General features: G+C 35.7%; 9 protein-coding genes and 1 long non-coding RNA gene across 12 annotated transcripts; 4 read left to right on the forward strand and 6 right to left on the reverse strand.

The window, feature by feature from the left end:
* The first annotated feature begins 13,249 nt into the window (after positions 1–13,249).
* LOC130945801 (fatty acid hydroperoxide lyase, chloroplastic-like) lies at positions 13,250–13,702 on the forward strand. Its single transcript, XM_057874498.1, has one exon. The coding sequence runs from the start codon at positions 13,250–13,252 to the stop codon at positions 13,700–13,702; it is 453 nt and encodes a 150-aa protein (XP_057730481.1).
* A 1,174-nt stretch (positions 13,703–14,876) lies between these two features.
* On the forward strand, positions 14,877–15,329 carry LOC130945802 (linolenate hydroperoxide lyase, chloroplastic-like). Its single transcript, XM_057874499.1, has one exon. It carries the CDS (start codon positions 14,877–14,879, stop codon positions 15,327–15,329), a length of 453 nt encoding a protein of 150 aa, XP_057730482.1.
* Positions 15,330–17,231: 1,902 nt separating this feature from the next.
* Positions 17,232–28,549, forward strand: LOC130943982 (fatty acid hydroperoxide lyase, chloroplastic-like). The gene is made up of 3 exons (XM_057872097.1): positions 17,232–17,648; positions 27,441–27,822; positions 27,912–28,549. Exons 1-3 carry the CDS (start codon positions 17,232–17,234, stop codon positions 28,547–28,549), a joined length of 1,437 nt encoding a protein of 478 aa, XP_057728080.1.
* Positions 25,682–27,153, reverse strand: LOC130943983 (uncharacterized). Its single transcript, XR_009071930.1, has 2 exons — positions 26,842–27,153; positions 25,682–26,294 (listed from the first exon to the last, which is right to left on the reverse strand). It is a non-coding gene; the product is annotated as an uncharacterized LOC130943983 (long non-coding RNA).
* A 191-nt stretch (positions 28,550–28,740) lies between the features above and the next one.
* Positions 28,741–31,694, forward strand: LOC130943981 (fatty acid hydroperoxide lyase, chloroplastic-like). The gene is made up of 3 exons (XM_057872096.1): positions 28,741–29,157; positions 30,411–30,792; positions 30,882–31,694. Exons 1-3 carry the CDS (start codon positions 28,741–28,743, stop codon positions 31,523–31,525), a joined length of 1,443 nt encoding a protein of 480 aa, XP_057728079.1. The 3' UTR covers positions 31,526–31,694.
* Positions 31,695–33,644: 1,950 nt separating this feature from the next.
* LOC130943883 (cellulose synthase-like protein B4) lies at positions 33,645–37,695 on the reverse strand. 2 transcript variants are annotated; one of them, XM_057871959.1, is made up of 8 exons: positions 37,105–37,695; positions 36,897–37,022; positions 36,193–36,309; positions 35,888–36,100; positions 35,617–35,755; positions 35,340–35,524; positions 34,492–34,845; positions 33,645–34,253 (listed from the first exon to the last, which is right to left on the reverse strand). In XM_057871959.1, the coding sequence occupies exons 1-8, from the start codon at positions 37,693–37,695 to the stop codon at positions 33,726–33,728; spliced, it is 2,253 nt and encodes a 750-aa protein (XP_057727942.1). In that variant the 3' UTR covers positions 33,645–33,725. The 2 variants fall into 2 exon arrangements, with proteins under 2 accessions (XP_057727942.1, XP_057727943.1); XM_057871960.1 differs by having other exon boundaries at positions 34,009–34,246.
* Positions 37,696–39,539: 1,844 nt separating this feature from the next.
* Positions 39,540–40,881, reverse strand: LOC130945803 (uncharacterized). Its single transcript, XM_057874500.1, has 2 exons — positions 40,739–40,881; positions 39,540–40,128 (listed from the first exon to the last, which is right to left on the reverse strand). Exons 1-2 carry the CDS (start codon positions 40,879–40,881, stop codon positions 39,540–39,542), a joined length of 732 nt encoding a protein of 243 aa, XP_057730483.1.
* A 2,761-nt stretch (positions 40,882–43,642) lies between these two features.
* Positions 43,643–45,547, reverse strand: LOC130943318 (uncharacterized). Its single transcript, XM_057871146.1, has 3 exons — positions 45,242–45,547; positions 44,832–44,855; positions 43,643–44,326 (listed from the first exon to the last, which is right to left on the reverse strand). Exons 1-3 carry the CDS (start codon positions 45,438–45,440, stop codon positions 43,974–43,976), a joined length of 576 nt encoding a protein of 191 aa, XP_057727129.1. The 5' UTR covers positions 45,441–45,547; the 3' UTR covers positions 43,643–43,973.
* Positions 45,548–51,358: 5,811 nt separating this feature from the next.
* On the reverse strand, positions 51,359–57,003 carry LOC130943317 (cellulose synthase-like protein B4). 2 transcript variants are annotated; one of them, XM_057871144.1, is made up of 9 exons: positions 56,718–57,003; positions 56,286–56,619; positions 56,080–56,199; positions 54,920–55,036; positions 53,789–54,001; positions 53,568–53,694; positions 53,295–53,473; positions 52,338–52,688; positions 51,359–51,972 (listed from the first exon to the last, which is right to left on the reverse strand). In XM_057871144.1, the coding sequence occupies exons 1-9, from the start codon at positions 56,990–56,992 to the stop codon at positions 51,418–51,420; spliced, it is 2,271 nt and encodes a 756-aa protein (XP_057727127.1). In that variant the 5' UTR covers positions 56,993–57,003; the 3' UTR covers positions 51,359–51,417. The 2 variants fall into 2 exon arrangements, with proteins under 2 accessions (XP_057727127.1, XP_057727128.1); XM_057871145.1 differs by having other exon boundaries at positions 51,563–51,972; positions 52,469–52,688.
* Positions 57,004–61,198: 4,195 nt separating this feature from the next.
* Positions 61,199–64,976, reverse strand: LOC130944794 (cellulose synthase-like protein B4). The gene is made up of 9 exons (XM_057873330.1): positions 64,621–64,976; positions 64,210–64,543; positions 63,986–64,111; positions 63,277–63,393; positions 62,972–63,184; positions 62,763–62,883; positions 62,487–62,674; positions 61,990–62,340; positions 61,199–61,791 (listed from the first exon to the last, which is right to left on the reverse strand). Exons 1-9 carry the CDS (start codon positions 64,881–64,883, stop codon positions 61,210–61,212), a joined length of 2,295 nt encoding a protein of 764 aa, XP_057729313.1. The 5' UTR covers positions 64,884–64,976; the 3' UTR covers positions 61,199–61,209.
* Positions 64,977–69,779: the final 4,803 nt, after the last annotated feature.

Raw genomic sequence — 69,779 nt, forward strand, 5'->3', positions numbered from 1 at the left:
TTGCTTCAAGCCGACAATCTACGTGGAATCGACCCTTACTCACGTAAGGTATTACTTGGACGACCCAGTGCACTTGCTGGTTAGTTGTGCGGAATTACAAAAAGTGTGATTGCAATTTCGTGCACCAAGTTTTTGGCGCCGTTGCCGGGGATTGTTCGAGTTTGGACAACTGACGATTTATCTTGTTGCTTAGATTAGGAATATTTTATTTTTGTTGGTTTAGAGTCTTTTATTTGAGTTTAGTTTCATATTTTATGTTTGGTGTCAATTGCATGCTTTGGTTTTCTTTTATTTTTTTTTGAATTTGCATGTTCTTAGTCTTTTCTTGATCTTTAAAAATTCTAAGTTTGGTGTCTTCTTTGTGTTTTCCTTTAAATTTTTGAAAATTTGTGTAGATTTTCTAAAAATTTTAAGTTTGGTGTCATTTTGTTGTTTTTCTCTTTCCTCATTTCAAAAATCAAATCTTTTTCAAAATAATTTTCAATCATATCTTCTTAATTGCTAATTCCAAAATCTTTTTAAGTAATTAATTAATTTAGTTTTCAATTTGCTTTGATTTTATTCTCTTTTGGTTTTCGAATTTTTTATTTTATTTTTCATTCATTTAGTTCATTATTTTCGGTTACTTTTAATAAAAAATAAAAATAAAAATAAAATAATATCCGCATCATCTCCCTTTCTCCATCATGGATCTAAGTGGAATTGAGCAGTCCAGAAGGACTCTGGGGTCATATGCTAACCCCGTTACAACTGCATATGGAAGTAGCATTTGTATACCTCCCATTAAAGCAAGAAGCTTTGAGCTAAATCCTCAACTCATTATCATGGTGCAGCAAAATTGCCAGTATTCTGGTCTTCCACAGGAAGAACCTACTGAGTTTCTGGCACAGTTCTTACAAATTGCTGACACAGTACGTGATAAAGAGGTGGATCAGGATGTCTACAGACTATTACTGTTTTCATTTGCTGTAAAAGATCAAGCTAAGAGGTGGTTGAATAACCAACCCACAGCAAGCATAAAAACATAAAAATAGTTATCAGACAAATTTCTGAATCAATTTTACCCTCCAAAAAGGATGACACAGCTAAGGCTGGACATCCAAGGCTTTAAACAAGAGGATAATGAATCCCTTTATAATGCCTGGGAGAGGTACAGAGGTATGCTAAGAAAATGCCCCTCTGAAATATTTTCAGAATGAGTACAGTTAGACATCTTCTACTATGGGCTTACAGAAAAAGCTCAGATGTCTCTAGACCACTCAGCTGGTGGATCTATACATATGAGGAAGACGATTGAAGAGGCTCAAGAGCTCATAGATACTGTTGCTAGAAATCAACATCTATACTCAAGCAGTGAGTCCTCTACAAAAGAAGAAGCTATGGCAGTAACTACTGATCCTAATCCTCAAGAACAGATTATTGAGCTTAATCAGCAATTACTCCTGATGACAAAACAGTTAGCAGAATTTAAAGAGATGCTCCAAGAAACTAAAATTGCTAACAAGAATATAGAATCACAGTTGAATCAGACAAAATAGCAGTTATCTAAACAGATAACAGAAGAATTCCAAGCAGTTCAACTAAGGAGTGGGAAGACATTAAATAATACTGCTCAAAGTGGCAAAAAGCCAAGAAAGGAACAACTGACAGAGGATAACCAAACCACTGCCCAAAATCCCTCTGAGGACAGTAAGAGCCCAGAGAGGAATACTCCTGGCGTTCAAACGCCAGAATGGGGGGAAAAGTTGGCGTTAAACGCCCATTCCTTGCCCAGTTCTGGCGTTCAAACGCCAGAAAAGGGTGGAAAGCTGGCGTTAAACGCCCATCCTCCCCCCATTCCTGGCGTTCAAACGCCAATGAAGAATCAGACACCTGAGAGTGCTGATAGTAATCCCTCTAAAAAGGCTTCTCCAACCACCTCTGTAGGGAATAAACCTGCAGCAACCAAGGTTGAAGAATATAAAGCCAAGATGCCTTATCCTCAGAAATTTTGCCAAGTGGAACAGGATAAGCAATTTGCTCGCTTTGCAGACTATCTCAGGACTCTTGAAATAAAGATTCCGTTTGCAGAGGCACTTGAGCAAATACCTTCTTATGCTAAGTTCATGAAAGAAATCTTAAGTCATAAGAAGGATTGGAGAGAAACTGAAAAGGTGTTTCTCATTGAAGAATGCATTGCAGTCATTCTGAAAAGCTTACCAGAGAAGCTTCAAGATCCAGGAAGCTTTATGATACCATGCACATTAGAAGGTGCTTGTACCAAGACAGCCCTATGTGACCTTGGAGCAAGTATCAACCTAATACATGCATCCACTATCAGAAAGCTTGGGTTGACTGAAGAAGTCAAACCAACCCGGATATGTCTCCAACTTGCTGATGACTCTATTAAATATCCATCAGGCATAATTGAGGACATGATTGTCAAGGTTGGGCCATTTGCCTTTCCAACTGACTTTGTAGTGCTGAAAATGGAGGAGCACAAGAGTGCAACTCTCATCCTAGGAAGACCCTTCCTGGCAACTGGACGAACTCTCATTGATGTACAAAAAGGGGAAGTGACCCTGAGAGTCAATGAGGATGAGTTCAAGTTGAATGCTGTCAAAGCTATGCAGCATCCAAACACATCAAATGACTGCATGAGCACTGATATTATTGACTCTTTAGTGGAAAAGATTAATATGACTGAGAGTCTCGAATCAGAGCTAGAGGATATCTTTAGAGATATTCAGCCTGACCTGGAGAAACCAGAGGAAATAAAAGAACCTCTGAAAATTCCTCAGAAAGAGGATAAGCCTCCTAAACCTGAGCTCAAGCCACTACCACCATCCCTAAAGTATGCATTTCTGGGAGAAGGTGACACTTTTTCAGTGATCATAAGCTCTGCTTTAAATTCACAGGAAGAGGAAGCACTAATTCAAGTGCTAAAGACACACAAGATAGCTCTTGGGTGGTCCATAAGTGATCTTAAGGGCATTAGCCCAGCAAGATGCATGCACAAGATCCTATTGGAAGATAATGCCAAGCCAGTGGTTCAACCACAGAGGCGGCTAAATCCAGCCATGAAGGAGGTGGTGCAGAAAGAGGTCACTAAGTTACTAGAGGCTGGGATTATTTATCCTATTTCTGATAGCCCCTGGGTGAGCCCTGTCCACGTTGTCCCCAAGAAGGGAGGCATGACAGTGGTTCATAATGAAAAGAATGAACTGGTTCCTACAAGAACAGTTACAGGGTGGCGTATGTGTATTGACTACAGAAGGCTCAATACAGCCACCAGGAAGGATCATTTTCCTTTACCATTCATAGACCAGATGCTAGAGAGACTGGCAGGTCATGAATATTATTGCTTTTTGGATGGCTATTCAGGTTACAACCAAATTGCAGTAGATCCTCAGGACCAAGAGAAAACAACATTCACATGTCCTTCTGGAGTGTTTGCCTACAGAAGGATGCCTTTTGGTCTGTGTAATGCACCTGCAACCTTTCAGAGGTGCATGCTCTCTATCTTCTCAGATATGGTAGAGAAATTTCTGGAAGTCTTCATGGATGACTTTTTAGTATTTGGAGACTCATTCAGCTCCTGCCTTAACTATCTAGCACTTGTTCTGAAAAGATGCCAAGAGACCAACCTAGTTTTAAACTGGGAAAAATGTCACTTTATGGTGACTGAAGGGATTGTCCTTGGGCATAAAATTTCCGACAAGGGAATAGAGGTGGATCAAGCTAAAGTTGAAGTAATTGAAAAATTACCACCACCTACCAATGTTAAGGCAATCAGAAGCTTTCTAGGGCATGCAGGATTCTACAGAAGGTTTATAAAGGATTTTTCAAAAATTGCAAAAACTCTGAGTAATTTGTTAGCTGCAGACACGCCATTTACCTTTGATAAGGAATGTCTGCAGGCGTTTGACCTTCTAAAAGCTAAACTGGTCACAGCACCAGTTATCTCTGCACCAGACTGGACACTGCCATTCGAACTAATGTGTGATGCCAGTGACCATGCTATTGGTGCAGTGTTGGGACAGAGGCACAACAAGCTTCTGCACGTCATTTATTATGCTAGCCGTGTTCTAAATGACGCACAAAAAAATTACACAACCACAGAAAAAGAGTTACTTGCAGTGGTTTATGCCATTGACAAGTTTAGATCCTATTTAATGGGATCAAAAGTGATTGTGTACATTGACCATGCTGCTCTTAAGTACTTACTCACAAAGCAGTATTCAAAACCCAGTCTCATAAGATGGATGTTGCTTCTGCAAGAGTTTGATATAGAAATAAGAGACAGAAAAGGGACAGAGAACCAGGTAGCTGATCACTTGTCCCGGATAGAACCAGTAGCTGGGGCGTCCCTCCCCTCTACTGAGATCTCTGAGACCTTTCCAGATGAGCAATTCTTTGCTATTCAGGAAGAACCATGGTTTGCAGATATTGCAAACTATAAAGCTATGAGGTTCATACCCCAGGAGTACAGTAGGGTGCAAAGAAAAAAATTAATTTCAGATGCCAAGTACTACCTATGGGATGAGCCATATCTCTTTAAGAGATGTGCAAACGGAATGATCCGTAGATGTGTACCTAGAGAGGAAGCACAAAGGATCTTATGGCATTGCCATGGATCACAGTATGGGGGACATTTCGGAAGTGAGCGAACAGCCACTAAAGTCCTCCAATGCGGCTTCTACTGGCCTACTCTCTATAGGGATGCCCGAGAGTTTGTGCGTAACTGTGACAGTTGCCAAAGAGCTGGTAACTTGCCTCATGGTTACGCCATGCCTCAACAAGGGATCTTAGAGATTGAATTGTTTGATGTATGGGGTATTGACTTCATGGGTCCCTTTTCGCCATCATACTCAAACACTTATATTCTGGTGGCAGTAGACTATGTATCTAAATGGGTAGAAGCAATTGCCACACCCAATAATGATACCAAAACCGTGCTGAAATTCCTCCAGAAACACATCTTCAGCAGGTTTGGTGTTCCCAGAGTACTAATCAGTGATGGGGGCACTCATTTCTGCAATAAACAACTGTACTCTGCTATGATCCGATATGGAATTAGCCACAAAGTAGCAACTCCGTATCATCCACAGACAAATGGGCAAGCTGAAGTCTCTAATAGAGAGCTAAAAAGAATCCTGGAACGGACTGTAATAGCCCGTAGAAAGGATTGGGCAAAGAGCTTGGATGATGCTCTGTGGCATACAGAATAGCATTCAAGACTCCTATCGGAACTTCTCCATACCAACTTGTGTATGGCAAGGCCTGTCATCTGCCCGTGGAACTGGAACATAAAGCTTATTGGGCAACCAGATTCCTAAACCTGGATGCTAAGTTAGCTGGTGAAAAAAGATTGCTCCAACTAAATGAGCTAGAGGAGTTCAGACTCAGTGCCTTTGAAAATGCAAAAATTTATAAGGAAAAGGCAAAGAAGTGGCATGACAAGAAGTTGTCATCCAGAGTCTTTGAGCCAGGACAAAAAGTTCTGCTCTTCAACTCTAGGCTCAAACTATTCCCATGAAAACTTAAATCCCGGTGGAGGGGTCCGTATGTGATTACAGGAGTATCACCATATGGATATGTTGAGCTTCAAGATATTGATTCTGATAAAAAGTTCATTGTTAATGGACAGAGGATCAAACATTATCTTGAAAGCAATTTTGAGCAAGAATGCTCAAAACTGAGGCTTGAATGAAGCTCAGTAAAGGTCCAGCTAAAGACAGTAAAGAAGCGCTTGTTGGGGGGCAACCCAGCCATTAGCAGGTTATCTATTTTACTTAATAGCATATTGACATACATTCTCCAAGGTTGATCATCAAAATTGAAGGAATTCACAGAGTTACAGAAGGATTCAGTGCAAAAAGCAGAGAAAAGGAGCTTGCTGGCGAGAAAACGCGAGTAAAGGGAACTTTGGGCATTAAACGCCCAGAATGGTTGGATACCATTCTGGGCGTTTAACGCCAGAATTGCAGCATCCTGGGCGTTCAGCAAAACGCCCAATGATAAAGGAGTTTCTGGCGTTTAATGCCAGCCAGGGTACCTGGCTGGGCGTTAAACACCCATAATGGCCACCAATTGGGCGTTAAACGCCAGAATGGATACCATTCTGGGCGTTTAACGCCAAAAAGGTAGGGGACAGAGATTTTGTTTTCCACTTCAAATTTTTTCAAACTTTCTTGTTTTGATCCATAATTTTATGCATGAACACTTACAAACTTTCATCATTCACCTTCAAATCACAAAAATTAAAATCATTCTTCAAATCTCTTTCAAATCCTTTCCAAATCTTCTTCAAAAACTCAAATATCTTCTCAAATTCTTTCCATATCTTCTCAAATCTCCTTCAAAATTTTTGAAATCTCTCCCCCTCCCTTATAAATACACGTTCGGCCATCCCCCTTTCCCCACCATTCGAATTTGCTTTCCTCCTCTCTCTCTCTCTCTCTCTCTTTTTTCCTTTCTTTTGCTTGAGGACAATCAAACCTCTAAGTTTGGTGTGTTTTTCCGTGATCACTAAGCTAAGGCTCATCAAGATCATGGCTCCCAAAAGAAAACAAACCAATTCAAGAGGCAAGAAAGAGAATGCTCCAAAGGATCTTTGGAGTCAAGAGAGGTTCTTAACCAAAGAACATGCAGACCATTACCACAAAATAATGGGTCTAAGGTCAGTGATCCCAGAAGTTAAATTTGATCTGAAAGAAGATGAATATCCGGAGATCCAAGAGCAAATTCAAAATAGAGGATGGGAAGTTCTAACCAACCCTGAGACAAAGGTTGGAAGAAACATGGTTCAGGAATTCTACTCAAATATGTGGCTGACAGATAAGCAGAGAATGACTGGAACTGCTTTTCATACCTACAGAACCATGGTCAGAGGGAGAATTATTTACTTCCATCTGGACAAAATAAGAGAAGTCTTCAAATTGCCTCAACTACAAGATGATCCTGAATCCTTTAATAGGAGAATAGTGAGAGTAGATAAGGGGTTGGATCAAGTTCTAGAGGACATATGCCTCCCTGGAACCAAGTGGATGACCAATTCAAAAGGTGTCCCAAACCAACTCAAGAGGGGAGATCTCAAACCAGTTGCAAGAGGTTGGTTAGACTTCATTGGGCGTTCTATTTTGCCCACTAGTAACCGTTCTGAGGTTACTATCAAGAGAGCAGTGATGATTCATTGCATTATGCTGGAAAAAGAAGTGGAGATTCATCATCTGATTGCTTGTGAGATTTACACAATTGCAAACAAGAACTCCACTGAAGCCAAACTGGCTTACCTAAGCTTAATCTCTTTGCTATGTAAAGATGCTGGGGTGAGGATGGGAGTAGATGAATTCATCCCAATCGAACATCCAATCACCAAGAAGTCAATGGAAGGACAAATGCAAGATAACTCTATCAAAAGGAGGGCGCAGAAGTTCCTCCCTGAACTTCCTGAAATTGACTACTGGACCCTCCTAGAAGCATCTGTTGCCAAGCTGCAAGAAGCTATGAAACAAATTAAGGAAGAACAGCAGAATCAAAACTGCATGTTCTGCAAATTGCTGAAAGAACAAGAGAAGCAGGGGCGTGAGTTACAGGAGCTGAAGCGCCAGAAGCTCTCCCTTGAAGGGTCAAATACCCCACAAGTTGAGGGAGCATCCACTTCTCAAAATCAAAGTTGTTGAGTCCTAACTCTGTGATAACCTCTATCATTAGGAGTCTATTTTAGAGTCATTTAAAATTTTGTTTTCTATTACTATTAGTCCTATCTTATATCTATTTTTGAGTCTTGTTCTTAGTTCATGATTAATAAAATTTAAGGTTCATGTCTTAAAGCTATGAATGTCCTATGAATCCACCTCTCTTAAATGAAAAATGCTTTAATCACAAAAGAACAAGAAGTACAGGATTTCGAATTCATCTCTTAAACTAGTTGAATTAGTTTGATGTGGTGACAATACTTTTTGTTTTCTGAATGAATGCTTGAACAGTGCATATGTCTTTTGAATTTGTTGATTAAAGAATGTTAAACTTGTTGGCTCTTGAAAGAATGATGGAAAAGGAGAAATGTTATTGAGGATCTGAAAAATCATCAAATTGATTCTTGAAGCAAGAAAAAGCAGTGAAAAAATTTAATAAAAAGTGATCCAAGGCAAAAAGAGTGTGCTTAAGAATCCTGGACACCTCTAATTGGGGACTCTAGCAAAGCTGAGTCACAATCTGAAAAGGTTCACCCAGTTATGTGTCTGTGGCATGTATGTATCCAGTGGTAATACAAGAAGACAGAGTACTTTGGGCCACAGCCAAGACTCATAAAGTAGCTGTGTTCAAGAATCATCATACTTAACTAGGAGAATCAATAACCCTATCTGAATTCTGAGTTCCTATAGATGCCAATCATTCTAAACTACAAAGGATAAAGTGAGATGCCAAAACTGTTCAGAGCATGGTTCTGAAAACCGGACCGGACCGGCCGGTTTGACCGGATTAACCGGGAACCGGTCTTATAGCCAGTCCGGTTGACACGCAAAACCGTCTTGCAAAAAACCGGTTTAAAAACCGGCCGAACCGGTGGTTAACCGGATGAACCGGCCGGGTCAAAAACCGGTTCTCTCACAAAAAAAAAAAAAAAAACGTAAAAACCCCACCCCCCCAAAACACCCGACCCTCTCCCTTCTGTCTCACTCTCACATTCCAACCAAATCCCTAATTTGCCTCAGCCTAACCTTTGAGAGAAACACCGCCGCCAACATCAGCTCCCAGCAACCACCACGGCATCCCTTCTCCCTCCTTCTCATCAGTCTCACTCACCCAAATCCCTAACCCACTACGGTGCTACTTCCCCCTCTCTCTCTCAGCCAGGCACCAGCAGCCCCTGCCTCCTCGTCTCCTCCTCGTCTCGCTCTCAGCCAACAACAACAGTCTCCGGCGACCCATCGTCCGGAAAGCTGACCACCATTCTTACCTTCCCTCGCACTTAAACGGAACCCTAACCCACTATCCCTCTATCTCTCAGCAACCAGCAGCAGCAGCCACCGCCTCCGTCGCCGCCGAACTCTTCTCGTCAGCCAAAGGGTGTCGTCGCGCCAGCAGTGACGGACAGAAGGTCAGATCGAAGTCCTTGGCCGTTGATCTTCTTCTCCTCCACGCCGTCGCCTCTGTACTTGCATGTCGAAGTTCGTTGCCGTCTTCTACTCTTCTCTACATCGTCGTCGTGGTTGTAGACTTGCAGATCGAGGAGCTGTCAGTTTGAATCATGTCCTCGTCTCTATCTCGCCGTTCTACCCTCCCCAGCAAATGAGTTTCGTTCCTCCATCGTCTTGGTCTCTGTCTCTGTCTCGCCATTCCTCCCTCATCTCTGTTTCTGTCTCACCGTTTCTCCTTTGCTAGCAGTTGAGTTTTGTTCCAACCTCTCTGTCTCTATCTCTGGGTTTTATTATTCTGAGTTTTTGTTTTTGTATGATTCTAGAACCGAATAATGTTTATGATTATGAGTATGCACAACTGAAATCTATGTTTGCTTCCATTTATGTTTGTTCATTTTGTTTTATTGATTCTGAGTTACTGTGATTATTGAGTTGCTGTTCTCTGATGATTGAGTTGCTGTTCTTTTGTGTTTTTTTTCTAAGTTAGGGTTATTGGGGGTGTGATTTGCTGAACTTGAATTGTGAGTGTCCTTGGATTGTGAGTGTATCTGAATTTCAATTTCTTATGGTTGAGTTGCTGAATTTTCTTATGCTTTTGGATTTTCTGGCTTGTATAGTTGTATGTATTTGGATTGGGAGTGATTATTCTGGGTATTTATATTGATCATTTTATTAGAATCTGAGAATTAATTAGAAATTAAATTTTTTTAATATTTAATTATTTATGCTAATTATTATTTATGTTAATTATTTTAATTATATATTAAATTTTTAATAATTTTATTGTATATTTAATTAAACCGGTCTAACCACGGTTCGATTCCGGTTGAACCATTGAACCATTAAACTAGTTACTTGACCGGTTTAATGACCGGTTCGGTTTTCGCAACCTTGGTTCAGAGGCAGAAAGTTACTAGTCCCGCTCATCTAGTTGGAGCTAAGTTTCATTGATATTTTGGAGTCTATAGTATATTCTCTTCTTTTTATCTTATTTGATTTTCAATTTCTTGGGGACAAGCAACAATTTAAGTTTGGTGTTGTGATGAGCGGATAATTTATACGCTTTTTGGCATTGTTTTTAGTATATTTTTAGTATGTTTTAGTTAGTTTTTATTATATTTTTATTAGTTTTTATTTAAAATTCACTTTTCTAGACTTCACTATGAGTTTGTGTGTTTTTCTGTGATTTCTGGTATTTTCTGGCTGAAATTGAGGGACCTGAGCAATAATCTGATTCAGAGGCTGAAAAGGGCTGCAGATGCTGTTGGATTCTGACCTCCCTGCACTCGAAGTAGATTTTTTGGAGTTATAGAAGCCCAATTGGCGCGCTCTTAATTGAGTTGGAAAGTAGATATCCAGGGCTTTCCAGCAATATATAATAGTCCATACTTTACCCGAGATTTGATGGCCCAAATCGGCGTTCCAAATCAGCTTCAGAATTCCCAGCGTTTAACGCCGGATCTGGCACAAAAGTTGGAGTTAAACGCCCAAACTGGCACAAAAGCTGGCGTTTAACTCCAGAAAAAGTCTCTACATATGAAAGCTTCAATGCTCAGCCCAAGCACACACCAAGTGGACCCCGGAAGTGGATTTTTACGTCATTTACTCATTTCTGTATATCCTAGGTTACTAGTTCACTATAAATATGATCTTTTGACATTGTATCTTTACCTCATGACACATTACACGTTTCTTATTGTATCTTCTACGGCATGAGTCTCTAAACCCCATGGTTGGGGGTGAGGAGCTCTGCTGTATCTTGATGGATTAATGCAATTACTACTGTTTTTCATTCAAACACGCTTGTTTCCATTCTAAGATATCACTTGCTCCTCAACTTGATGAATGTGATGATCCGTGACACTCATCATCATTCTCACCTATGAATGTGTACCTAACAACCACCTCCGTTCTACCTTAGATTGAGTGGATATCTCTTGGATTCTTTAGCCAAAATCTTCGTGGTATAAGCTAGAATTGATGGCGGCATTCAAGAGAATCCGAAAGGTCTAAACCTTGTCTGTGGTATTCTGAGTAGGATTCAGGGATTGAATGACTGTGACGAGTTTCAAACTCACGATTTTGGGGCGTTAGTGACAGACACAAAAGAATCACTGGATTCTATTCCGACATGATCGAGAACCGACAGATGAATAGCCGTGTTGTGACAGAGCGCATTGAACATTTTCACTGAGAGGATGGGAGGTAGCCATTGACAACGGTGAAACCCTACATATAGCTTGCCATGGAAGGAGCCTTGCGTGTATGAAGAAAAAGACAGTAGAAAAGCAGAGATTCAGAAGATAGAGCATCTCCAAAACCTCAACCTGTTCTCCATTACTGCAAAACAAGTATTTATTTCATGTTCTTCTACTTTTCACAATTAAACCTAAGAATTATTGATATCCTGACTAAGAGTTACAAGATAACCATAGCTTGCTTCAAGCCGATAATCTCCGTGGGATCGACCCTTACTCACGTAAGGTATTACTTGGACGACCCAGTGCACTTGCTGGTTAGTTGTGCGGAATTGCAAAAAGTGTGATTGCAATTTCGTGCACCAGTTCAACATCCGACAGGCTCGACTACTTCTGGTTCCAGAAGCCCGAGAGCTTCTTCAGGAAAGGAATTGAAAAGCACAAGAGCACAGTTTTTCGTACCAACGTTCCTCCCTTGTTCCCATTCTTCTTGAACATTAACCCTAATGTCATCGCCGTCATTGACGTTAAGTCATTCTCCCACCTCTTCGACATGGATCTCGTTGAGAAAAAGGATATTCTTCTCGGAAACTTTGCCCCCAGCCTCGCCTACACCGGAAACATGAGAGTCAGTGTTTAATTACCAAGACCCTTCCGAACCTCAACATGGCATGGTAAAGAGCATCAACTTATTCTTATTAATAATATGATTATATGAATCAACTTAATTGTTTAAAAAAATTGCATGATTCTTGTTAATATGTAAGTTGAAGTTTTGTTTGTTCTACACTGTACTGATTCATTTGTTAAAGTTTATTAACGGTTCCATATTTATTTAAAATTTGAAATTAAAGAGAAAATAATATAAAATATCGGTTTTGTTAATGTGATATGCACCGAAATTTGGTTTTAGTTTTGTGCCTAATTGTGGTGTACTGGTGTGGCGTGTTGAAGCAAAGCAAAGAAGTTTGTAATAAGAAGGAAATAAGATCGATATATATATATATATATATATATATATATATATATATATATATATATATTAAGTAGTTTTCAAGATGATTACGATAAGACAAACGTATTTTTTGTAAAGAGTAATGTTAGTAAGATAATATTTTAAAATTGTATATTTATTTTAAAATAATTAACACTATTTGTTGCTCCTATCATAATAGCTGTTGTGTGCAATTTCGACTAAAAAAAGTTAGCATAGTCTTGTCAATCTGACACAATAATTTTTTTGGCTAATTTAGACTTTTGTCGATTATACTATCTTTCCTTATTTCTCTTAGTTTTAGAGAGTATCTAATTTCTGATATTTTTAGCTCCTATTAAGAGTTTGGATTTTAGTTTTGTCAAGACCTAAGATTTGATTTATGGATAGCTAGAAAGATAATTTAGACAAAAAAGGAATGAAAATTTTGAAGTTGAAAGTAAATGAGATGAATGTGAATGAACAAGTATTTACAAAAATTATATAATCACCCATCTTAAAAAAATATTTAGTTACAAAATGATCCTATTTTAGCTAAGATGTTAATTTTTATTAGGTTAAATTAACTCAAAATAAAATTAAACATTTATATAAAATAAATGATATCATAGAGAATAATTTACATATTATTTTAGAGAGGATTGAGCAGAACTCGCCTTAAAGTATATTCTCAAAATGGACACGACAATATTGAGTTGCCCTTTATCGAGAACGTTTCCGTCACCATCGTCCATTTTATTTTTTGGTGATAATATAATAATATAATATAATTACATTGCAAATAATTACACAAAAACATTTTTCAAAAAACAATAGCATAACCCAAAACAATATATAACTTGTTAATATCTTGGTGGAAAGTTAATAGCTATCACACAAGTTCCATTGCCATATAAAACCCTCTCTTTTTCCTTTTTATCCTTTTATAACCTATGTCATTTTCACCTCCTCCACCACCACCATCACTGGCCACTCCATCATCAGCGCTGCCGGTGGATCTCCCATTACGGCAGATCCCAGGAAGCTACGGATGGCCGTTGGTGGGTTCAACATCCGACAGGCTCGACTACTTCTGGTTCCAGAAGCCCGTGAGCTTCTTCAGGAAAGGAATTGAAAAGCACAAGAGCACAGTTTTCCGTACCAACGTTCCTCCCTCGTTCCCATTCTTCCTAAACGTTAACCTTAATGTCATCGCCGTCGTTGACGTTACGTCATTCTCCCACCTCTTCGACATGGATCTCGTCGAGAAAAAGGATATTCTTCTCGTAGACTTTGCCCCCAGCCTCGCCTACACCGGAAACATGAGAGTCGGTGTTTACCAAGACCCTTCCAAACCTCAACATGGCATGGTAAAGAGCTTCAACTTATTCTTATTAATAATATGATTAATGAATCAACTTAATTATTTAAAAAAATTGCATGATTCTTGTTAATATGTAAGTTGAAGTTTTGTTTGTTCTGCAATGTACTGATTCTTTTGTTAAAGTTTATTAACGGTTCCATATTTATTTAAAATTTGAAATTAAAGAGAAGATAATATAAAATATCGATTTTGTTAATGTGATATGCACCGAAATTTGGTTTTAGTTTTGTGCCTAATTGTGGTGTACTGGTGTGGTGTGTTGAAGAAAAGCAAACAAGTTTGTAATAAGAAGGAAATAAGATCGATATATATGTTAAGTAGTTTTCAAGTTGATTACGATAAGACAAACGTACTTTTTGTAAAGAGTAATGTTAGTAAGATAATATTTTAAAATTATATATTTATTTTAAAAATAATTAACACTATTTGTTGCTCCTATCATAATAGCTGTTGTGTGCAATTTCGACTAAAAAAAGTTAGCATAGTCTTGTCAATCTGACAATAAATTTTTTGGCTAATTTAGACTTTTGTTGATTATACTATCTTTTCTTATTTCTCTTAGTTTTAGAGAGTATCTAATTTATGATATTTTTAGCTCCTATTAAGAGTTTGGATTTTAGTTTTGTCAAGATCTAAGATTTGATTTATGGATAGCTAGAAAGATAATTTAGACAAAAAAAGAATGCAAATATTGAAGTTGAAAGTAAATGAGATGAATGTGAATGAACAAGTATTTACAAAAATTATATAATCACCCATCTTAAAAAAATATTTAGTTACAAAATGATCCTATTTTAGTTAAGATGTTAATTTTTATTGGGTTAAATTAACTCAAACTAAAATTAAACATTCAATTAAAGTAAACCATATCATAGAGAATAATTTACATATTATTTTAGAGAGTGTCGAGTAGAACTCACCTTAAAGTATATTCTCAAAATGGACACGACAATATTGAGTTGCCCTTTACCGAGAACGTTTCCGTCACCATCGTCCATTTTATTTTTTGGTGATAATATAATAATATAATATAATTACATTGCAAATAAATACACAAAAACATTTTTCAAAAAACAATAGCATAACCCAAAACAATATATAACTTGTTAATATCTTGGTGGAAAGCTAATAGCTATCACAAAAGTTCCATCGCCATATAAAACCCTCTCTTTTTCCTTCTTATCCTTTTATAACCTATGTCATTTTCACCTCCTCCACCACCACCATTACTGGCCACTCCGTCATCAGCGCCGCCGGTGGATCTCCCATTACGGCAGATCCCGGGAAACTACGGATGGCCGTTGGTGGGTTCAATATCCGACAGGCTCGACTACTTCTGGTTCCAGAAGCCCGAGAGCTTCTTCAGGAAAAGAATTGAAAAGCACAATAGCACAGTTTTCCGTACCAACGTTCCTCCCTCGTTCTCATTCTTCCTGAACGTTAACCCTAATGTCATCGTCGTCGTTTACGTTAAGTCATTCTCCCACCTCTTCGACATGGATCTCGTCGAGAAAAAGGATATTCTTCTCAGTGACTTTGACCCCACCCTCGCCTACACCGAAAACATGAGAGTCGGTGTTTACCAAGACCCTTCCAAACCTCAACATGGCATGGTAAAGAGCTTCAACTTATTCTTATTAATAATATGATTATATGAATCAACTTAATTGTTTAAAAAAATTGCATGATTCTTGTTAATATGTAAGTTGAAATTTTGTTTGTTCTACACTGTACTGATTCTTTTGTTAAAGCTTATTAACGGTTCCATATTTATTTAAAATTTGAAATTAAAGAGAAGATAATATAAAATATTGGTTTTGTTAATGTGATATGCACCAAAATTTGGTTTTAGTTTTGTGCCTAATTATGGTGTACTGGTGTGGCGTGTTGAAGAAAGGCAAAGAAGTTTGTAATAAGAAGGAAATAAGATCGATATATATGTCAAGTAATTTTCAAGTTGATTACGATAAGACAAACGTACTTTTTGTAAAGAGTAATGTTAGTAAGATAATATTTTAAAATTATATATTTATTTTAAAAATAATTAACACTATTTGTTACTCTTATCATAATAGTTGTTGTGTGCAATTTCGACTAAAAAAATTTAACATAGTCTTGTCAATCTGACACAATAATTTTTTTGGCTAATTTAGACTTTTGTTGATTATACTATCTTTTCTTATTTCTCTTAGTTTTAGAGAGTATCTAATTTCTGATATTTTTAGCTCCTATTAAGAGTTTGGATTTTAGTTTTGTCAAGATCTAAGATTTGATTTATGGATAGCTAGAAAGATAATTTAGACAAAAAAAATGCAAATTTTGAAGTTGAAAGTAAATGAGAGGAATGTGAATGAACAAGTATTTACAAAAATTATATAATCATCCATCTTAAAAAAATATTTAGTTACAAAATGATCCTATTTTAGTTAAGATGTTAATTTTTATTGGGTTAAATTAACTCAAACTAAAATTAAACATTCAATTAAAATAAACCATATCATAGAGAATAATTTACATATTATTTTAGAGAGGGTTGAGTAGAACTCACCTTAAAGTATATTCTCAAAATGGATACGACAATATTGAGTTGCCCTTTAAAGAAAACGTTTCCGTCACAATCGTCCATTTTATTTTTTGGTGATAATATAATAATATAATATAATTACATTGCAAATAAATACACAAAAATATTTTTCAAAAAACAATAGCATAACCCAAAACAATATATAACTTGTTAATATCTTGGTGGAAAGCTAATAGCTATCACACAAGTTCCATCGCCATATAAAACCCTCTCTTTTTCCTTCTTATCCTTTTATAACCTATTAGGGGTGTGCATGGGTCGGGTGAAACCAGGTTTGATGTGATCCAGACCCGGCCCGAAATATATACCGGGTCTATTTATTAGACCCGAACCCGATCCTAGACCCGATGAAACCTATATACTTTCGAGCCACGATTATACTGGGTAAAAACCAGGTGAAAACCGGGCCATTAACATTACATTACCTTGATACCTTCTTATAAGCTAGCATGTGAAAATATCCAAATTTCCAAGCCTCCAACCATTATTTGATATGGTAAAATTCACTTAAAAAAATATAACAAGAACCAACTCTTCTCTAAAATTAAAGCATAACCATAATCAATACTAATATTGTCTAATAACACTAAATATTTAAATCAATACAAATAACACAATATTATGCATTAATTAGTCTAAAATCTTATGCATTTTAAACATGAAACATTAACTTATAGTCTTATAATAACTAATAACACAAAATATTAAGGTTTACAATATTTAATTTCACATAAGAATAGCCATCATCCATCACTAATACACAAAATATTAATTGTGTATGATGACCGGGCCGATTTCGGGTGACTCAAGCCATGGCCCGGACCCGACTTGAAATAATGACCAGGTCTATTTTTGAGACCCTTACCCGATCCTAGACCCGATGAAATCACACCAAATTAGCCCCTAAAGTGTTTGGGGCCGGGCCAAATCTTCGGGCCGGGTCGGGCCATGCACACCCCTATAACCTATGTCATTTTCACCTCCTCCACCACCACCATCACTGGCCACTCCGTCATCAGCGCCGGCGGTGGATCTCCCGTTACGGCAGATCCCGGGAAGCTACGAATGGCCGTTGGTGGGTTCAATATCCGACAGGCTCGACTACTTCTGGTTTCAGAAGCCCAAGAGCTTCTTCAGGAAAAGAATTGAAAAGCACAATAGCACAGTTTTCCGTACCAACGTTTTTCCCTCGTTCCCATTCTTCTTGAATGTTAACCCTAATGTCATCGCCATTGTTGACGTTAAGAAATTCTCCCACATCTTCGACATGGATCACGTCGAGAAAATTGATATTCTTCTCGGAGACTTTGCCCCCAGCCTCGCCTACACCGGAAACATGAGAGTCGGTGTTTACCAAGACCCTTCCGAACCTCAACATGGCATGGTAAAGAGCTTCAACTTATTCTTATTAATAATATGATTATATGAATCAACTTAATTGTTTAAAAAAATTGCATGATTCTTGTTAATATGTAAATTGAAGTTTTGTTTGTTCTACACTGTACTGATTCTTTTGTTAAAGTTTATTAACGGTTTCATATTTATTTAAAATTTGAAATTAAAGAGAAAATAATATAAAATATCGGTTTTGTTAATGTGATATGCACCGAAATTTGGTTTTAGTTTTGTGCCTAATTTTGGTGTACTGGTGTGGCATGTTGAAGAAAAGCAAAGAAGTTTGTAGTAAGAAGGAAATAAGATTGATATATATGTTAAGTTGTTTTCAAATTGATTACGATAAGACAAACGTACTTTTTGTAAAGAGTAATGTTAGTAAAATAATATTTTAAAATTATATATTTATTTTAAAAATAATTAATAAATATAAAATAAAATAATTTTAAATTAATCTAAATTGATTTTTATTGTATTCCAAATATTTTATGCAACATAATGAGATTAGTCTTCATAGAGGAACATGTTAGTAAATCTAAAAAATAAAACAAGAGTAATATGTGTATTGAATAATGAATGAATTTGGGATGCATATTAAATATTCAACTTTGATTTATGAATTATGATCTAGCATTGGAAATGAATGTGATAGATCTGTATAAATTAGAAATAAGTCAAATAACCATATATGGCGTTGCGGACCCAGCTATGCATGCTAATGTGGGGGATTATCCTAATTATTAGAAGAGTAAAGTATTAATTCGGTCTCTGTCTATTTCTTAAAATGATAAGATGACCTTTAACCAAAAATATGTTTCATTATGGCCTTTGATTTTGTATTTTGTCTGCCAATCCGGTCCTTCTGTCAGTTTTACGACGAAAACTCGACAGAAATTGCTGACGTGTCAGGTTAAAAAATGGACAGGGACCTAGTTGTCTCTAAATTTAAATTTGTTAGGGATTTATTTGTTCGTATTATTTTTTAAACAATATTTTTTAATTATTTTTTTATTCATTATATTAATATTCTTTTTTAATAAATAAGTACAAACTAATTAATAAGTAATTCAAATTTAAAAATATCATTTATTACGAAACCAAATAAATAATTTTTAAATATATAAATAATAAACATTAAAATTCAGTTAATACATTAATAATAATAACCTTATGATATACTATTAGTATTATGATCTAGCTAATTTTCACAATAAAGTGAAAACTAATGAACACATTATTTGATATATAGTAAACTTTTTTTAACTAATAACAAATTTAATTTTTTATCTCTTTAAACTAAATTCATAATTCTATTTGATATCTTTGCACTAAAATACACTATGAGTAGGCTACTAATATTAAATGAAATAAAACATAATAGAATTATTAATTTAGTTTAAAGAGATAAAAAATTAAATTTGTTACTAGTCAAAAAAAAGTTTACTATATATCAAATAATGTGTTCATTAGTTATAATACTAATAGTATATCATAGGGTTATTATTATTAATGTATTAATTGAATTTTAATGTTTATTATTTATATATTTAAAAATTATATTTAAAAATTATTTATTTGGTTTCATAATAAATGATAAAATTTGAATAATTTATTAATTAGTTTGTACTTCTTTATTAAAAAAAGAATATTAATATAATGAATAAAAATATTGTTTAAAGAATAATAAGGACAAATAAACTCCTAACTAATTTAAATTTAGAGACAATTAGGTCCTTGTCTATTTTTGAACATGATACGTCAGCAATTTTCGTCGAGTTTTCGCCGTGAAACTGACAGAAGAACCGGGTTGACAGACGGAGTACAATGTCAAGGACCGTAATGAAATGTGTTTTTGGTTAAGGATCGTCTTGTCATTTTGGGAAATGGACAGGAACCGAATTGGTACTTTATTCTTATTGGAAGTTAGCGATTGGTGATTAGTCCCAGGATTCGGATTTTTCATGTCTCCTTCACCTTACGAACGTCGCAAAATGCTTACACGTGGTACTATTTATCTTTTCTTTGTCTTCCCATTAGGTTAAGAGTGAAGACTCATTTGCATGTATATTATGTAAAATTAATAATTAGAAATATTAGATAAAATTTTAAAAATTAATTATAATATAAATTAGTTAAGTTAACTTTATTTTTTTATTTTAAAATTTAAAAAATAAAAACAACAACAACAACAACAAAGTCTTGTCCCACTAAGTGGGGTCGGCTACATGAATCAAACGACGTCATTATGCTCTGTCATGTATCATGTCTACAGAGAGACCGTTTACATGTAGATCTCGTTTGACCACCTCATGGATGGTCTTCTTAGGTCTTCCTCTGCCTTTCGCCCTTTGTCCATCTTCCATCTCATCCACCCTCCTGACTGGATGTTCTATCGGTCTTCTTCTCACATGTCCAAACCACCTGAGATGCGATTCAACTATCTTTTCCACAATGGGTGCTACTCCAACTCTCTCCCTTATATCTTCATTCCTTATTTTATCCAATCGCGTATGACCACTCATCCATCTCAACATCTTCATCTCTGCCACACTCAGCTTATGTTCGTGCTCCCCTTTAGCCGCTAGGGGTGTTCATGGTTTGGTTAATCTAAAAACCAAACTAATTTTTTGGTTAACCAAAAATATAGTATTGAGTTTATGGCTTTATGCAATGGGGTATCCTTTTCTATACTTCATGGCTAGCAAGCTTTTCAATCCAAGGAGAAGACTAGAAAGCTTTAATATATCCAATGAGTATTATTATGTGGGGCAGCAGATTGTTTTGGAGACTAAAGATTAAAGAATAGCATGACTCTCCTCCACCATCACATATCATTTTGTTGTTCATATCTAGTTCTATTTATACAGGTACAAAGTAACAGTAATCAGCCACGAACATCGTAAGCCCAAGCAGTTACTATTTTTTCTTCTACTATCTATATATCAATTTAAATTCCCTAATGAATTTAAGTTTTAACACATTTGCTACTGACACGAACAATTTAAATATTAGCATATAAATTTATGTGCTAATATAAATTAGCTAGAGTGTGTAGCTTACTGAAATAGATGGAAAATGCAGCATATAAATTAATGACTCTTGGATTGTGCCTAATATAAATTAGCTAGACCTTTTGTTATGTGCCTGTCCACTCTCTATCTACCATATATACCTACCCACCAATCACTGTTTTAATTAATTCATCTAATGTTAGATCAAGGACTCAATTAATATCCTGTCTCTATTCTCCTGAAGCACTGGAATTTCATAAAAGAATGATTCTCAGTCCAACTTACACGCTGCAAAGTGCAAAAACTAGCATATAATAATGATTCTCAGTCCAACTTACACGCTGCAAAGTGCAAACTCATAGCTATAAGCATTGCATATAACAATGTAAAACAAGAATGCAGGACCAAAATCAAAGGAGATGAACAAAAATTCATATTATTTCTTCAACAAAAATCAGAACAAAGAAGCCGGAAACATGTATAAGATAAGTTAGTTTTCTTCAACTAAATAATGATTTTTCATATGATTGACAAATTAAATAAAACAAAATAAAAGCTTGATCACAGAAAAATAAGAACATATGCACTTAAATTGCCAAAGCCATTTACATAACCAGAATTCAAAAACTAAATGTGAACAATTCTCCATTCAATTCATACAAATTAATTAAGTCTTGACCAAACAAAAAGTGAACCACAGTGAAGAAGAAACTTACAGCAGGATCCATTGAAATGAAGAGTTCAATACTGAGAGTTTAAAATCTGCACATTTTCAATCCATTAAAATGAAGAAGTCAGAACTCAGATCTCAGAAGTATACTAACGAAGAAACATAACAGAACAAATCAACAAAATAGAAAAAACCCAGATAACAAATCCAACTCAGAACTCAGAACCAAGGGCAAGGAGGAGGCTTACCTCAACTGATGAGCTCCGGCGAGCCACCGACGAAAGAAGAAGAGAGATACTCAGGCGAATCAAAGTGAAGACAGAGTCGCGAATGGGAGGTCGAGGCAGAGAGACAGAGTCGCGAATCCAGGTAGAGGTAGAGGTAGAGGTTCAACGAATCACCGGCGAGCTCCGGCGAGAGGCGGAGGAGAAGAACTGTTGACGGCGAACTGGAGAAGAGTGAATTGGGACATTGGGTTTTGTCGAACTCTGGAAGTGCGAATTTCAATTTAGGTTTTGATTTAGGTTTTAATTTTATTTTGGTTTTGGTTTTGGTTAACCGGTTAAAAACCGGTTTTTTTAAATTTGGTTTTGGTTAACCAATTTCAAAATATATGGATATGGTTTTTAAAATTGTTTTATTAAACTGGTTAACCAAAATGTGGTTATGGTTTTTTAACCGGTTAACCACATTTTGGTTATTTTTTGAACACCCCTATTAGCCGCCCAACACTCCGTACCATACAGCATAGCCAGTCTTATAGCGGTGCGATAGAATTTACCTTTAAGTTTTAAAGGCACTTTTTTGTCGCATATAAAACCAGATGCACTCCGCCATTTTGACCAACCTGTTTGGATCCTATGATTTACATCCTGTTCAATCTCTCTATTATCCTGTATGATGCACCCAAAATACTTAAAACTTTTAACTTTTCGTAGGATCTTTTCTCCAATCTTCACCTCTATATTGGGATTTTCCCTTCTCAGACTGAACTTACATTCCATATATTCCGTCTTGCTACAGCTTATGCGCAGACCATACACTTCTAGAGCTTCTCTCCATAACTCCAACTTCTTATTTAGGTCTTCCCTTGACTCTCCCATAAGGACAATATCATTGGCAAAAAGCATGCACCATGGCACAGGCTCTTGGATGTGCCCTGTGAGTACTTCCAAGACTAATATGAAAAGGTATGGACTTAAGGATGATCCCTGGTGTAATCCTATACCAATAGGGAATTCTTTTGTCACACCACCTTGAGTCTTCACACTAGTTATACCCCCATCATACATGTCTTTAATTGCCCGAATATATGCGATCCTTACTCTCCTCTTTTCTAAAACCTTCCATAAGACCTTCCTTGGTACCCTATCATACGCTTTTTCCAAATCAATAAACACCATATGTAGATCCCTTTTATTACTACGATACCTCTCCATCATCCTTCTTAAAGGTATATTGCTTCAGTGGTAGATCTGCCTGGCATAAATCCAAATTGGTTCTCTGTTACTTGTGTCTCTTTTCTCAACCTCCGTTCTATCACTCTTTCCCATAACTTCATAGTATGACTCATAAGCTTAATCCCTCTATAGTTTTCGCAACTTTGTATATCCCTCTTATTCTTGTAGATAGGTACCAAGGTGCTCTTTCTCCACTCATCAGGCATCTTCTTTGACCTTAAAATCTCATTAAAAAGCTTGGTTAACCAGTTGATGCCTTTTTCTCCAAGACCCTTCCAAACCTCAATCGGGATATTATCAGGTCCTACTGCCCTACCATTTTTCATCTGCTTTAGAGCCTCTTTTACCTCGAAGTCTCGAATCCTTCGATAGTAGTCAAAGTTTTGATTTTCTTCCCTTGTGCATAATCGACCAAGGCTCGGAAGAGTCTTCTGTCCCTCATTAAATAACTCGTAGAAGTAGCTCTTCCACCTTTCATTAATCTTCTTCTCTTGAGCTAACACCTCTCCATCCTTATCCTTTATGCACTTAACCTGATCCAAATCTCTCGTTCTTCTTTCCCGGCTCTTTGCGATTCTATATATACCTTTTTCTCCTTCTTTCGTGCCAAAAGACTGGTAGAGACCCTCATATGCTCTTGTTCTTGCTTCACTTACAGCCACTTTTGTCTCTTTCTTAGCCGCCTTATATTTTTTCCAGTTATCTGCATTGCGGCATAAAGACCACTCTTTAAAACATTCCCTTTTTATCTTTATCTTTTCTTGTATACTCGCATTCTACCACCAGGACTCTTTATCTCTTGGTCATATTCCTTTAGATTCACCAAAACTTTCGTTTGCTGTTCTTCTAATAACTTCTGCCATCTCCCTCCACATCTCTTCCACGCTTCCATTCCCATCCCACTTTGCCTCTTCTCCTACCCGTCTTAGGAAGCTTCTTTGTTCCTCACCTTTCATCCGCCACCACCTCGTCCTTGGGTTCTTCGTATGATGTTTTTCCTCAACTTTTGCTCAACGCAAAAATCCATGACGAGCACCCTATGTTGTGTTGTCAAACTCTCTCCCGGGATAATTTTACAGTTAATGCAAAATTTTCAGTCGACACTCCTCAACAAGAAGAAGTCGATTTGAGAGCTTGTCATGCCACTCTTATATGTTATAAGATGTTCGTCTCTCTTTTTAAAACATGTATTTGCGATGAGAAGATCAAAGGTTGAGGAAAAGTCCAAAATAGTTTTACCCTCGGCATTAATCACCCCGAAACCATGGCCTCCGTGAATACTCCTATATCCAGTCACTTCTCTCCCAACATGGCCATTTAAATCTCCTCCTAAGAAAATCTTATCTCCCAAGGGTATGCCTTGAACCAAACTCTCTAGATCCTCCCAAAACCTTATCTTGTGTTGTTCGTCCGAACCCACTTGCGGTGCATAGGCGCTAATCACATGGAAAGCACCTCCCTCCACCACAAGTTTGATAGAGATGATCCGATCTCCCACCCTTTTGACATCCACTACGTCCTTCTTCCACTGCTTATCCACAATTATTCCAACCCCATTCCTATTATTCACCTTTCCTGTATACCAAAGTTTGAAACCAGAAGTATCCAACTCCCTAGCCTTTGCACCAACCCATTTCGTTTTTTGTAGGCACATAATGTTAATCTTCCTCCTTGTCATGGTGTCCACCACCTCCATGAACTTTCCTGTTAGAGTGCCTATGTTCCATGTCCCAAATCTCAACCTTCTGTCGCTTCGACCTTTACCTTTTACTTTGTGAACTAGCTTATTTACCCTCGTCCGTTCACAAAAACGCAGAATCCTTGCTCATTTAACACTACATCCGGACACCGATGCAGCGACTCTTGCTTTGACACTGTACTCGAGCCATAGGCGCGTTGCTTCCGGGCAACGACCTAGCTTTAGCGCAATAATGTCTTTGATTCATGTCAAGAAGGTTCGGCTATATTTTTATGTTGGTTGTCGAAGAGCTAACACAACCCTCCTCCTTTATCCGGGCTTGGGACCGGCTATGTACCGCAAATGTAACATAAGCGGAGTTAAAATTTAAAAAATAAAAACAATAAAAAAATATTTTTTTTATAATCTTATTTTTTAACTAATTTGGCTTTATCCTTAGTTTGCGGAACCGTTTGTATTAAATCAAATGTATTAGGTGCATGCACTACACCTTATGAGATAGAAGCCGAACTATGTATGTGCCTATAAATAAATTAGGTTTAATTACTCTGTAGGTCTCTATAGTTTCATTGAATTTTTAATTAAATTTCTATACTTTTTTGTCTTTTTAATTGGGTCCCTATACATTTTTTTTTTCAATTTAGTCCCGTTAATGTTAAACGTCAAAAAAATGTTAGTAAATTATGAAATTACTTGTATACCCTTAAGGACCCAATTGAAAAGAAAAAAAATATAGGGACCTAATTGAAAATTTGATAAAACTATAAATATTCAATGAAAGATATTTCTATAACTCTATTCAATGATTCTAAGACATTAAAGATATTCCTATAATTCCTTTTATTTTGTCACTATCATTCTTTTGCGTATTTATATATAAATTATACCAAAAATAGCTTCTTCTTTTTTTTTACTTTCAAAATATCTTATCTTAAGAACATACAAAAAAATGAATGGATAAAATGAAACAGAAATAGTAGTAATAAGTATATATAAAATTCAATTTCTACCATTCAAGTAATCATTATGATTATGTAATATTTTACATTTGTATGGATTCATGGAATATAGTTTTTATATCTTTATCTTATCATGGTACACCATAGAAAACCACAAGGCTATATAATTTGTGTTATTGAAATTTAAAATCTAAAAACGAAAACCATAGAAAACGTTTCAGTGTAATACAAATAATCTAAAAATCAGTTCTTCTATTGCAACCTCCCACTTTCTGAACCAACATAGGGATCAACAATAACATTGATAACGGTCGATTCTTGTGTGACTCATCAAGAGGCTGGCTCATGGTAAATGTAATAGTTCTAACATGTTTCGCCTCGGATGAGTTTTTTAACGGCAAATGGCATACCGGGCAAGTGGATTGTTTTCTTAGCCATATGTCAATGCAAGAAAGATGAAATGTGTGATCGCATTTCGGCATGATGCGTAACACTTCTCTTTCTCTGTAATCTGCCAAACATATGACACACCTATAGAAGTAATGCGAATTAGTTATCCATTCATTGACTCCTTGGTTGAGCTTATTTCGAATCCATGAAGTGCTTTTCTTAAAAAACGATGTTATTAAGACAATTACAGTATCTAGAAAACACTAGAAGTTACAATACGAGGTTAAGGGACATATGAGGTGCAAGTTATGCATGAGCTGAAACTGAGAGACCAAATTTAACTGTGTATCTTCAATAGCACTGAAGGCCTCTTGGTTGAACTTCAAAATGGGGATTGCATCAAGCATAACAGGCTCGGGTTCAGGGTCATTAGCATGATATTCTGGCTATCATAAACAATGAAAAATTAAAATCTAAATTACCAACAGATAAACAAGTAAAATAAAGAAAACCACAACTTATATATAAACTAAACTACTAATTAGGCAAAGAATAATATCATCAACTTGAATTATATGATATATGCAAATTCATGAACCTAAAGTATATGATATATGGAATACTAACCTATGAAAAAGTCTCAACCACATATTCATCTTACAAAAGAATCAAATGAAAGGGTAATATATACATTGTTCAATACCTATATACCAATTCTACATCTGATTGAAATTTATAGCCAAGTCACAGATTTATACTAGAAAAAGGATGCAGCATTTGCATTATTTGATATAGAAGCTTACAAAAAAACTAAAATTATAGCTGTCCTCATTCCTTATATGCCTCAAGGAGGATTGGATCAGAACAACAATCTAAGAGGGGGGTTTGGACAAAATATCAAAAACTCAAACTCATGTTCACAAATCACAACAAAAAAAAACCTTAATAAATCAGCTCAGAAAAATAGGGGGTTTGAAGAGGTGAAATTTCTACCTGTTCTATATCAATTCTAGATTCAATCTCATACATCATGCGAGATTCAACACTCTCTCTTATCCTCCCACAATTGATTCTTGTGCACATAAACACATGAAAGTGGCACTCATCCCAAACCCAATGACCATGGTAACTAAATTGGTACCTGAACCATCAACTCCAATCACCAATTTTTTCTTTTTTCAAATTTTAACACAAGAAGAAGCATACGCCGAGTGAGTGGCGGACAGGACTTTGACGGCGAGGTGAGGCGAGACACGCCGAGTGGCGGACAGGACCGACGGAGAAGAAATGCACTGCACACGATTCTCAGAGAGCAACCATAGTATATCTAATTCAAACAGGAGAATATTCGTTTTTTAAATAGAATATTCTGTTATCTCAAACGATATTCTCACAGTAGGGACTTAATTGAAAAAAAAATTAACGGATCCAATTAAAAAAAAATATAAGGACTTAATTGAAAATTCGATAAAATTATAGGACCTGGAGAGTAATTAAACCAATAAATTATAATAGCATTTTTAAAGATAAGTAGATAAAAATAATTTGAATTATTGAATAATAGATGTTGCTAATGGTGTGCAATACAACAGGTGAAGAATTTCACAATGGACATCCGTAAACGGAGCTCAGGAATATGGGCATCTGAACTAGTATCAAACCTAGACAAAATGTGTGACAACCTCGAATCCACACTCTCCAATTCCTCTTCCGCGAGCTACCTTTTCCCTTTACAGCAGTTCCTCTTCACCTTCCTCACCAAGACCCTCTCCGGAGCCGACCCTTCCGTCGACGCCAAGATCGCGGACGGCGGCTACCTCATGTTTGACCGCTGGTTGGCCCTTCAGCTCCTGCCCACAGTCCCCATAGGCATTCTCCAGCCCTTAGAGGAGATCTTCCTCCACTCATACGCCTATCCTTTCTTCCTTGTCAGTGGTGACTACAACAACCTCTACAACTTCATCAAACAACATGGTACACACCATTATTAATATTATTCCTATCTTTGCATGTCATTTTCATAATTAATTGATTATTTTTTCATGCAAATCAAACAAATCCAGGTAAGGAGGTTGTAAACAGAGGCAAGCTCGAGTTTGGGTTGACCGAAGAAGAATCCATTCACAACCTTCTCTTCGTGCTTGGATTCAACGCGTTCGGAGGCTTCTCCGTATTCCTCCCAAGCCTGATTGACGCCATAGCCACCGACACCACAGGCTTACAACGCAAACTGGCAAAGGAAGCAAGGGAAAATGGCGGGTCAACCCTCACCCTCAACTCGGTCAAAGACATGCCACTCATCAACTCCGTCGTCTACGAGGTGCTCCGCCTCAACCCACCGGTTCCCCTCCAGTACGCCCGCGCAAGAAAGGATTTCACACTGAGTTCACACGACTCGGCCTTCCGAGTCACCAAGGGCGAGTTACTCTGCGGCTACCAGAAACTTGTTATGCGAGACCCACTTGTGTTTCAAGAACCGGAGAGTTTTAAGCCGGACCGGTTCGCTAACGATGGGGCCCAATTGTTGGACTACTTATTTTGGTCCAATGGGCCTCAGAGTGGGTCCGCTACTTCGTCCAATAAGCAGTGCGCTGGAAAAGACATTGTGCCCCTTACAGCTGCTTTGATTGTAGCCCACTTGTTTCGTAGGTATGATTCCATTGAGGGGAATTCCATGACCAAAAAAAAAAAAAAAAATTGAGGGGAATTCTAGTTTCATCACTACCCTTCAAAGGGCCAAATGAATTCCCTTTCAACATTTTTCAAAAAACAATAGCATAACCCAAAATAATATATAACTTGTTAATATCTTGGTGGAAAGCTAATAGCTATCACACAAGTTCCATCCTCATATAAAACTCTCTCTTTTTCTTTCTTATCCTTTTATAACTTATGTCATTTTCACTTCCTCCACTACCACCATCACTGGCCACTCCGTCATTAGCGCCACCGGTAGATCTCCCATTACGACAGATTCCGGGAAGCTACGGATGGCCGTTGGTGGGTTCAATATCCGACAGGCTCGACTATTTCTGGTTCCAGAAGCCCGAGAGCTTTTTCAGAAAAAGAATTGAAAAGCACAAGAGCACAGTTTTCCGTACCAACGTTCCTCCCTCGTTCCCATTCTTCTTGAACGTTAATCCTAATGTCATCGCCGTCGTTGACGTTAAGTCATTCTCCCACTTATTCGACATGGATCTCGTCGAGAAAAAGGATATTCTTCTCGGAGACTTTGCCCCCAACCTCGCCTACACCGGAAACATGAGAGTCGGTGTTTACCAAGACCCTTCCGAACCTCAACATGGCATGGTAAAGAGCTTCAACTTATTCTTATTAATAATATGATTATATGAATCAACTTAATTGTTTAAAAAAATTGCATGATTCTTGTTAATATGTAAGTTGAAGTTTTGTTTGTTTTACACCGTACTAATTCTTTTGTTAAAGTTTATTAAGGGTTTCATATTTACTTAAAATTTGAAATTAAAGAAAAAATAATATAAAATATCAGTTTTGTTAATGTGATATGCACCGAAATTTGGTTTTAATTTTGTGTCTAATTGTGGTGTACTGGTGTGGTGTGTCGAAGAAAAATAAAGAAATTTGTAATAAGAAGAAAATAAGATCGATATATATGTTAAATAGTTTTCAAGTTGATTACGATAAAATAAACGTATTTTTTGGAAAAAGTAATATTAATAAAATAATATTTTAAAATTATATATTTATTTTAAAAATAATTAATAAATATAAAATAAAATAATTTTAAATTAATCTAAATTGATTTTTATTGTATTCCAAATATTTTATGCAACATAATGAGATTAGTCTTCATAGAGGAACATGTTAATAAATCTAAAAAATAAAACAAGAGTAATATGTGTATTGAATAATGAATGAATTTGGGCTGCAAATTAAATATTCAACTTTGATTTATGAATTATGATCTAGCATTGGAAATGGATGTGATAGATCTGTATAAATTAGAAATAAGTCAAATAACCATATATGGCGTTGCGGACCCAGCTATGCATGCTAATGTGGGGGACCATCCTAATTATTAGAAGCTAGCGATTGGTGATTGGTCCCAGGATTCGGATTTTTCATGTCTCCTTCACGTTACGAACGTCGTGAAATGCTTACACGTGGTACTATTTATCTTTTCTCTGTCTTTCCATTAGGTAAAGAGTGAAGACTCATTTGCATGTATATTTATGTAAAATTAATAATTAAAAATATTAGATAAAATTTTAAAAATTAATTATAATATAAATTAATTAAGTTAATTTTATTTTTTTATTTTAAATTTTAAAAAATAAAAACAATAAAAAATTATTTTTTTTTATAATCTTATTTTTTAACTAATTTGGCTTCATCCTTAGTTCGCGGAACCGTTTGTATTAAATCAAATGTATTAGGTGCATGCACTACACCTTATGAGATAGAAGCCGAACTATGTATGTGCCTATAAATAAATTATAATAAAATTTTTAAAGATAAGTTGATAAAAATAATTTGAATTATTGAATAATAGATGTTGCTAATGGTGTGCAATACAACAGGTGAAGAATTTCACAATGGACATCCTTAAACGGAGCTCAGGAATATGGGCATCTGAACTAGTATCAAACCTAGACAAAATGTGTGACAACCTCGAATCCACACTCTCCAATTCCTCTTCCGCGAGCTACCTTTTCCCTTTACAGCAGTTCCTCTTCACCTTCCTCACCAAGACCCTCTCCGGAGCCGACCCTTCCGTCGACGCCAAGATCGCGGACGGCGGCTACCTCATGTTTGACCGCTGGTTGGCCCTTCAGCTCCTGCCCACAGTCCCCATAGGCATTCTCCAGCCCTTAGAGGAGATCTTCCTCCACTCATACGCCTATCCTTTCTTCCTTGTCAGTGGTGACTACAACAACCTCTACAACTTCATCAAACAACATGGTACACACCATTATTAATATTATTCCTATCTTTGCATGTCATTTTCATAATTAATTGATTATTTTTTCATGCAAATCAAACAAATCCAGGTAAGGAGGTTGTAAACAGAGGCAAGCTCGAGTTTGGGTTGACCGAAGAAGAATCCATTCACAACCTTCTCTTCGTGCTTGGATTCAACGCGTTCGGAGGCTTCTCCGTATTCCTCCCAAGCCTGATTGACGCCATAGCCACCGACACCACAGGCTTACAACGCAAACTGGCAAAGGAAGCAAGGGAAAATGGCGGGTCAACCCTCACCCTCAACTCGGTCAAAGACATGCCACTCATCAACTCCGTCGTCTACGAGGTGCTCCGCCTCAACCCACCGGTTCCCCTCCAGTACGCCCGCGCAAGAAAGGATTTCACACTGAGTTCACACGACTCGGCCTTCCGAGTCACCAAGGGCGAGTTACTCTGCGGCTACCAGAAACTTGTTATGCGAGACCCACTTGTGTTTCAAGAACCGGAGAGTTTTAAGCCGGACCGGTTCGCTAACGATGGGGCCCAATTGTTGGACTACTTATTTTGGTCCAATGGGCCTCAGAGTGGGTCCGCTACTTCGTCCAATAAACAGTGCGCTGGAAAAGACATTGTGCCCCTTACAGCTGCTTTGATTGTAGCCCACTTGTTTCGTAGGTATGATTCTATTGAGGGGAATTCTAGTTCCATCACTGCCCTTCAGAGGGCCAAATGAATTCCCTTTCCATGTGTTTTCTTTGAGGTGGATGTGTTTAATCCAAGTTAAGGATACATGCATACATATTATTAGAATAAGGAAATTGTAATTAGAGTATATACCCATTTTGGTCCTCAAAGAATTTTAGACTGGACACTTTAGTCCCTAACTAAAATTAATTACTCAATTGGTCCCTAACAATTAATTCTGTCAGTCACTTAGGTCCTTTAGTCCGTTAACTCTAACGGAGGACAAAATAGTCCCTGACAACTCTAACAGGGGACAAAATGGTCCCTGACAATTCTAACAATGGACAAAATAATTCCTGACCCCTTTATTCGAAAACGATATTGTTCTTCTCCAATTTTTATCATATCTCGCATAACCCTAACATTCATACTCTCCTTATTCACCTTCACAGTCTTCTTTTTCATCTTTTCCTTCATCCTCTTTAGTTCCAAGATTAAGCCATGGTATAATTGTCACACCTACCTCAACATGTCATGGACCACACACATCCTAAATCCTTGTGACTGGTACATCCACCTCCTCTGCATTTCACCCACCAAAAGCATACACTTCCACGTCTTCGATAACATCACCTCCAACCCCGACACGTCCACGACATCCTCAAGACCAAGTTCCACAACTACTCCAAAGGCACGCCTTTCTCCACTCTCCGACAAGCAATATAAATTGTTGGACATTAGGACATCATGAGAAGATTCTCCTTCGACATCATATGCAAATTCTCATTTAAAATAGATATCGAGTGCTTCATTCCTTCTTTTCCAGAGTTCAAGTTGGCAGACAACTTCGACCTCGCATCCAAGCTATCAGTACAACGAGCAATGTCGCCATTGCCACTCATATGGAAATTGAAGCGATTACTGAACATTGGTTTGGAGAAGAAGCTGAAGGAAGCGATCGGAGTGGTGGACAATGTGGTCATGGAGATGATAGGGCAGAGGAGGAGGGAGATGACAACGACGATGACAGGTCTTAACAAATCAGACTTGCTGTCTAAATTCATGGGATCCGTCGAAGACGATAACTAGTTGAGAGATATAGGCATTAGTTTTCCGAGTATGAATTGGTTGAGAACAAGTTGAGGATTTTTTTCTTGTGAACATTAAATTTATAGAGTGTTCATGGTGTAGTTTGAAGTTACAGTGTTAGACTACTAGTATTATGCGAGATATGATAAAAATTGGGAGAGAACAGTGTCATTTTCGAACAGAGGAGATCAGGGACCATTTTGTCCCCTGTTAGAGTTGTCAAGGACTATTTTGTCCTCCGTTAGAGTTAACGGAGTAAAGGACCTAAGTGACTGACGGAATTAATTGTTAGGGACCAATCGAGTAATTAATTTTAGTTGGGGACTAAAGTGTCCAATCTGAAATTCTTTGAGGACCAAAATGGGTATATACTCTTGTAATTATAAGTAAACTACAGCAGTCGGCATCATTTAAATTTTTTCAATAAAATATTTTTATTATTTTGAGATATTTTAGAATATTACTAAAGTTATGTGATGAGCATGCAATTAATCACATTCAATCTTGTTAGTAAAAGGAAAATAAATTGATAATAGATATGTTGTATTATCCTTTGGGTGGACCAATATATATCCTTGTCTACTCCCTCACGAGTTGTTATCACCTCCTCAGCTTCACTTCTAGAGCTGCACAGGAATTTACTTACTTTTAGCTATTCACCCAATTTCTTTTATTTAATAATTTATAACATATTTTTAATTTATATTTTTTAATATGAATAACTAACTGTTAACTAAAAATAATAAATTTTATTTATCCTCTAGAAAAACATAAAGTACTCCAGTGGAAAGCATAACTCAATATTAATTTCAAATAATATTTATAATAGTGTTTCGACCTAAAAAAAAACATATTTATATCTTTGTTCTTTGTAGTTATATTTCATTCTTTTTATAATTGATTTATAACTCAAATTTATTAGGAAAGTCAATTTTACATTTATAATGATGGAGAACATCATTATTTCACTTTTTTATTCCCTTGATTGTTAGATCGAGTTATTATCGACAGATCAAAATATAAAATCAAAATCGTACATAAAATTAGAGAAACAAATAAAAAATATAAAATAATAGCAAGATTTAAATCCAAAAATTATAGGATTTAATCGAAATTATTAGAAATAATTGACTTATTCAAAATTGTAATGGTTGAAAAATTTAACTGCTTTGGCTCCTACATAATTGCACAAACAGAAAAGCCAGCAGAGTTGACTTGCATATTGTGGATAATGGAATCCCATATTTTCCTCTCCCAAACAAGCCTTTCAAGAATGGCAAGTAACATAGAACCACATAGGCACTGCAAAACACTTCACCAAAACCATAATGTGTGTTGCTCCCTCTTCTGATTGAGAAGTTGATAACCAAAGCAGTGAGTTGAACAAGCAAAATAGTTATCCCTGGTAGAAAGATGGGAGACTCGTTGAAGGTGAACCTTCCAGAATTCCCATCGTCACTAGAAGAAGGTTCCTCTTTCTTTGTTATTTCGAAGACTGTGTCTGATATTCTCAGTTGCTTGAGTATTATAGCCAAGAATCCAAAAAAGCAGGAATTCATGGTTGTTATTCTTGCCATCCTCTGGTTGTTCCACCATGTCCGAATTGACAACCCGCTTAACACTTGCTCTAACAATGTAGATACGTTGTAGATCAATACCAGTGTAGCTGGTATCCATAAACCTGCTCCCTACATAACCATAATTGTGCATGAAATTAAAACATTGTCCAAATTCACAAATGCTACATGAACCACTAATTTGTGTGTAACTCTTGTACAACTACTATAAATAGGTATACTAGAATTAAATTATCTTATAATACATTTATTTGTATCGGTTGCACAAGAATTATATACAAATTAATATCACATGTATAAAACGTTATTATTGTTAATACCAATTGTATGTAGTAAGTTTTGTGGTGACCTGATTTGGCAAGAAGGTGGAATTGGTGATGATACAATAGGCAGGTAGAAGAGCATAGCAGATTTCAGGGACAGATCTTAAGGCCCAAGTAGTGATCCAAATATATGCCAAACATTCTCTCAATTGTAGCTTACCAAAAAGGGTCCCAAAGATAGGACAGTGCTTGCTTAGGAAAATTTCAAGCAAGCCAGAGGACCATCTCTTATGTTGGGCCATCTGGCCTATACTATCTTGAGGTGAGCATCCCCTAAATGCTATTGGATCTGTTGTGCAAAATTCAGATCTCCAACCTTTTGTGTGAAATCTCAGCCCAGTCAACACATCCTCTGATGTTGACCCATATATCCACCCCACCTAAATATTCTCAAAAACAAACATAAAACAACAACAAATTAGCATTTTACCACAAATACCCAAGAAAATATAGGTAAAAAAGGGAATCTTCTTCTAAATTTACATTAAAAATAATGTATCTAAATAATCCATTGTTCAAATTTAAAAGGGTAGCTTTGATTCTTTTAAATGTGATTTTACTTATTTCATATATTATATAACAATTTTGTACTGTCACACTATTTTAATAAGCTCCAGATATCTCATCCTGTATGATCCCAATATTGTACTTAAGATATTCCCCAATTCTATAATGAAAAATTATAGCTGCTTCATTTTTTGATATTACACATTCTTTTATGGTATAAAAAAAATATTTTTTTTCTCATATTTTACGAACATTTTTAATATATAAATGAAATATGTAATGCAAGGTGTTATAAAAACTGGATGTAAATAGTCAAAAAAAAAAAAATGATGTTATATAATTTTTCATATCCTATTGGCATACTCACCTGTTTACCCCAGGCGGTGTTGTATTCATATTCACAACTAGAAACCTTGTTCACTTCCTCATGATCAAGGTGTATGGAATTATCATTGGAAACGAATGTCTTTTGCTCCAAAGCACTAGCAGCTGATTTGACGAACCCCTTTGAATTGCCAAATGTTTTTGTTTTTTCCTTTTCTGATAATATTCCTGCCAAAGAGAGCAAGATGTTATGAAATTGAGAATTACTTATACCATATAGTAATATAATTTTGAATATAGCTTAGTTTAATTATTAGTACCATTGATGAAAACATGATCCTTGTTCCCATTTTGAATGTCAATATCGGGAGATTTGCCGTAAATAACTTTTCTCCTGTGGAAACAATTTGTTCCTGCATATATGATCCCTTGTAGTCCTGCAAATCCACTTCCTATATACTGCATTTTTTTTTATAACAAGTGAACATTAATTTCTTAATACACCTTATTATTGCTTCTCATCATAGTTCATAGATAAGAAATGACTACGGATAATAAATTTCTTGTGTGATATGATAAGAAATGACTCACCAAAGGCAAAGCCACTTGCTGATTTCCAAAAGCGTCATCCTTTACTGCATCATAGAATCGCTGTGGACATTGAACGAATGCAACTTCTTTTTCACCCTTTGAGTCCAACAAAATGCAGAGTGCGTGTAGAACAACCTCAGGATTGTTCACATACATGTCACAATCCACATTCAGCATAAACGGAGCATTTGTCAACAATCCAGAGACTCTAGTCTGTTCATAATTTTAAATCAACAGACTCGGTAATAAGTTTTCATTCATGTCATATTGGAGTTCTAGTTATGAAGAATGATTAATCTAATTACCAACACATTCATAGCACCAGCTTTGTAATGATGTGGATGTTCTGGTCTCTTCTCTCTGGATATGTAGATCAAGTGGGGCACCCCATTTGAGACCCCTTCTTTGTTCTCCCATATCACCTATTAACAAGGTATTATTAACTAATTTAAGAACCAGCTTTAAGAAAATACAAAATAAATAATACACCATAAACTTGGTTACATTTCTAGGCTATAAATGGATGTAACATTGTAACTGATTATAGGTTGACATAATTATACATACCCTTAAGAAAAATAGTCATTATTCTATAGGTAAGAAAATTTTATTAGATTCTATTAATTATATTGTAAGTCTTTTTAGGCTTGTGAGATCTAATATAATGTATTCAAGTGGTAAAAAACTGGCAAATAAATGAGATCTCACTTTCCCACTTTATTTCTTTGTCCAATTCAGCATTATGCGCATATTTTGGGATTCATCACTTCAGTCTTGCAACTTGCAAATTTTTTAATTCATGGGTAGGTTGAAATTATCTAAAATAGCATGTGTGATTATTATTACATAAAAAAGAGGACATAGTGGCATATTCGGTCAACTATAAAGACAAGAAATTATTATTAATTGCAACCTTTATGATTTGTATGTAGTGCTAAATGTTAGAAACCAATAAATTCAGTAAAACAATTAAGAAAGAAGTGAAACTTTGTATACACATTTTCTATACCTTAACTATGGTGGGATGATTTCTCTGCTGAGTTTCTGAGAAGTCTGCAAATTCGTCAACAAGCTCACATGGAATAGGTTTTTTATCTGCATTTTGAATCTTCTGGCAAAGTAGCTCATACTCCTCCTGCATAAAGAAATAGTATTGTATCATAACTATTTCAAGAAAATACTACATACTATTCATTCAAATAATTATATATTATTACCTTCATTTTCAACCTTTGTTGTTTAAATCCAGGGATGTCACTGTTATAGGCTTTTGAATCACCTGAGAAGTATCTAAACGGTGCTCTAACTTGCACATTGAACTTCTTGCAGAAAGGAACCCAAAGCTTTGCAAACTTTGAAGCCTCCACAAGAGCATAGAAGGTATGAGGGGAGCAACCGTCATCGGAGACATAGCAAGAAAGCTTGTTGGAAGGGTAATCAAGCGCCAACAGTGAGAGAACAGTGTTGACCGTTATGATTGGTGGTTCAAGAACTGGATCTGCCGTTGTAACAAACAGGTCGACAGGTGGAAGATGAGGAACCCGAAGGAAGAGGCGGTTAAGGTAGGTTCTTGTGTGTGAAGGAGTCCATTTGGTCGAAATGGTGGTGAGGAAAGTGAAGGTGAACCATGACTCGCAGAGGAGAGCGAGGAAGGAAGGGAGAGTGAAGAAGTTGTAAAGAGAACAGAGACGGTAAGAAAGAAGCATCAGAAGGAGGAGAAGAGTGATGGAATCCATGAATCTTGAGAATTTGTGCTTCTCCCATATTTTCTCATAGAGAGGGAGAAGTGTGATCTTCGTGGTCGCCATTAACAAAACTGTAACTGTAAGTCTGTAACTGTTTCTGTTTGCAGACTGCAGAGTCACACTTTTCGGAAATCAACGTGCCTTTATTTATAATGCCGCCCCGCCCTTGTGACTCAATTTATTCTGCATTTTGTATCAATTTTGCATATGTTAATTATTATTAATAAAAAAATTTAAATTTTGTCAATAAAATACATAATAAATATATTAAAAAATTTAAACTTCACAATTTTTTTTTCAGTTTATATTGAATGCATATAAGGCTTTATAGTGTTTTTTGTTGTCTGTATGAGGCTTTATAGTTAACAAAATACATTTCCTTTTGAAGTTAAATTGTAGATGTGAAACTAAGACACTGGGGGCCACGCTTAGTAGACGATGAGAGTGAAAATACGATTATACGTAATTTTCAGTATACTTTATTTATGAGAGAGCCACCAACTGATTCAACTAATTAAGTTTAACTACTAATGTAATCGGATGAATAAGATTGGTTGAACAAGTAACTGTCTGTTGAACAGCAACTGTCTAACTGACAAACTTGTTAGTTGTTATAGCTAATAAAGTTAAGGCCCTGTGTGGTGTGACTTGTGTGTGAGGTCCTTTTTCTCCTAACCAGTTATAATCTCAAGTCTCTATTCTTCTTTGACTAGCTAGTTTCTCATTTGTTTCTACAAAAATCCTTCAATAGATTTATAATAACCAGATAACTGTGGAGAAGCAAAAATATAATTTATCTTATGTTGAATAGTTCGGACATAGTAGTGCCCTTTATCTATACAAATTTTTATTTCATGATTATTTTATGATAATATTATATTTCAATATAATTAATCTTGCGTGTGTGGATCAAGTCTAAGTGATACAACTCGTGGTTTGAAAGACCCTAAAAATTTTAATATAATTAAAGATCTTGCTAATTGGGTATTGTCTTAGAAGTTAAAAACATTGGTTAAGATTTTAAAATAAAAAATACATTAAAAATAAATATTTTGAATTTATTAATTGACATGATCCTAATAATTAGTACATAAAATACTTAAATATTGATCTTTCTAATAAAAACTTTTCTGTATTTATTTCTTAAAAGTGGCTTCAATTAAAGTAGTAAATCATAAACAAGTCATAGAAGTTTCAGTCATTCACGTTAACTGAGCTTGTAAAAAAGAAAGTCAGATTGAAAAAAAAATGTTTAAGCTAATCCAATAAATAATGATAGTTTAGAGCGTTTGGTTTAGCATTAGAAATATAGAAAGCACGTTTAATTTAACGCTATAAATTTTTGATTGGCTAACTTTTTTTTCTCTAAAGTCTAAACATGTAAATATGATTCTTGATTTTAATTTTCATTCACCAGAAATAGGGGTGGTAAAATGGGTCGAACTCCAAGCTGACTCGTCGAACCCGCTAAAAAAGACGGGTTGGGCTAAAATTTAGAATCCGCCTAATTTATAGAATTCACCAAACCCGCATAGCTAAATTTGTGGGTTTTGGCGGGACGGGACGGGTCAGCTCGCCGGACCAAGGGTTTTATTTTTTTATTTTTTGAGTTAAATCTCAAATTCGTCTCTGAAAGATACTCTGATCTCTGTATTAATCTTCGAAAGATAAAGTTAATCAAAAGAGTCCCCGAAAAATACCTAAGTTAATCACATTTGTCCTTCCGTCAACTCTCTTAGTGACCTGGCTAACGTCTACTAACGTGTTTCGTTAGCTTCCAACGTGGAAGAGGCCAACGTGTCATAACCGATTGCTGACAAGGTAAGTTTGGCAAAACAATTCAAATCAGTCCCTAATTGTTTGAAACCTAATCCTAATTTCGACGATAAATACGTCGTCTTCAGCAATCAGAGGGCCATATGACATGAGTCTTCTCTTGCGTCCTCTTTGTTAGCCTTCCTCTTCTCTCTATCACTATTTTTGTCATCCTCATTAGTCTCTCTCTTCTCTCCGTCACTGTTTTCTTCATCGACAGCCACTGCAGGCTGTTTGGCACTTGAATTATCTTCTGATTCCAACGTAGATGCTTTTGGATCAGACTGTTCAGCTTTATCTTTGTTGCTAGATGCTATGTTCTTGGCTGATCTTTCGAATTCCTCCAGAAATGAACGGACTTCTTCATTGTTAGCAAGATCCAAAGGAGTCTTTCCTGCCCTTGTCTTGGCAGTAAGACTCGCCCCTTTCTTGGCCAAGTACCTAACAAGCTCCAGATGGGAACCTTGAGCTGCGTAGTGTGATGAATTCATGCCTTTGCAAGTACAAGCCTTGATGGATGCACCAGTTGCAACTAGAGCCTTAACAACTTCCAAATGCCCCTTCTGAGTGGCAAAATGTATTGCGGCCATGTCATCCATAGCAGAAGCACCAACATCAGTCTTATTCTTGCACAGATAACTTACTATCTCTGCATGTCCAGCAAATGCTGCTAAATAAAGTCTATGGTCCAAAGCTAATTGTCAAAGGAACAAAGTGGAAATGCTATCATTTCCAAGACAAACCAAATTCATTTTACCCTATATAAAACATCCTTACTTATTTCCAATTCTTCCTAGGGTATCTTTAATTAGAGGAAAAAAATTGGGTGAAAGTTTTCTTTGATGAATTTCATGAGTCCATGTGTAATTTTAGTCATCAAACACTTTCATGAAAAGTTTCACCCCATTTTTACTCGCCAATAAAACAACCCTACCCCATAATAACAAGTTCATAGGGCATTACACATTAAGCACATAACAAAGTACCAAATCATTTTCAGATAAAACATGCAGCACAACTCTGTTCATGCAACAAAAAGATAAAAAGCATAAACAATAAGTCAACAGAGATTCCAATACAATGGTATTAGGGAAGCTAATCCACGATTCGATGCAGATAGGTCAAAAAGGAAAGGGAAGAAAATCACAGTGCAATGGATTCAATTATCATTAGGAAAGAACAAGTTAAACTTCAAAGCAAACGAATTGAATGGAGAATTTACCGTGGGAACCGAACAGAGTGTTAGGGTTCCTTTAGCAATTAGTAGTGATAATAAATGAGAGGAGGATACGGTATTCTCGAATGCTTGTCTCTGGAATTAATAGCCAAAGGGTTTGAAGTCAAAATCATCTGAACAGCGACGAGATCACCGGACCTTGTTGCCGTATGGAGCTCGTCGCCGGTGCTTCTTCTCTGTGGGTTGCCTTTACCCATCTCCACACGTTCCTCTCTTGCTGCTTCACTTCACACACTTTAAAACCAACCAACCACAAAATCTCCATTCTGCCCACAAAACGACGCCGAATCATGACTATTAGGGCATTCACTCAAAACGGCGTCGTTTTCCTTCTCTACCAGCATGGCAGTTAACGTCACATATCAGCAGACGTTAGCCAAGTCATCAAGCGATTTGACGGAAGGACGAACCTGATTCAGTCGTGTATCTTTCAAGGACTCTTTTGATTAACTTTATCTTTCGGGGACTAATATGGAGATCGGAGTATCTTTCAGGGACGAATTTGAGTATTCTCTTTTTTTTATTAAATAAAAGAGTAATTACTACTACAAAATTAATAATTATATAATTTTCAAACACTTTTTTTTCATTTTTTGCTTTTATTCTTCTTTTAATTATTAACTTTATTTATTTTATTTTATAAATTTTTATATATGTTCAAATTATGTGACTTATTTTTTAAAATAAAGATGGTTCTATTGACAAATATTATTTTGAACAATTTTATTGAAATTAAAAATAAAAAAACAGTAAAAAAATATATTGTAATTTAACTTTTTTTTATTTGTATTTAATTTTTTAATTATTATTTTTTGGTTAATTTTAATAAATTTTATTTTTCAAAAAAAATAAAAAAAGTTAAGTGGGCTAGCTCGCCGCCGGCCCGCCAGTTCACCAAAAACGGGACAAACTAATATTTTAAACCCACTTTAGTTGCAAAGGACGGGCTGACTCGTCCATTTATAGTCGGACCTAGGCGGGACGGGTTGGCAGTTTGCCACCACTAACCAAAAGCAATAAATGGCAGATTTTGTGTTTTTCTTTCGCATTCAATTGTTAGATTAAAAAATTAATTAAAAAATTAGTTTTTTCTCTTAATTTTATCCTTTAATCTCATTTATAATAAAAGTTACTAAGAACAATCATAAGAATTCTTGAATTTTATTTTTTTATAACCATGCTTTGTAAATAAATATTTTTTTAATATCATTGTTAGTACTCTTGATCAAGTTTTGATTTCCTATCAATTATTTATTTTTTTTGTCTATAGAATAAATATTTTTGTTTAGAATTTTTTTATATTTACTAATATATTTTGTTGTATTGTTTAACTCCTTTTGTATCATGTTCTTCAATTGTGTCTATATGTTAATACTACTAGTTCATACTTGTATCTCCTTCTCACAAGCTTCAGTAATAACATAAGCAAGATGTTGTTATTCTCAAACTCAATCTATGTTTTCAATTTGTGATCGCAATCAATTCTACTACTTGTCAAGCTCAATGATCATATGGAATGTAATGTATTCACATAGTGTATGTTATAGTGAGCCAACTCATACTATTGCACTGTTAGATTAGGTTTGGGACTTAAAAAACGGGAACGGGATTTGTCATAAACTCATAATACTTAGTGTATCATAGTTGCTCTGTCCATTGGGCAAAAAAAAAAAAAAAAGGTAGTCAATCATCCCATTTAAATATAGTTAACATTTGTCAAAACTCAAAACTATAAAAATGGCAAGATAACAAGTAATGGGATTTAGTTAAAGAGTTCCTTGATGATTAGTTAAGAGGATGAAAGTGGAAAGTTTTGGTTTTCTAATGCATTTAATGCATCAAAAACTTAAAAACTTTACATTTGGTTTATATTTTTTTATTTAATTTTTCTATTTTAGTATCTTTGAAGAGTTTCTTTAGAGTATTTGTTAGCCTTTTTTTTCTTCAATGTATTTTCTTTTCACTGATTAGAATATTCATTTTTGAAAAACAAAAAAGCTATGGCAATTAAAATGCCTGTGCATTTTGAGAATTTTACAGCATGTCCCTTTCCTTCAGCCCCCAAATGACCACATCCTCAAGTCACCCGCCACTATACAATCATCAGAGTTCTTCATCAGAGTTCTTGAATTTTTCTAAAAATTTTCAATCACAATTGTCTTGAGAAGTCTACAAAATGGAATAGAATTTGTCCATAGATCGGGGGCCTTTAGCATCTCCATGAAATTACTTTTTCCATATTGGAAAGAACTCGCATATTCTTCAAGGAAGGAATATTTCTTTCTCCAAGTAAATTATAGCAATTAGATACTACTACAATATAAGCACAATTTTCTATGAAATGAGGCATTTTAAAAAAAAAACGGAAAGGAAAGAAAATTCTTCTCTCAATGGGAATAATTCAACAAAGTAAAAGTCCCCCCCCCCAACCACAAAAAAAAAAAAGGAAAAAGGTAGAAATTTCCACCCTTTTTTTTTAGTATGGGGCTATGGGCCATGAAGTTGGGATCACGAGGTATATGAGGACAAATTACATTGCCCCCATTGCCGTATTTGATAAATGCATTGCTATGATTGACCACTACTTGGCAAGGCATATGGTATTTGTCTCATCATTATATTATCATTTCAGATTTGAGACAATAAATTGTATTATCTTTTGTTGCATATATCAATTATAGTTTTTTTTTCTAATTTCTTTTTATCTTTTAACTTGAGTTAATAGCATCCATAAAAAATGGTTGTTTCTATATATCATTCTTACTTCATATTCATCAAAAGAAACACAATGCAATGTGTTAAATCACTATAAAAGGTTGTAGCCTTGTAGGTCATGTTTGAGCATTTTATAACGATTGAGAAGAAGGGACAGGAAGAGACAGAAAAACAAGGAGAAATTTACTCTCCTTTACCAATTGGATGGAGAAAAAAAAAAAAAAAAAAACAAGACTTTGAAGGTATTTCAATCTTTTGAACTCCTTCTCACTTGACACTCTCTTAAACATAGAAAGAGACATAGTGAAGGACCTTTGTTTGATTTGTAGGAGAAGTATGAAGGAAAGTTCTTAAAAGAATAATATGAGCTGTAGAAGTTTCCAGCTTTCAACACTCAAAACATGTATAATAAATTCCTAGTTAAAAATACAACAGCATTTGCAATTGCATTTGCATTGACTCTACACTTGTGGCTTCTCATGAATACCTTAACTTTCATATGTGACCTATTATGTTGATGATTTGCTATTCAATGAAACGAAACTAGAGGGCAACAATGGAGGCTAAATCATGTCTAAGTACTCTGTACTTTTGCTTTTGTTTGAGACTTTGAACTGGATTTGGTGGCCCCTTCTTTCCACCCTTTCTGGCGAGCTCTCAGCTCCCACAACGCAGTTAGCTTCTTCTGTGCCACTAATGACGCCTCGGACCTTTCCCTGGCCTCCTCACACGTCTCCATCCCTGAATTGCACTTGTCTGATTCCTTCTGATACTGAGATGCAATCTTCTTGGCCTCAAGTAGGGCTATGTCGGCACGGTGCTGGTATTCCAAGGCTTGAGTTTCCCGCAGCTTTAGTTCTTCCGACAGTAGCTCCACAAAGTTCTTTTCGGTGTCTCCATTCACCTCTGGGTTGTGCTTTGCACAATCTTAACAATTAATCAAGAAAAGAAACATCAGTTAGTAAAATGAGTTAAATCTAAAATCCAGTAATAGAAACAGTATTTTTGGGATCACACAGGTGCAGGTAAATAAAAAGTTTACTCTTGAGAGCAATTTATGTAATCTTCAAAAGAGTCACATCTTATTAACAGCATGATGTAATCCAAACAAGTCTACATCCAAATTTGTTTAGTATTCATTTCTGTGAAGTGGACACCAAATCTAGATAGATGTAAAAAGAGTCTATATTGTATTCAACAGATCCTTCAATATCTAAACACAAGAAATCTGCCACCGATCATAGAAAGGGGAAAACACACAAAACTATAGGGGAAACAAGCTAGCTTAGTGCTCAAAGTGAAAGTAACTTTTACTTGAGCTTCTACCACCACACAAGTGTGCATTACATGGAATCACAGAGAGGTTATGATAATAACAATAAGCAGTGATGTAAATATGAAGTTGAAGTTCATTTAGGATAAAGAAACCAACCTCCAATTGAAGCGTTGCTAAGACCTGCACAAATAAAGACAAAAAAAAAAAACTGAAATAAGCATCTTTTTAGCTTAGATCAAGTGAAAGGAACCATAAAAAAAAAAAACTATAATTGCTCCCACTGTATGCATTGCATATCACTGAATCCCGAACTAACACAAGTTCCTTATGCTTTCTCAATAGTCATTGATTCCGAATACCAATTTTAATAACAATAAAGTTAAAATAGAAATCTAAACGAAGATCTCATAAAAGTTCCTGTATTTAGATCCAAAGTAGAAACAGAACACCTGATAAAAAAACAGTTATAAACAGAGAAAACAGGGGAAAAAAAAGAGGAATTGATGGGAAAGTTGTGAACTTTGAGATGAGATCTAAGAACCCAGAAAGGGGGATGAGAGAAGAACCTTGAGGAAGAGAAATAAGGGGTTGGGAAGAGCAATCGCAGACGCAAGGAGCACAAGAAGAAAGAGAAACAGAAGAAGAAGCAGCAATGGCTTCTCGGAGGTGCCAATAGAGAGGGGGACCCAAAATGTAGCCTCCAATGCAGAGCGCCACCACCGCCAAAGCTACCCTCACCGCCACACCATTCACACTCACACCCATCTGCTGCTTCTTCGCTCTTTCTTTCTTCACCGACTTCCACTACTTTTTTTTCAACTTCAATTCCAGTTTTGAAGCGAGTTTTTGACTAACACTGTTGCTGCCTTCCCCAATTTTCCAACTTCAGTTTTAAATGCAACTTAGCATATATTAATTGAATTGCAACTAACTTTGAAAAACGATTCACAAATTCTTTTTTTCCCCTTTAATTTTTAGGATTTTTTATTTATATAAATTACATTAGAAACAAAATCATCATATTATCCTAAATAAATTCTTTTGATAATTTTATTTATTTATTTATATCACCATTTAATGGTTTTTATATTTAAAAATATAAAAAAATTAATAACTAAAAATACTCTTCACTTTTTAAAATATGAGATATTTAAGTCCCTATAAAAAAAATTTATTTATTCTAGTATATTTTCAACGGACAAATTTAAATGTCTTGCATTTTATAAAATAAGAAATATTTTTGTATTTTTAATTAGTCATAGATAGGGGTATACACGGGTCGACTAAAGTCGGACTCGTTTTGACCTGAATCCAATACTAAATAATGACTGGGTCTATTTTTTGAAACTCTTACTTGATCCTAGGTCGGGTTACATTAAAATCGGGTCTAGACCGGTAGAGTTCGGATCTTGATAAATTTTATGTCAAAAAATTATGATGCAATTATTTATAATGAAGAAAAAAACATACTTGTTATCGAAAAGTTGATATCCATATTTGAATTTAAATTTGTCCATAAATTATAATTTAATACTTCTTTGATTTTTTTTTAATTCAACAAGTGTAATTAAAAACAAAACAATGAGCTTATAATTTTTTTTTTATGAAACAAGGGGTTTTAGGACCCAAAACAAAAACAAATTAAGCTCTTAAAATTCTAGTAAACATGACTTTTCTTTTATCACTATTCAGCAGGGAGCAAGAAAAGAGGACAGAGTGGTGAAATGATAAACACCCACCGGGAGATTATGAACATGCTTTGCGAGAGCATTTGCACTAAAATTGGTCTCTCTAAAAATGTGGCTGATATTGAAATTTTCGGGGTTGGCTTGGAGATCTTTAATCGCCCGAATAAGGGAGGTGCAACCATGAAGAGGGGGGGAGGTTGAGCTATTTTGCAATGGCTTCACTGCTCACGTAAAATCTGTCTCCATCCTTACCTTCTTGAAATCCATTTCAATAACAATCTTGAAACCTAAGTATATGGCCTATAACTCTACAGCTATAATAGTGACTTTCCAAATATTTATCATGAATCCTGCCACAACCATGCCGTTAGAATCTCTAATTAGCCTGCCACACGCACTCGAATCCCTTGCTTGAAGAATTGAGCCGTCAACATTGACCTTGTACCATCTTTTGTCGTCTGGCGTTTCCATCCGATCAGAATAGAGCTTATTAATATAACATAATATTAGAATTAATTTAAACATATATACATTTTTTAGTCTCCTTAAGATGCACATGGGGCGACAAAATTAGTTTCGTCTTGATTCGGACTCGACCTTAAATAACGATAGCAAATGATGGATATGTATGTCTTTTCGTTAATAGATAATGTGAAATAAAATGAAGTGGTCTATATATTTTGTTATCTACAATGATATGTGTCCCGTTATTACTATATGAATATAGAAACAATATAATTTTTGACAGTAAAATATTTATTATCTTTTGAGTTTTCATATAACTTTTATAATTGGTCTCTGTTTTAATAGTAGATCCTAATACCCACTATCTTGTAGAGATTTAGTAACTTAATCAATTAAAAATTTGACCTACTGAATAGTTGTCAATAACAGAGTATTATGAACTTTGAAGTTTGAATACAATAAAACAATTTGATAATTTTATTTTCAATTTAATTTATATAGATAAAAATCTCTAATTGAAAGCAGTAATATATAAACTTAAATTATATAATATTAATGTCATTTTAAAAGTCTTGGAATAAAAATAGGACGATTAAAACGTTAGAGACTAAAATAGAATTCATTCTAAATGTTGGAGACCAAAACAGTACTTTAATTTACCCTATAATCTATTATTCAAGAAAACGAATGTTTGTCAAAATGAAATGTTATATAATTTTGATTATAGTAAATTCAAAAATAAAAATAAAGAATAAAGTCATAATGAGATTTTCAAAAATTTTCACTTCGGACTAATTATTCCTTTAAAAAAAAGTATTAATTAAGTCCTCCATGTCCGATAGGAAACGATGGATGTCTTTTCGTTAATAGATAGTGCGAAATAAAATGAAAAATATTTCGTTATTTACAATGGTATGTGTCCCGTTATCACTATATGAGTATAGAAACAATGTAATTTTTGACAGTGAAACATTTATTATCTTTTGAGTTTTTATATAACTTTTATCAACTGGTCTCTGTTCACCACGAATCCTACCAAAACATGTGAAGTTTCACTTCAAAAGTTGTTATCTACGTGATGATCTTTCATATAAATAGATACGTCACACTAGTTAACAGTACATTTAAACACCAACGTTAAGTATTATGTGATGAATTGATAAAAAGACATAACGTGTCTATCGTTTGCTATTGTGGAGGACCAAATTAATACCTTTTTTTTTCTTTAAGGATTAATTAGTCCAAAACTAATATCTTCAAAGACTTAATTATCACTTTACTCAAAAATAAATTTTAAATATAATTTTCGTATAGAATAAATTGATTTGAATCACATAATCGGGTTATATTAACTTATAACAATATAAAAAAAAGGGAAGCTAGTGCCAAATATGTTTAATAAATCCTCTACACTACACTTCTAAATTCAAATATGACTGATTCTCTGGTGTAGAAACGTGTCGTATTTCTACACATGTAGAAGTGCTTTGTCGTTATGAAAAGTTGACAGGTGTATGTCGAGAGAACAACTTCTGCTCTGTTGCAGTATTGTGCAGAACGTGTATAGCCAGTAGCACAGGGTGGAGTGTGCTAATTTTCGTTGGAGGTTAAGTGGGTTAGCAGTAATTAACAATGTAATAATAATAAACCTGGAGCTCGGCTGATTTTTGTTTTTAGTAAAATCCTTGTATTATAGTAAATACAAAAAGTATTTTGCTAAGTGGATTAGGCTAATATAAGCTGGACCTAAAAGAATATTTTATTTTGTCACAGAACAAAAATGACAGAGATATATTCCATAGAAGCAACACAAGATAGGCAGATAGAGAATCAACAACTAGTAAAAAGAAGAGGTAGAACCATTATCTGGAGACCTCCTCCAGAGCCTTGGATAAAGGCTAATGTTGATGCATCCTCTAAAATAACAACAAAAACAGGAGCCAGAATGACAATCAGAGATAGCACAAGAAATCTTGTAATTGGAACAGCAACAAAAATTATGGCGTGTTCTAGTGTAGAGCAGAAGCTTTAGCAATTAGGCATGCCATTATTCTATCAAAAAACATGGAGATGAAGAAGGTGTTAATAGAATCAGATAAGGTAATGCTAGTGCAGACGTTAAAAATAAAAAAGTAGAATAGGTGAAGTTGATCCTATTTTATTGGATATTTTTGAACTCACAAGAGGAGAAATCGAATCTGGCTTCACATGGACTCCAAGAGAAGGAAATTGGTTGGTTCACAAGGTTGTAACATTGGAGGCTATGGGAGTGCCGAAGAGACCGTGGATCATCAGACCGCCTTCAGAGATAATTGTACATATGCACAAAGATGCACCCTACAAGTTGGAACAGCATAATTGTATTGGAGGAGCATCGACGAACAGAAGTGTAGCGATGGCAGGGGAAGAGGGAAGACGGCAAAGCGTGGGATCGAAATATCAACACAGCAGTTTATAAGGCGCGGTATCAATGCAACCTCCGATGGAAGGCGGCGGTGGCAACTGATACCAGGTTGATGAAGAGAAGATCATTCTGATGAGGAAGACGATGTTGAAGTAGCGACCTTTAAGAACGACGATGGCTTTTGGCAAGACCGCAAGAGTTCTAGCATGGAAGGCAATATCATAGGATGGGAGCGGATGCTTCGATGGACACCTTGCTCGGTCCAGCGGAGACTCTAGAAAAAGCTCAGTCTGCACGGCGGTGGTGTAGCGGGTGACAACAACATGTAATGTCTGCGGCAGATGAACGAAAGTCTGCACATGCACATACTAGAGGAAGATAAAGCGTGAATGCTATGTTTGGTTGGAAGGAAAGAAATAAAGATGAAGGAAATAGAAAGGAAAGAAAGGAAAGGAAAGAAATTGAGTGAATTTTTATTTTCTTTAGATGTGTTTGGATGAAAAGAAAATAAGAAGTAAAGAAATGTTATAAAAAGATAATTTTCCCCTTATATTATAAATTATATAGAAAAAAGTAAAGGAGTAATATTAGAAATAGAGAGAGATTTAGTTTACTCTCCATTTTCTTTCCGTTGTTGGAGAAAAGAAATTGATGGGTCCCACCAATATTTTTTCATCTATTTTCCTTCCTCTCCCATTTCTTTCCTCAACTAAATAAAGAAAAATAACTATTTTTCTTCCTATTTCTTTCCCTCCCTTTTCCTTTCTCCAATTTTCACCTCAAACAAACACACCCGAAAGGCCGGGCGGATTTCAAGTTGGAGCTCACGCTTTCTTAGTTCTGGGCGAGGATGCTGGCCTGGATCTAACAAAAAAAATGCTCTTAGAACCTTGTCCAAAAAAAAAACTATAAACAGGCATCTGAAGCAGAAAATTTAGATGAAAAAAAAAACATGAGACTTAAGAAAAATAAATATAGTAAGAAGAGTATGAAATAATTAGTCAATTATAGAAAAAATTAGTTGTCCTAATTTCGGTTAAATATTTAAAATATGTGACTCGATTCACTTACTACATTTTATTATGAATTTTGTATATTTAAAATTTTAAGTTGATGTATGATGTTACGTTTGAAATAATGTGGATATGTAAATTGTTAATAATTAGTGCTCCGACTATGTTGTGTTAAAATATGAAAAAAAATTTTAAAAATGTATATATTATCATGGTTAACACTAAACGTATGGAATTAGAGGATTTCATTTTAGACAATATTGTGACATATTGTATTAATTGTGAAGGATGATGGAATTATCATGTGGTAGGATTTTAAGATTTAGGGTATACGCTTTTGATAATTCAATCTACGCAATGTGGTCGATTGGCTGTTGTTTTGCCACTGGCGGTTCCTTGGAAGAGTTAAGCATGATGTATTTGTGTTGCGTTATGCCCTTGGCAGAAAATAAGTTTGTCATGATAAGAGTATTATTATTTTGTGTTTGTAGGATGGATGTAAGTACTTTGTGTTTGTATTTGTTAGTTACATGAGCATAATTCGGTTGTTGTATGTTTTGTGTGTTTTACAGAATGAAGCATGTAATAGTTTAACAAAATTTATAGTCCATGTAAGTCCACTATTATTTTTTATTACGAAAAAATCTAAGGGCCAGTAATTTCATTAAATTATGGCCAGTATGTAACTAGTAAAAAATAATGAGTTATTGGATGAAATCTCATACCATTAAAATCATTATTGATGACTATTTGATAACTACAAATCCTAAAAATTGCTGAGCCTAACACTCCTCTTTTATTACGGGATCCGTAATTAATGTTAACCTACAATAGTAAACCATTTTCATTCTCATACCACGTGTGTCAATAGTGCTAACATTACTATCGTTCGTTCTTGCACCTACTATTTACGCTTCTCAGTTCTTGTCCCCCGCTTGTAGACACATAACATTACATCCAATCACCACAACACTTCTACATTTCTAGAAATAACACTTGCTTCTACACCAAAAACACCGCCTTCAAATATACTACAAACTAATAGTTGAAGTTAATAAGCATCCTTTATTTAACCAACAAGGGTGATCAAAACCAAGATACACAACGGTGATAATTAAGGTTAAAGACAACTTAGATTTTACTCTGAAAGAAACTCCATAGAGCTGTGGAAGTCAAACAATAAACATTGAAATGTGCACAAAGAGCAAAGCCAACCCCATTGACTTGCATATTGTGCTTAAGGGTATCCCATATTTTCCTTTCCTAAATAACCCTTTCAAGAATGGCAAGTAAAACAGAACAACATAAATGCTGCAAATTAATTCTCCAAACCCTGAACCTTGTCCACCACTTCTAGCCTTTGGTTGCCATCCAAAAAAGTTGATAATCAAAGCTGTGAGTTGAAGAAGCAAGATGGTTGTGCCTGGCACAAATACCAACGACCTGTTGAAAATGAACCTACCACCAGCATTTACATTATTCTTATCTAAACCCTCATTACTAGATGGTAGTTCTTTCTTTGTAACTACAAATGCATAGTCATGTATCCTTAATTTTTTTAGTAGAATTGTCACAAATGAAAAAATCCATGGGTTCATTGCAGTTATTCTTGACATCCTCAGGTTGTTCCACCATGATCTCACTGACAATCCAGTTTTCAAATACTCTAATAGAGTAGACATGTTGTATGTTACTAACAGAGCAGCAGGAATCAACACACCAAGGTCCTGCATGATCATCATTCATCATTTAGAACACAATTATTCAAGTATTGAAAAAAGTGGGTAAGATATTTTAATTCCACATTATCCTAATAGATAATCTAGTAGTATTGTTTGACTAAACTATTATTTCTGATTATGAAATATTTGAGTACTAACAATTCTAGTCACTAGAAATGTAAGTTAACTTAATACTCATAAAAAATTAGATTAGTTCGACAAAATTAACTCAAATGATGGATATCGAATTAATTTATATCTTTTATAGATAAAATTGTCGGCAATTAAATATTTCATAATAAAAAAATGGTAGTTTACTCGTAATAAGGTAACATTAAAGAAAAATGGCCGTAGTAGTAGTAGTGTATCACCTTAGGCAAGAAATAGGAGTTGGTAATGATGCAATAGGCAGGGAGAAGGGCATAGCATGTTTCAGGAACAGATCTAAAGGCCCAAGTAGTGACCCAAATGTATGCCAAACACTGTCTGAATTGGAGCTTACCAAATATTGTGCCAAAAATTGGACAGTTCTTGCTAAAGAAAATTTCAAGCAGCCCTGAGCCCCATCTCTGAGATTGGGCTATTTGGACTACACTATCTTGGGCCGTGCAGCCCATAAATGCTATTGGATCAGTCACACAGCTTTCAGATCTCCAACCTTTTGTGTGCATTGTCAGCCCAGTAAGTATATCCTCTGCTGATGATCCATACATCCACCCCACCTAAGATAAAATTTAAAAGGTTTAATTATTCTGTTAATTTCTATAATTTTACTAAATTTTTAATTAAATTTTTATTTTTTTTAATTGGTCCCAACATTGATTTTTTTATAATTAGGTCCTTTTTATATAAAAAACGTTAAAATTAACACAATATTTCTCTCAAAAAATATGTGATTAAACATCTAGTTAGGTTCTTAATTGCGGATAATAAAAAAATATTCAATTACTTCTAATATTTTTGACACTAAAAAAGACCTAATTACAAAATTAAAAGTATTGTGGGGACTTAATTAAAAGAAAAAAATATAGAAATCTAATTAAAAATTTGATAAAACTACAGAAACCAATAGAATAATTAAACTAATTTAAAAATATCATACAAGATTTTATTTAATTGTATGATAAATTATTATAGAGTTTAATTTGATACACTCGTCTAATCATATCTGTTTTTTTAGATAACAAATATAAAAAAATATGTATTTTAATGATATAGTATTACATTATTGAATGCACGTAAAAAATGACGGTGCATCAAAATTAAGTTATTTATTATGTTAACTTATGAAATACTATCTATGTTATGTTATGCTATGTTGCATATACCTTGTTGCCCCAATCAGTACCATGCTCATATCCAGAAGCAGCAACTTCCTTGGCTGCCTCAAGAGAGTTGCAAAGATTAGCATTTTGAGTAAATGTCTTCTTCCCTTCCAATGCTTGAGCAGCTGATTCCACAAACTCTTCCGAACTTCCAAATATTATGTCCTTTTTTGATGATTTTCCTGAAAATAGTGATAATGGTATATATTTATAACACAACGTCGGTTTTTTAAAAAAAGAGAAAAAATATTTGTATATTTTGCTATTCGGCTATACCAAGATCCTTGTTTCCATTTTGAATGTGATGGTGAGGAGAAAGGCCATAAAGAACTTTTCTTCTATGAAAGCAATTGGTTCCTACATAGTAAATTCCTTGAATACCAGAGACTCCACCACCTATGTACTGCATGATCACAACAACAAAAGCAATTAAATAATATTTTCCTTTGCTTATTAGTGGTTGTTGTTGACATTATGTTTGATTTAATTTGACTAACCACAAATACTGTGACTAGTTGATTTCCGAAGGGATCATCCTTTAATCCATCATAGAATTGTTGAGGACATTGAACAAATGCAATTTCTTTATCTGAATTTGGATCCATCAAAATGCATAGGGCATGTTGTGCAATCTCTGGATTGTTCACATGCATGTCACAGTCTACGTTCAATATGTACGGAGCATTTGTCATCAATCCGGACACTCTTGTCTACTCATCATACATACAAATTCAAATTAATTCAATGATTATGAAAAACTATTTCATCTAGACTCCTTAATTAACCACTTGATTGAATAAATTTGATATATGTTGTAAAAATAATTACAATAACAACTTTGTTAGGTAACTAACTAAAAAAATAACCAACTACAACCAATTAGTAAAAAAAAGTCTATTAAGAAAAAAATGAATTGGATATGGTTTTTTTTAGAATTTTTATTTTGAAAATAATAAGAATTCAAATCATTATGAAAAATATTTAAAATTAAATAAAAAAATTTAACATTAAAAAATATCTAAAACCAAATAAAAATAAACATTTAAAATAATTGTTATCCAAAACCTAATAAACTCCAAAACATAACAAAAGAAAATAAAAAACATAACAAAAAAAGAAATATTCAAAATTATTTTAAAAAATTCAAAATCTAACAAAATAATCATAAAAAATATTAAAAAAAGATCATACGAAAATAAAAAAAATCATCTAAAACTATTAAAAAAATCATCCAAAATCGAAAAAATATCATAAAAAACATAAAAAAATATTTAAAACATATAAAAAAGACATATCTGAAATCGAGAAAAAAGAACTATCTAATATAGTTAAAACTTAAAAGAATCATCCAAAGTCTAAGAAAAGAAGAAAAAGAGGAAGAGGAGAAAAAAAATAGACTAACATACACAATGCAAATATTGAACGACGCTCAGTTGATTATATATACTTTTTCTTATGATAATAATTTAAAACTATTTTATTTTATTTAACATCCATAATTATATATTTATTACATCTAAAATTTTTAAATTATTTTAATAATAATTAAAAAATATAAAATAAAATAATTTTAAACTATTTTAAATTGATTTCCTATTATCTCTAATGTGATGGAAGGCAGAACATACCAAGACATTCATAGCACCAGCCTTATACCGATGTAGATGATTAGGGTTCTTCTCTCTTGATACATAGATTAAATGGGGCACCCCATCTGAAGCACCTTCTTTGTTCTCCCATATTACCTATATGCCATCATCATCATGGTGAAAATACTATTTTAACATGTATTATTCATAAATGCATGAGAATGATTGTGTCCTTTTTTCTTCTTCTAATAATACAGTAATAGCACCTATTCGTTAGTAAATAGTTGAAGATGTGGGACACAATCAGTAACCTTATTTAACCAAGACAACAAAAAAGTAAAATAAAATTGACTTTTTTTTAGATACTGTCAGAGTGTCAGGCTGAGATAGTGGTAATGCTTCACGTGTCGGTTAGTGTAGTGAGTCCACATCCAATAGCAGCAAAATTGAATATCGCTCTTTCAAACATTTTCACATAAAAATAATTCTATAAATAGTTAGATGATTTAATTAAATATATTAAATTATTTAATAATTTATAATATTATTTTTATATAAAAATATTATTGTGTAAATATTAAAAAAAACACTCCACATAAAAATTACATGCTTTTGTCATTTCCTCCAAAATGAATATCTATAATTTCTTTTCTTGTTAGACATATTTTTCAAAATATGTATTTGATTTTTTTTTTGAAAAAAATGTTGAATTTATTATTTTTTGATATTTTTAATTTTATATACTTTGTCACCTAATCATTTAAAGAGAAAAAAAAATTTCTTAGATTACTTTTATATTTTAGGAATGAAATTGAAATTAAAAAATTGAGATTGAGTATTATATTTAGTGATTAAAAATTGAATTTCAGTTTGGGATACAAAATTTCAATCCTTCAATACTTCTATAAAGTAAAAACATAGAGGATTAAAATTTTTAAAAATAAAAATTAAAATTGTGATAATATTTTTTTTAAATTATTTTCATTTAACTTTTTATATTACAAATATACTTTTCAGTTTCAGTTTCAGTTTCAATCCCTTCAAAATGCATTGTTATATGTTTTTTTTTTATAATGTTAGAGAATTAACTTTTTTTTTAAGTCAATAGCAACTAACTTTTTTAGAATGGGATATTAACTAATTAAAAATTAGTTTTTTATGCTTTCTCATCCTTCTCATATAGCGAGTACTTCATGCACCTTGATTATAGTTGGATGGTTATTGAGCTGTGTCGTTGAGAATACGTGAAATTCTTGGTCGAGCATGATCGATTTCTTTGTCGCATTTTGAATTTTACTGCAAAGATGCTCATACCCATCCTGCATAAATTAAATTAAAGACTTCAAATTCATACATATACACATAAACTAACATCGATATGCATGTAATTGATAATAATAATCACCTTAATTGCCAACCATTCTTGCATGAATTCTGGACTATTGTTGGGTGCGGTGGCCTCATTATTATTATTAGAATCGAAGAATCTAAAGGGTGCTCTAGTTTTTACATTGTACTTCTTACAGAAAGGTACCCAAAGCTTTGCAAACTTTGAAGCCTCCACAAGAGCATACAAGTTAAGAGGGGAGCAACCATCATCGGAGACATAGCACGAAAGCTTGTTGGAAGGGTAATCAAGTGCCAAAAGTGACAGAACAGTGTTCACTGTTATGATTGGTGGTTCAAGAACTGGATCTGCTGTTGTCACAAACAAGTCCACTGATGGAAGCTCAGCTACCCTTTACATAAAAAAAAAATCACAATATATATATAGTTAATAATAGATACATAGGTTCGGAATCAGAAATGTTAAGTGACCAACACTTTTATTTTTTACCGGGAGAAGAGACGGTGAGGGTAGGATATGGTATATGAAGGGTTCCATTTGGTGGAGATGATGGTTAACCAAGTGAAAGTGAACCATGACTCACACATGAAAGCAAGGAACCAAGGGTATGAGTGGTGGTTCATCTCATCATAGGAGAATACACGGTAGCAGAGTAGCAAAACAAGGAGGAACAGAATAATTGAATCCATTACCCTTGAAAGTGTGTATTTCACCCATATTTTTTCGTATAGAGGCTCAATACTACTCTCTTCACTAATTCCCATTGTGATTTCTCTCTCACTCCCAGTAACCTTTTCTTGTAGTTATTTTATTAGTCAACGAGCTTCAGGGGAAGTCGGCATTTTAAAGGCAGAGAACACTTCCCCTGCTTCGCTGCCATTTTATTTTTTTTTGAATATTCACATGAAATCTTCACATGAAAATAATACCGTGATTTGTTAGATAATTCAGTAAAATATATTTGGTCAAATATATCAAAATATTTAACATTCACAAGGTCATTTTTATATAGAGAGATCATTACGAGAGTATTTATATTTTTTTTTATTATTTATATCAATACATATTATGTATTTAATAATAATAATAATAATAATAATAATAATAATAATAATTGAGTTTCCTTTATTCAACTCAACTGGACTCGCTTCCCTCGTGTAACAAAAGTTTTTGGACCATAACGTGTATTGTCCCAGCAATAAAGGAAAGCCCTAGAGAGATAATGAAAACATCTTTTCTTCCAATGTGGTTGTGGTGGGAAGGCATATCTACGTATAATGAAAACAAAATTCAAGAAATATGAAAAGACATGAGAGGGCATCAGTGAAGTTGATCTCTGACCCGTGCAAATCTAGAGATACATATTTTTTTTGGAAAGTGTTATTTGTAGACTAAAATTAACAACTAAAATTAGTTACTAATGTATTTGTATATAAATACATGTATGATTTAATTTATTTTTAATGTATATTTGTATTTTAGCATATATTTTATACTCGTGATTAACTTTAGTAAATAATTTTAATATACATGTAGCATAATCTATTTTTTTTTACTGAAAATTTAAAATAACCAAATAAAAAAGGATGATAAAGTTCTAAAAGACTAAGAAGGCATTGGTAATATATGTGAATTCTCATCTTAAACTCTTTTCAAGGTACTAGCTAGAAGATTTATATATTACGAATGCGATCTTAACGTTGTCTTTGTCATGATGTCTGCCACTGTTTTTGCATCTCACAAGATCAAGTGAAATTAACGCGCCACTTTCAAATCATGATATCTCTGACTTTAAGCACCAAAAGATCTACACATTTGGTGTTATCATGAGAATTGTTAACAAGAATGAAAGCCTCTAAACAATCCGTTTCACAAATCACATTTTTTTGTCCCAAGTCCCAAACTAAAAGAAATCATTTCCAAATAGCAAACAACTCTCTTTGAAGAATATTGTAGCTCTCTATTGTTTTCAAACAGTTTCGTTGTCAATTTCCGTTCCAATCTCTGTTAACATAAGCAAAACCAATTCGATCCCCAAAACCAGATTAACTAGCATCACAATTGACCTTAAAAGTACCCATCGAAGGAGGAACTGAAGAACAACTAATTATAGAAGGAATAGAAACTCATTGTAATTCAAAGACATTTCAAAACTCCTTCTCGAAGGCTAAAGCCATAGGAGCCACTTTAAAAGGAGGCCAAGACTCATGATGGTTAAAAATCTCATTGTTCCTAGTTTTCTAAATCCATCACAGATCAGAAAAGAATCTAAAAAGATGCTCTTTGCTAGGGGACAATAACCAGTTCTTCAAATCCAAAGAATGACTGAAAATCTCTAGAGTCTGCCAAACAAACTAAGCTTTTGAGCAATTCCGAATATAATGAAAAACTATTTCCTGACAAGTCAAGCAACTGAGGCAATTATCTGTAGGTGAAAGTTTTCTCCTGAGATGAAAAACAGCAGTGGACAGTACCTCTCGCAAACAAAGTCAAGTCAAGCCCAGAATTTGATCTTTTTCGGAACAAGCTAACGCCAAAGTCAAAGTTAGTTTCCTCCCTCCTTCCATCCAAACATCTTCTTGCAGAGCTATAAGTAGCCATTACGGACTTTATAAACCGTAGTCGTCCCACCAAACCAAGTCCAACCTACCACTGAACCCGCTTGCACATCCGGGTTGTAGGATAGAATGCTTTCATGCAAAATTTGGAGAAAAGGAGAATAGATCTTCTCAAGGCGTCACGTCCCAACCGATCATATATCTAAAATTCGGAGATCCGAATGAGAAATATGAATATAATTCATCTCATTACATAGCTGCCATTCTTTTCGCCATTTAGAGAACTAAAAATTCTGGTCTAAATTCTCAATACACTAATCAAAACCATCCTTCAAAATATTTCAAATTTTACACAAACTCCTCGAAACATAAGATTCGTTATCTGTAGAATGACCAAAAGCGTCACCCAGAGAAAAACGGTATTTAGCTACCAACAATTGAACTCAAAACTTGTGGGGATGATGAAAGAGTTGCCAAACTAGCTTCTCAAGAAGAGCAACATTAGCACAAAACGGATCTCATATTCCTAGACTACCAAATTTCTTTGGAGTGACCAATACCTTCCAACTAATAAGATTTAACCCCCAACCATTGGCTTGACATTTCTAGAGAAAATTTCTCATCATAGATGCTATAGATTTTGTTATCCCTTTGGGAAAGAAAGAGGCTTGCATGCGGTGAGTAGCAATAGCCGCCACAACTGAATTGATCAAACAGAGCATTCCCGCCCTGTTGAGTAAACGCCCTTTTCAGCTGGCTAGCCATCCTCAGATCTCATCCAGAGCCTCGTTAAAAGATGATTGGGTACTTGAGAATGACTAAGAGTAATTCTGAGGTATTTACTCAAATTCTAGACGAAACGAGAACACCTCAGTAAAGATTTCCTTTCTAGTCGCTAAAATATTTTTAGACTTCTACACATTAATTTTCATCCCAAAAGCTTTATAGAAACTCTCCAAGCTACCATTATATTTTGAACTTGTCGTTTCTCCGCTTTACAGAAAAGAAGTAAATTATTGGCGAACATTAAATAAAAAAATTCTTGGACTCCCTCTAAAAATAGCAACCGACTTCTACCTTCTCATAACAAATTGATGGTTAATCAAGGAGGACAGTCTCTCCATACACAACATAAAAATATATGGTGATATAGGATCTCTTTGCCAAAGATCTCGTCTAGGAGTAAAACTGTCCAGTTTGTCGCCATTTCATAGAATAGACAAAGATGATGAAGTGACACAGCTCATAATCAAGTTGACTATAGGAATAGGAAAAATGAATTTCATCAGGGTCTGCTTTAGAAACCTTCAATCAACTCTGTCATATGCTTTCTCTAAATCAACTTTAAACGCAAAAATTTCTTTCTTTGACTTAATCTTTTTCATGAAATAAAGAACCTCTTGCGCTATAATAATGTACGGTGCTTCCCTTTCAGGAATAAACCCCCTATTGGAGAGGGCCAACAATATCGATAAAATGAGGGCGGAGTCTATTGACCAAAACTTTAGTAATAACCTTATAGATCACATTACAGATACTAACAGATTTAAATTTCTTCATCGTTATTGGTGAATTCACCTTAAGAATTAGAACCAAAAGAGTTTTCATCATCTTTAAATCAATAGTACCTCTAAAAATAATTTTTTTTAACGATATTTCAAATATCTGAACCAATAATCTCCCAGTATTTCTTGAAAAAATAAGCTTAGATAAAATCACTTTGTTAAAATATTTTTTCAATGCTCATTTCACTTTCACGTGTAAATTGTGGGGTCCTAAGAAAATAAATAAAGGTGTTTCTTATACTTCTTAAAAATTTAGTGTCTAATTGAAAAAAAAATAATATTTAATTTAAAATATAAAAAAAAATTAATAAATTTTAAATATTTAAAATTTGTTATAAATCAAATCAAGAAATTTAGACTAAATTTGACCAATAAAAGAATGATGGTATCGTTATAAAAAAAAAGTATAGATAATTAATTAAGAGTGTAACCAACTTCGATAAACTTGAGCCAATTTTTTAAATTTTAAAAAATGTGCTTTAATATTTACGTTGTCCACATTCATCTCTTTTTTTATCCTCCTCTTTTTTCTCTTCTTTTTCGACAAATTCGTATCCCATCATTCGCGCCCTGATGGTCACACACGGTTTTTGTTTTTTTCTTATGTATTTTATGATTCTTTTAATTAATTTTAAATGTTTGTTTTTTAAAATTTCAGATGTATTTTTTATATGCTTTAAATATTTTTTTTTATGTTTTGAATAATTTTTTATTTTAGATTTTGGATAATTTTTTTCATTAGAAAGTGATGGTATTATTTGACTATTTTTGTAACATTTTTATTGGTTCAGCAATAATTGATACAAGAATACAGGATATCATAGAATACAACAGAAGCTATAAGAAGTGTACTATTAATCAAGCAGCATTAATGGTATATCTTGAGAATTGCACAAAGGCAAATGAAAGAAGTGCTGATTTACACAATGTGGAAAATGGAATCCCATATTTCCCTCTTTGAAACAACCCTTTCAGATATGGCCAGAAACACACTACCAACAGCATGCTACACACCAATTCACCTGCCCCATTGCCACTCTCATCATCACCTGCTGCTGGTGGTTGCAACCCCATAAACTTTATCAACAATGCTGTCACTTGGACTATCAAAATTGTTGTTCCTGTCACAAAAACTGCTGAATCCTCAAAGGTGAACCTACCTGCGTCTTCTTCTTTTTCTTCGTCGTTGTTATTATTATTACCACCAGAAGTCTTACTAGGATGTTCCTTCTGTGTTATTTCAAACACTGTGTCGGATATCCCTAAGAGCTTCACCATGGCACTCAAGAAACCAATGAACCATGCAGTACTGGTTGTGATTATGGTCATTCTCTGGTTGTTCCACCATTCTCTTAATGACACCCCAATGGTAACGTACTCTATTAGGCTGTACAAGTAGTATATCACAAATACTGCAACAGGAATCATTAGCCCTTCACCCTGAAAAAAGAATTGAAATATTGCATTACATGTAATTATCATTTTTCTTTATACATTGAGTCGACTTTAGTCTCATCTACTACTAGCAGACGAGAGAAATACTTGCATATTCTTAAAACATTTAATATTCGCAATTAAGGCGTAAAATCTAAAATATTTGAGTAATAAATGAGATTTCCCTTAATAAAGGTTCCATACCTTAGGCAAGAAATTGGTGTTGGTGATTAAGCAATAAGGAGGGAGTGCAGCATAGCAGACTAGATAGACAGAGCGCAAGCCCCAGTTGGTAAGCCAGCAATAAGCCAGGCCCGCCCTGAATTGGAGCTTACCAAAGAGACAGCCCATAAGAGGAGAGTTCTTGCCAAAGAACACAACAGTGAGGCCCGAGGCCCATCTCTTTTGCTGTACTATTGTAGAGAGCAACCCTCCTGGAGCACATCCTGTGAATGGTGTTGGTTCTGGAGTGCATGATTCTGCTCTCCAACCTTTTTTCAAGATATTGATCCCTGTTGGCACATCCTCTGATATTGATCCATATAGCCACCCCATCTACACCACCAAAACATGCTTAAATTATATAAACTAAAACATGCTTGTTCATTTCATTACATAGTATATATTTGTATATAAATACATGTATTGTTCAAGTTATTTTTAATTGGTGATTGATTTGCATGAGTGAGAGTGTATCCTACCTCACTGCCCCAGCTAGTGTCATGTTCATATTTACAATCAGAAACTTTAGTTGCTTCCTTAATGAAATTGGAAGGACTTCTATCATCATTAGGAGAATATGAATTCCCTTCCAAAGCACTAGCTACTGATTTCACAAACTCATTTGAACTTCCAAATTGTTTGATCAATACACTTTCTGCTAGTTTCTCTGTATGCACAAGAATCAACTTGATGAGGTTATGTATTAAACAAGTGAATAATTTGATTTGGAACATGGTATGGTAATATAATACAACCTTTATTTCTACCAGTTTCAATTTCATGAGGGTAAAGACCGTACATAGCACTTCTTCTATGGAAAGTGTTTGTTCCTGCATAGAAAGGTCCTTGGAGCCCTGCCATGCCCCTTATTATGTACTGTACATTAAACAAACCATTTATATTATGAGCCTCTTTTCATTTAATTTCTTCCACAAATTAATGCATGGTTTTATTTATTTTATACCTCAAAGGCAGACACCCACTGATTTCCAAAAGGGTCATCTTTGATTCCATCATAAAACTGCTGGAAACACTGAACATAAGCTATTTCTTTTCCTTTATGAGGGTCCATCAAGATGCACATGGCGTGTTGAACAACCTTTGAATTGTTCACCACCATGTCACAGTCCACGTTCAACATAAATGGAGCATTGCTCATCAACCCGGACACTCTTGTCTGCGCAGGCACGTACACATGCACGCAAAATTAATACTATTCCAGTGATTCAGGGAATTAATAGTAACAATGTGGGAATAAATTAAACTCACCAACACGTTCATAGCTCCTGCTTTGTATTCGTGTGGATGTTGTGGCCTTTTCTCTCTAGACACATAGATTAAGTGAGGCAACCCTTCACGAACTCCTTCCTCGTTCTCCAATATAACCTGTCAATAATTGTACATATTAGAAAAAAGAATCATAGTAACAAGATGCTAAGGTTATTTTTTCCAAAAGTTGGTAATATAAATGTTTATATCGAGAGTGGATCATCTCCGGTGAAAAAAAAACTGGATGATGTGCAGTGTTTAATCTAACTATTCATCATTTTCTCTTATTTATTTTTAGTCCTATTTATAGAATCAAAGGTGATAAATCACACTATATTTTGTCAAGTGTTCAAAAAACTGGAAATGATCCATTTTCGTTTATATCTGATATGCTCTCTTACAGTAAGAATCTCTTTTAAATTTTTTTGTTTAGTCTTTTTTTTGTTCGTTTTATTTGATTAATGCTGGAACCAACAACATTGTATCGAATAGGTTCAGATATCATATTATATCACGAAACTATATATATTACATCGTTAGATAATAAATTAACTAATAAGATAGACTCTTGTATTATATATAAAATTATTTTTTTGAAAAATTTAAGTTAATAGAAAGAGGCACATGAATAATTTATATACATACGCGAACTATAATTAGATAGTAGATAAATAGATTAACTAATAATATAGCATGTTTATATATATACCTTAACTATGCTTGGATGATTTCTTCGGTCAGTGTTCAAGAAAGAAGCATATTCTCCATCAAGTGGGAATGGAATTGCCTTTGCCGTCACATCTTCAATTTTTCGGCTAAAATTGTCATACATATCCTGCAAATTATTAAAATACACACAAAGAGACAAATCATTTTTTTATTCACTATATACATGTTCTTATCTAATAGTATTGTATTGTAGTATTAGTATACCTGCATTTTTGAGCGTTCTTGTTTGAACTCAAGTGAGTCTTGTTCAGTACTAATAAGGTTGGAATCACTAGTAGAGAAGAACCTGAAGGGTGCTCTAAGTTGGAGATTGTACTTCTTGCAAAAGGGTACCCAAAGCTTTGCAAATTTTGAGGCCTCAACAAGGGCATAGAAGGTAAGAGGGGAGCAACCATCATCGGAAACATAGCAAGCTAGCTTGTTGGAAGGGTAATCAAGCGCCAATAGTGATAGAACAGTGTTAGCTGTGATGATTGGTGGCTCAAGAACTGGATCTGCAGTTGCCACAAACAAGTCCACTGCTGGAAGCTCATCTTGCCTGAAACCACAACAAATTAAACTCAGCTCATACATAATAATCATGTGAGCTGCATAATGATGAAATTGGAAGCATACTGCTGATAGTGTTGAAGGAGACGGTGAAGGTGGGTAATGGTATATGCGGGGCTCCATTTGCAGTTGAGGATCACAATCCAAGTGAAAGTGAACCAAGACTCGCACGAGAAAGCAAGGAACCATGGCACGGTGAAGCTGTCAAGTAGAGAGAAGAAACGGTAGGTGAGGAGCAAGAGGAGGAGAAGTAACATCAAAGTGTCCATCACTCTCTGAAACCTGCGCTTTACATATATTTTCTCGTACAGAGGAAGATGACTCGCCATTATTATTGCTCAAAGACAGTTACTTAGGTAATAGAAGAGTTTTATATGCATCACCACATCTCTCTTAGTCTCTTCTACAGTTTTTTTAGTATTAAAAGTGTATACGAAAAAAGGGTAAATATCAATTTTGTTTTTTATATTGCTATCATGGGTATGTGTGGTTTGAATTTCCTGAAACTGTAGGCGAAAAAATCTACAAATGATGTCAGGGTTACATAGACTAAGTCCAAGCTAAGTGATAAGGGTGTTTAATTTCCACATTCCAAGGTAATAATCAAGCATACATACATCATACATGATACATGGAATTGTTAATCATATGTGGATCTATATGTATTATATTCAAGGTAGAAAAGTACGTGCGGTGAGTCCAGTGGTGTGGGACAAAGACAAAAGATGGCTTGACTATTTTTATTATTATGAATTCCTTCTTTCCAGTCACATGCAGATTCATTCTTGATTCATCAATTTACGGCACCGTATTGTTACTTTCTATATGACAGTGTCTTTAACTAAAAGAAGTACATATTTGGCAACATTTTAGAACATGCATGTTTTTTTAAAAAAAAATCATATAATATTTGGTAATTGTTAGAGTAAGTGTTTGTGTATGACTCAAATTGTCTCAAATGGGACCACACTTCTGCGAGTTTCGACTACTCTTTCAAGATTAATCATTCAAGTAGGAATTATTTTAATGAGCCTTTAATATTTCTCTTTTCAATAATATAGCAATGGCGGTTCAAAAGATATGGGATGAAAATATCTTGGTTATAAATTATAATTGACGGGTGCTTGATTAATTGGATGGATATTTGTACAAGATGTCTCTGGTACGGGTTGAGAGGAAGATCGGGAATCTGCGGGTCGAGACGGATGTCGGACTATTCGAGTAGAATGGGGGGAGGTACCTGCAAAGACACTCCGACGCTCAAGTCAGAATGGATCTAACAGGTAGAAAGTGTGAGGAATGAATGATTACCTGGAGGGACCTAAGTCCTCTACTTATAGGTGATGGTGAATATCCTATCTTATCTTATTTAGCTAAGATAAGGGAGACGTTTGAATTCGAAAGTTGGTTAGGGCCAGTTTTTGGGCCTTTCGGAGTTTGGACCCGGGGAGCCGAGTAGGGAGCAATCCCGGGTTTAGGATCCATGGGCCGGATCCGTAACAGTTGCCCCCGCAGCGGGAGAGCGAGCAAGGTCGGTCTGTCGCTGGAGATGCTGTTTTTATCGTAGGCCTGGGACCTTTGGTTTTTCTCGGGTAGCCGCTTGGTTCTTCCGAGATGAGGTCGGTGCCTTGGTTTCGTGTTGTGGAAGATTCGTCTGACCGCTTAGGTCTGACGTGACTCTTCCGTGTCTGCTCCGCCCGTTGCGTTCTTCGAGGCGTGATTTATTAGTTACTTTTTTCAAGGGGGGCATTTACTGCGAGGGGGTGTTTCCTCTTTTGTCCTTGTGTTTGCGTTGCTTTCCAGGGGTATTTGTGCTATTTTTATTTTTCAAAACCGTTTTGGTTTTCCTCCTTCAGTTCCCTCGTTCATTTCTCTATTGCTTCCTTCTCCCAAAGGGCATTTTCTACCTTCCTTTCGCACTCTGTGTTTCCTGTTGATCTTCTGCCGTGGCATTTTTCCTTGGGTTTTATTTCCTCCGAATTAGCAGGTTAGTATTCCTCTGTTTCTTTTTGCTTCTTCTGCTTTGTCTTCCGCTGCATTTTGTTTTGTTTTTGCTAAGTGTAGTTTTAGAGTAGTTTTATGGTGTTTGTATGGTGGTAGATAGTTCTGTTGGGTTCCATAAGGGGGGCGAGTGTCTCCATATAATTAGTGGTGTACGGTGGTGGTGTTTGTTTTTGGTTTCATCCGCCATTTTCTGCCGTGAGGTTTGGCTGACGGTGGTGCTCGTCGATATTTTAGGTATGGCTCGCCGAAGGACGGAGGGTGTGAGGGCTCCGGTGGCCCCGGCGGGGGGTGTCCCTGGTCTTTTTTCTTGGGTCACTAGTGATGTCTGGGGGACGCCGTCGCGGATGACGGAGGCGGACCTCCAACGGCTCCGTGATGAAGGGGTTGTTTGTGGGGGTGGCGATGCTGAACGCCACTATGAGCTTTCCCTTCTTGGGGTTGACGAGAGGGTTTGCTATACCAATCTCGACTCCCCGACTGTGCCGGATTGGATGTGGGTGTATGAGGCGATGTTTACCCGGCTCGGTGTTCGGCTTCCCTTTTCTCTATTTGTCCAGCAGTTATTGAATCGGTGCTCCGTGACGCCGTCCCAGCTACATCCGAACAGCTGGGCGGTGATACGGTCTTTCGAGCTTGTTTGTGATTTTTTAGAGCTTCCTGTCTCAGTAAACGTTTTCCTTTTCCTCTTCCTGTGTACTCTTCCGACAAAGGAGGGAAAGCACAAGAAGGGGTATGTATCTTTCAGAGCTCAGCCTCATCGTCGGGTTTTCGGCTTGTATGAAGATTCTTTTCACGATTTTAAGAGTAGGTATTTTAAGGTTCGTCCCGCGATGGGGCATCATCCTTTTTGGTTGACATTGGAGGGTGAGCGGCGGTTCCCCACCTATTGGAACTTTAAGGCGGGGCCGTCGGTATTTACTCGGGTTTCCCAAGAGTTTCTTACTTCGGAGGAACGAGATATCGCCCTTATCCTGTGGCAGTTATTTGGGGAGCGCCCTCTAAATCCTCGGGATGTCATGGGAGATCCGATTGCTTGTCGGTCGTATGTTGGTGTGTGTCTGTCTTCTTTTTTGGTTTATGCGTTTTGTTTTTCCCGTTTTTGTAACTTGGGGTTTTTGTTTTTCTTTCAGTTGAGATGGCTGGTGGTTTGACTTCCTTAGCACGGCTGAAGGCAGCGTTGGGCCGGGAGGAGGGGTCGTCGTCTCCGGCTACTCCTGTTTCGAATCCGGCCGTGGAATCTCAGGCCGTTTCTCAAGAGGTAGTTTCCTCGGGAGCGCGTACCGGTGCTCAGAACTCGCCTGAAGTCATCGTGGTGACGGCTACCGAGGCCTCTCGGAAGAGGAGGAGACCCGAGGAGCCGAGTAGCGAGACTTTTGAAGAGGAGGGTTTGGTGCCCAGTGTGATGGACCGACGTTTCGATGCCCCAGGGTTTATTGATCAATACTTGATGCCTGGAACGGAGCCGTTTTTTGATGGCTGTGACGTTTCGTTCCAGGCTAAGTCGGTGTACCGTGCCCTTCTCCGATCTGCCGTTGTTGTTCGAAAAGCCGAGCCCGTGATGGCTCAGGTTGGCTTGTTGGATGAGAAGCTCCGTCACTCCCAGGCTGAGGTGACTAAGCTGAAGGAGGAGCTTGCTGCCGGGGTTGCGAGGGAGAAAGCGGTGAAGTCTTCTGAGGAAGCCGGGGTAGAGATTCTCCGACTTTTCGAGGTTGAGACTTCACTTCTTTCTCAGTTGGCGGAGGAGCGGCAACGAGCTTCCGATGCAGGTTCTCAGGCGGCTGTGCTTCTCAGCGACTTGGAGACTTTGAAGGCCGAGGTCGCTGCCTTGAAGAGGGAGAAGACGGAGTTGCTAGCTAGGAGACGATGAGGGCTCAGGCTTTAGTGCTGGCTCCTGGTGCGGATGTGTCCGTGATGGGGGCCTTCAAGACTGTTCGCGATGGCCAGATTGTCGACCTCGAGTAGCTTCTATCTTTATCTCTTTGGATTTTTCTTTAAACTGTGTTTTGAATATTTTTGGATGGCCAAGGGCCGTGTACTTTGGAACACCGTACTTTCGTTTTAATAGCATTTATTGGCCGTCTGGGCCTTTTTGTATGTTTCGTTGTTATGTTGTTTTTGGGCCGTTCGGGCCTATCGTATATTCCTTTTTGGGCTATTCCGTGTGTATTTTATTTGTTCCCTCGGACCATCGTTTGGTCGATTTTTTGTGGATATCCGCGTGCTCGGGCCTGGGGGTGATCAGTCCCCTAGTTGTGGCCGTGTTTTTGTTCCGTATTTGGGACACTTTAGCGAAATGGAACTAGCTATTTTAATGGAATTTTTATTGAAGGTTGGGCCTCGTTAAAACCCTCCGCTTGTGGCGGGAAAGAGTACCCGAAATTGGAACTTAGATGAAAATATTCAGACTTTAGGAATCGTAAACCGGGAGGATAAGTACTAGAAACATAAAATAGAGGAAAAAGTAAAAATGAAGATAAAGGGGCGACCTATTTAGGTCGGTCTAGGCGTAATATCGTCGCAAGTTGGCGGCGTTCCAGGTCCTGGGGACTTCGTCGCCGTTGAGCCGTTCGAGTTTATACGCTCCTTTTCCGATTACAGCCTTGATTCTGTATGGTCCTTCCCAGTTGGGGGTGAGCTTTCCTTCTCCTGGGGTCGGGGGACCGATATCGTTTCGTCGTAGGACGAGGTCGTCGGCCGCAAATTCTCGTCGGATGACGCCGTGATTATATCTTAGGCTGATTCTTTGTTTGAGTGCTAGCTCTTTGATGTGAGCTATGCTTCTTTCTTCGTCAATGAGGTCTCGTTCTGCTTCTTCGTCGTTACCTCCGACCGTTTTCCTGGGGCTGGGGTCTCCAATTTCTACTGGGATGACTGCTTCTACGCCGTATGTTAATCGGAAAGGCGTTTCCCCCGTGGTCATTTGGGGTGTTGTTCGGTATGACCATAGAACCGACCCTAATTTGTCTGCCCACAGTCCTTTGGCTTCGTCGAGCCATTTCTTGAGTCCTTTAACGATTATTTTGTTTGCGGATTCCACCTGTCCGTTTGTTTGGGGGTGTTCTACTGAGCTGAAGCGATGGGATATGTGTAATCCTTCTAAGAACTCTCTAAATTTTTTGTCGGTAAACTGGGTTCCGTTGTCCGAGATGACGACCTCGAGGATTCCGAATCGGGTGATGATCTGCCGCCAAACGAATTTCCGACACTGGGTCGCCGTTATG

Source organism: Arachis stenosperma, chromosome 8 (genome assembly GCF_014773155.1).
Source record: "Arachis stenosperma cultivar V10309 chromosome 8, arast.V10309.gnm1.PFL2, whole genome shotgun sequence".
Taxonomy (NCBI): Eukaryota; Viridiplantae; Streptophyta; class Magnoliopsida; order Fabales; family Fabaceae; genus Arachis; species Arachis stenosperma.

Bases quoted from the DNA above. Each gene is read 5' to 3' on its own strand.
- LOC130943318 (XM_057871146.1), bottom strand. From the start codon at position 45,440: ATGGGTGTGAGTGTGAATGGTGTGGCGGTGAGGGTAGCTTTGGCGGTG. The intron at 44,856-45,241 runs GTTCTTCTCTCA...TTATTTGTGCAG, and splicing joins CCTTATTTCTCTTCCTCAAG to GTCTTAGCAACGCTTCAATT. The intron at 44,327-44,831 runs GTTGGTTTCTTT...TTAATTGTTAAG, and splicing joins TAGCAACGCTTCAATTGGAG to ATTGTGCAAAGCACAACCCA.
- LOC130944794 (XM_057873330.1), bottom strand. From the start codon at position 64,883: ATGGCGAGTCATCTTCCTCTGTACGAGAAAATATATGTAAAGCGCAGG. The intron at 64,112-64,209 runs GTATACTAATAC...AATAATTTGCAG, and splicing joins AAGAACGCTCAAAAATGCAG to GATATGTATGACAATTTTAG. The intron at 63,394-63,985 runs GTATATATATAA...AATTATTGACAG, and splicing joins ATCATCCAAGCATAGTTAAG to GTTATATTGGAGAACGAGGA.
- LOC130943317 (XM_057871144.1), bottom strand. From the start codon at position 56,992: ATGGGAATTAGTGAAGAGAGTAGTATTGAGCCTCTATACGAAAAAATA. The intron at 56,200-56,285 runs GTGATTATTATT...TAATTTATGCAG, and splicing joins AAGAATGGTTGGCAATTAAG to GATGGGTATGAGCATCTTTG. The intron at 53,474-53,567 runs GTATAGCCGAAT...CACTATTTTCAG, and splicing joins AAATGGAAACAAGGATCTTG to GAAAATCATCAAAAAAGGAC.
- LOC130943981 (XM_057872096.1), top strand. From the start codon at position 28,741: ATGTCATTTTCACTTCCTCCACTACCACCATCACTGGCCACTCCGTCA. The intron at 29,158-30,410 runs GTAAAGAGCTTC...GCAATACAACAG, and splicing joins CCGAACCTCAACATGGCATG to GTGAAGAATTTCACAATGGA. The intron at 30,793-30,881 runs GTACACACCATT...AAACAAATCCAG, and splicing joins CAACTTCATCAAACAACATG to GTAAGGAGGTTGTAAACAGA.
- LOC130945803 (XM_057874500.1), bottom strand. From the start codon at position 40,881: ATGGGTAAAGGCAACCCACAGAGAAGAAGCACCGGCGACGAGCTCCAT. The intron at 40,129-40,738 runs GTATCCTCCTCT...TTTGGACCATAG, and splicing joins GACAAGCATTCGAGAATACC to ACTTTATTTAGCAGCATTTG.
- LOC130945801 (XM_057874498.1), top strand. From the start codon at position 13,250: ATGTCATTTTCACCTCCTCCACCACCACCATCACTGGCCACTCCATCA.
- LOC130945802 (XM_057874499.1), top strand. From the start codon at position 14,877: ATGTCATTTTCACCTCCTCCACCACCACCATTACTGGCCACTCCGTCA.
- LOC130943883 (XM_057871959.1), bottom strand. From the start codon at position 37,695: ATGGCGACCACGAAGATCACACTTCTCCCTCTCTATGAGAAAATATGG. The intron at 37,023-37,104 runs GTAATAATATAT...TTCTTTATGCAG, and splicing joins AACAAAGGTTGAAAATGAAG to GAGGAGTATGAGCTACTTTG. The intron at 35,756-35,887 runs GTGAGTCATTTC...AAAAAAATGCAG, and splicing joins AGCAAGTGGCTTTGCCTTTG to TATATAGGAAGTGGATTTGC.
- LOC130943982 (XM_057872097.1), top strand. From the start codon at position 17,232: ATGTCATTTTCACCTCCTCCACCACCACCATCACTGGCCACTCCGTCA. The intron at 17,649-27,440 runs GTAAAGAGCTTC...GCAATACAACAG, and splicing joins CCGAACCTCAACATGGCATG to GTGAAGAATTTCACAATGGA. The intron at 27,823-27,911 runs GTACACACCATT...AAACAAATCCAG, and splicing joins CAACTTCATCAAACAACATG to GTAAGGAGGTTGTAAACAGA.